This window comes from Chroicocephalus ridibundus, chromosome 2 (assembly GCF_963924245.1).
Source record: "Chroicocephalus ridibundus chromosome 2, bChrRid1.1, whole genome shotgun sequence".
Classification (NCBI taxonomy): domain Eukaryota; kingdom Metazoa; phylum Chordata; class Aves; order Charadriiformes; family Laridae; genus Chroicocephalus; species Chroicocephalus ridibundus.
The window spans coordinates 103,995,625-104,055,062 of record NC_086285.1 but is presented as its reverse complement, the minus strand read 5'-3'; the positions used below and the strand labels follow the sequence as shown (position 1 = coordinate 104,055,062).

The 59,438-nt window shown below is 45.4% G+C and overlaps 1 protein-coding gene across 1 annotated transcript; it reads left to right on the top strand.

Moving 5' to 3' along the window:
* The first annotated feature begins 2,347 nt into the window (after positions 1-2,347).
* Positions 2,348-31,487, top strand: SCGN (secretagogin, EF-hand calcium binding protein). The gene is made up of 11 exons (XM_063323978.1): positions 2,348-2,464; positions 3,186-3,256; positions 15,419-15,511; positions 15,791-15,880; positions 16,568-16,624; positions 17,495-17,572; positions 27,897-27,952; positions 29,422-29,467; positions 29,585-29,644; positions 30,300-30,368; positions 30,910-31,487. Exons 1-11 carry the CDS (start codon positions 2,392-2,394, stop codon positions 31,036-31,038), a joined length of 822 nt encoding a protein of 273 aa, XP_063180048.1. The 5' UTR covers positions 2,348-2,391; the 3' UTR covers positions 31,039-31,487.
* Positions 31,488-59,438: the final 27,951 nt, after the last annotated feature.

Sequence of the window (59,438 nt, the reverse complement as noted above, 5' to 3'; positions counted from 1 at the left end):
CCCTGGAAGTGTTCAAGGCCAGGCTGGATGGGGCTTTGAGCAGCCTGGTCTAGTGGGAGGTGTCCCTGCCCAGGGCAGGGGGTTGGAACTAGATGGTCTTTGAGGTCCCTTCCAACCTAAACCATTCTATGATTCTATGCTCAGATGGATGGAAATGTATCTTCCACACCCTCATGCACAGGTAATGATGAGTTTTTGTTAGAGCCCATTAAGCTTCAAGGCCCTTTTTTATCTACAACCTGGTTTCACAGAGGTTGTGTGAGATCCTGAATTAATATTGGCAGTTTAAATGAGGTGATGCTTCTTGCCTGCTCTTCCTCCTGTGAGGGCATGGGGGAGAACCAGCTGTGACAACCTCTTCTCAATGTCCTGAGTTTTGCACCAGTTCCCATAAAACCTCCTTGTCGTGGTCCGTGTCGAATGGCGGGGCACTTCGCTTGCAAGTATTTCAAAACATGGGTAGTATTTCCTCTTAAGTTACCTTTGTTAAGAACATTTTTAGTAAGAAACTAGTTGTCATGATCATACTACCAAGCACCCTTGCTGGTATCAGCCATGGTCATGCTTTCCAAAGCCAGGTTACAAGCCTTGCTAGAAAGTGATGGGCAGCTCTTTCTTAAAAACCTGTCTGGAGCAGATGGGCTCTGGATCCTGGGAAGTGAGATGGGGCCAAAAAGTGTCCTTCATGCCCCACCATACCATGGGGAAGCGCCAGGTGACCTCATCCCAAGCAGTAGCTTAGGCAGCTCCCAGGGGGCACACACTGCTGGCGAGCTGTGGTAGAAAGCACTGGGGAGAAGAGTCTGCAGGAGAAGTTCCATGGGGAAGCCGTCACCCTGGGGCTAGAAATGCCTCTTGGCAGTGAGGCAAGAACGGGTCAAAGAGAAACCTGTGGAGTGGCTGGTGATGCCAGCAAGAGACTTGTGCAGACGTCCACTAAAAATTTAGATTTCCACGTGTGTCATTAGCTACTGGCCATATGGCCTTCTGCTGTGCTGGGGATCCCTGTCTGAGCACGCTCATGAAACCTGGGGGCTGCTTGTAGCCACGCCATCGTGTTAGTATCTTGACAATCATTTTTCTGGAGTCCAAAGGTGACTGACCCCAGGCTGCCGGCCACCAACCCCTGTACCGAGGCACTGGCACGCTGCTGCTTAAAGGCTTCAGCTCTGCAGCATCTCCTTTTCCTTTGCACTTTGGAAAAGCTGGACATCACTGTTGTGATCTCTCTGAAATAATGTAATTTGCCAACCTGATATTTCCTGAGTAAAATGCAGCTTTTAGTTCTTCAGGTGTTGGGTTTTTGTTGGTTTTGTTTTTTTTTTTTTTTCCTCAGATCAAGTGGGACCCTGCTCAGGGCAAACATTAAATGCTTTTAAAAAGCCTTTTCTGCTCTGCTTCTGAGAGCTGCTCTAAAGCTATCAGTATTTGCATTATATATATATATATGTAATCAGAAGCAACATGGAAAAAACTATCTGTAAGGGATTTCAAAGGAGATAATGGAGTTGCTAGAAATGAATCTGGGAGCACACACAAAGACACAGAGCCCAAGGCACAGGTACTTGAAATCGCTGCAGGTAAATCTACAGGTGACATACAAATCACATGTCGTCCCAGGCAGGACCATCATGAATATAAATATCAGCCTTTCTCTATCTATCAGCACTGAGACCTCTAACCCCAAGGTTTCTTCTTTTGATTGGTATTACAGGAGGAAGAGGGTGTAAATCTCCATCCATTCCCTGCGAGGGAAACCCTCCAGTCAGCTGGGAGGGGTGAGGAGGTGAGAGAACCCTGCGTGCTCCTGCTTCGCTTTCATAAACCGAGGAGGAGGGTTACAAGTTTTAGCAAACTTGGGTTTTTTCCCTTATTTTTTCCCCTAACACCACTTCTTCTCTGAAGTCTCACGTTTCCCCCAAGCACTTCTGCCTTCGTCCGGGGATTTTTGAAACTTTAAAGATGTTCATAAGTAGCGCCCGGCTCTTTGGAAGTGGTGGCTTCGTGGTCGGGTGTTTCCACCTGCGAATCCCCAGATCCCTCCTGCCAAACCCTGTGCCCAAGCACGCCCTGATTGAGACGCGGACCTTGCTCCATGGCCACCCCACGCACCCTTCATGGGTGGGATGCGTGCAGCCAGGCGTCTCCGGACGCGCGGCAGCAGCGCCGGCAGGGGGGGCGCGGTGCGGGCGGGAGGGACCCCGCGGGGCCGTGCCCACGATGGGGGGGTGCCTTTCCCCCCCTCCCCGCGCCCCCCCGCGGGGCCGCCCCCGGGGCGGGGCCGCCGCCCTCAAAGCCCGGGCCGCCGTGGGGCGGCGGGCAGAGCCTGCGCGGGAGTTGCGCGGGGAGTTGCGCGGGGGCTGCGTGGGGCGGGCGCCGGCGGGCAGCACCATGGAGAGCGGCGCCCCGGGGCGCCTGGACGCCGCCGCCTTCCTCGGCGCCTGGCGGCGCTTCGACGCCGACGGCAAGTGGGGACAGACGCGGGGGGGACGGGGGACAGGCGTGGGGGGACCCGCGCGGGGGTGTCTGCTGGGTGCGCCCCTGGGGGTGGTGCCGCTTATGGGGTGCCCACGCGGGTAGGTGGGAGGTGGGGTGGACGGGTGACCGTCCCGGTGGGTGCCATGCAAGGGGTTGTCCGCGTGGGTGGGTGCCGCGTCGCGGGAAGGATGAACGTCGGGGTGCTGTGCCCGTCTGGGTGCACATGGTGGTGGGTGCAGAGTGGGGTGCCCTGGCTGTTGCACATGTGGACGGGTGTCTGCACAAGCGGGTGCCCGCCAACACCTTCATCCCCATGGGATCCTGCAGGTGTTTCAGAAACCCCCCTCTTCCTCCTCATCACGCCCTAATACCAGCTCTGAAAATCTTCCTTTTCACCCCAAAGTTTTTCCCTTTTCGTCACCTCCCCGTTCCTTCTACTCTTCCCTCTTGTGGTCCCAGTTTGTGGTGTTTTTTCCGGAAAAGTTTTCTGTTAGGGAAACTTCTAAGGGAGCTCCGTAATGCTGTGCCCAGCACCCACACAGATGTGAACTGATCAAATTGAGTGGGACACCCCCGGAGTGGGCAGGCTGGGCCCCCAGCTGAAACCCTCACCACGCAGCCCTGGGGTCCCTGCACACAGCCCATGATGTGGTTCCCAGAGCTCAGGCAGCACCACCTGACCATTAATATATTTCATTTTTGTTTAGACAATGGTTACATAGAAGGGAAGGAGCTTGACAATTTTTTCCATCATCTCCTGGAGAAACTGGGACCAGAAGTAAGTTCTGCGCTGCGCTGATCGTGCGTCAAGTCCGAGCAAAAAGGTCGTTACTCTGAGAGAGGATTTTTATTTCTTGTTCTCTGATCGCAAGCTCCCTTAGCAATCCCTGAGGTAAAGACCTTTTCTCTTGGCAACAAGGTGTCATTGAAGCAGGTATGACAACAAATGTAGTCACCTGAGAAGTTTCATCAGTTGTTTTCAGTCCAACAGCTGCTGTCACGGTGAGACAGCAGCTGGCACCAGCTGAAGGGGCTGGTTGGGAGCATGGAGAGAAAGTCATTTACTGCTGTTGAACAGAAACAAATGAAAAAGCACGGGCACACTGTCCGTCAGGGAGAGGGGGAGGCCAACAGTGATGATTTATTTAAGGGACTGCTGATTAGTTTTGTTAATACGGTAGGTTTCTTTCCGAGGTCAATTTTTAACCAATATACTGTCATGAATTTTAAATGGTGCTTAGGAGGAAGATGTACATCTATATTGCTGGAGACAGTTAGAAGCCAACCAGAAGTCAATTATGTTGCTCATAAGGTCAAGATCTGTCTCTCAAGTGTTTCTGGGTTTCTCCCCTGGTTTTCTTTCATATTTTTGACAGCATTTCCCCTCCCTCACTCTCTGCATCTCAGTTCTACCAGAAGTTGCATGACAATTTACAGGGGCTGGTTTCCTCAGCTCCAGGTCATAAGTTGCCTTTGACTGTCACCGCCAGTGAAGGGAAATCCTGCCACTCTGCTCAGCTGCTCAGAGGTACATAAAGAATGTGTTCTGATAACGGGCTTAATGTTTTCACTGCACAGCATATGGTCAACTAGGAAGAGAAAAGGAGTAGCATCTTCCAAATGGAAGGAGAGGGAGTGCCAAAACCAGAGACGAAACAATTCCTTTAAGGAAAAAGTAATTAATGAAAAGGCAGTAGCTAACAAAAGGCATACATTCATGAATATAAAGTGTAAAATCAGAATTATACTTACAAGCCTATTAGGATTATTGGATCTTTGGGGAAACAATAATAATAATAATTAAAAAAAAAGATGCTGTGAATGTTTTTTCAGGAAAGTTTTTATTTAATTTGCAAGTAAATTTGGATTGAAATGGCTGTTTCTGCAGAAATGTCTTTCTAGAGCATGGATGGTTAGATGAACAGGTAGGCACAGAAAAATACTTTAAAGCAAACCGAAAAAAAATCAACAGTAAGTGCTAAGAATCATTAGGGACACAGAAAAACTGATTTGAAGAGAAATTGAAAAGCTCATAATTGTTTACCCAGGAATAAAAGGTGAAACTGGGAGCTGCTAGTCTTGGGGTATTGAAACACCAGAGGAAAGCACGCTCAAATGAACCCAGTGGCAGCAAAGTGAGAGGTTGAAGGAGAGGCTTAAAACCAGGCTGCAGAGCTCAAGGCTGCAGCGGGTCGCTGGAGCAAGAGACCTCCGAGTGGGGGTCTCTAGAGTGAGCTGTAGCTGGTGATAAATCCAAGGTTTGGCCAGGGATCTCAGACTGCAGGCAGCTTCCTGATGAGGGGAGCTCAAGAGGAAACTTCCAGCCCCACTCGAGCCCGTAGCTGCTCTTGCACATCCCTCACGTGAGATTTTGGAGCCAGCATCACACCAGCTGGGTTGCAAACCTCGTGCGTTACTGCAGCTTTGTGGCCTTGCTGGTAATCAGTGTGAACTCCACTGTGCTGTGTTAGGTACCAGCACGCAGAACATGCACATTGAGGGCGTTCCAGCAATGAACTGTTCTGCTTCGAGAAATCAAGGACAGTTTCACTGACTGCCAAAAGCCACTGCTCAGATGACTCTAGCTTAAACCAGCACCCTCATCTAGTTTGCATCTCCTTTGCTTCTGCTGTCTAGGTTTTGCCATTAAAAGAAAAAGCTGAACCAACTCCCTCTCTCCCTATTAAACAGAAGAAATAGGCTAATTCTGGAAGGCAGTGCTCACTAACTGCCAGGCTGCTCAAACAGGCTCTCAAGCGTTTCTGGTTTTCTCCCCTGTTTTTCTTGCGTATTTTTGGCTGTATTTCCCCTTAAGCGGTATTACCCTGAGTGATGAGATGGGGTGTGTTGCCTTATTCCCCTTTGCCAGCAGTCTGGTTTCGTTTCTCAGGGTTGTGTAGGGACCAAACGGTCTCCTTCCCATCCAGCGGGCAGCAGGCAGAGCCGCCTGCCTCGGTGGCAGAAAACCCACGGGGAGCTTTGTCCTGGGAGACTGAGAGCAGTCCCCTGCCCCGCTCCCCTAGGCATGGGGGTCACCTGTAGCGCTGGATGAAACAAAGGTCTCCACTACCTTTGTGCAATGAGTTTGTCTAACAACATTGAGCCATTTTTCTCTTTTTCATATGGTTTATAGTGTACAGGCTTGTGGTTATAGCGAGAAGGTAAACCTTTGCACTGGCTTTCATCGTCCTACAGAAAAAAAAAGTGGCCTTTGTGATACAAGGAGAGAACTGGGATTGAGCATCTCTGTGTTTTAGTGCTTTTTTTGACCTTTACTTCTTCTTTAGGCTCTTAACATTTCAGTTTCCTTGCACAGTGAAAGGGGGAGACAGTAATATGTACTGGCATAAGTTCCAGATGTGTCACAAGGATTAATTAGTGACTGTGTCTGAAGTGCTATGCAAGTGATAAGTAATGTTATCAGCGCTGGAAGTTGTCTCTGCTTGAATAGCGAATGGCTTCATAATTATATTTTTTCACCCTGCACTCTCTAAGCTGTTATTTTTCTTAATGACCACCGTAGTCCTTCAGCTCTGTTTTTCTTCCCAGCTACCCCGCAGCATCCCCAGCTGACACTAAATGCCAGGGGATGGGAGCAGCTGGGAAAACAATGCAAAAAGGAGCCCATCGGGAAGCTGAGAGAGCTCTCCCTGATGGCTCTGAGGGAGGAGGGAAACTTGAAATACCATCCAGGAAGGGAGGCTAATTCATCATCTTTTATTGAACCATCAAGAATTTTTTTGGGGGAAGGGAAAACTTTGCAACAAGGGTAGCCTACAATAAACCGACCCAAATACCAAATGCTTCCTCCTGTCTCTCGTCCTCCAGCAATGGGCAGTTGCTGGAGGCATTTAGACAGTGCCCCTAATAACATGGGCAGGCAGTTGGACTGGATGATCGTTGTAGGTCCCTTCCAACTGCAATATTCTATTCTATTCTATTCTATTCTATTCTATTCTATTCTATTCTATTCTATTCTATTCTCTTCCTAAGAAAATGCCTTCAGTTTCCAGGTGTGTGTTACATATCCATAAAGCTTCAGTGAAAGTTTATATAAATTCTCCATGGAGAGATGATGGAGGGGCTTCTGTGCTTTGGTTTGTCTGGGAGATATGAGGCAGAATGGAGGATAATTGAGCCACACACCAGCGCAGGTTTGTGAACTGCTGGCATTATCCACCTGCTGCTGTTGTTACTCCTATGACTTCTCTCTAACCATTTGAGCCTCCAGCCTCCTGCTGCTGCTGCGAGCTGCCTGTGCTCTCTTCTACTCACGCATAAACCTCTGTCTTCTACATTATGGACAGCTTTCCACGCGTTTTCTAAAAGTTTTTACACTGAGGTGAAAACGTAGTGAAAAGGACAGTTTATTTCAGCACTGAAAAAGTAATGTTATTGGAACAGGAGCACAGCCCCTGCCTTTCTCTCTTATATTCCTGTACATCTTTATTTCTGTATAGAGATCATTTAGGATCTTCCTTGCTTGCACTTTCTATAGTTTTAATGCAGATCTATGTATATTCTCATAATAATTAAGCAAGAAGAGTTTTATGGATGAATGGCTATACATTTTGGGTTTGGATTACTGAAAGTTTCCATAAAACTTCCTGTGTCTGGACAGAGAGAGAGTGAAATGCATGTTGCCATTATGGTTGTAGGGCTTTCACAGAAAGTTATTTCACTTTGCTTAAATTATACTAAAATTAGACAGAAGACTTTTGGATAAAAGTCAGTTGCCCTCACCTAATTCTAAGTGTGTAAAAGACTACACGTAAAACTTTTTGAAGTATAAATTTGATCAGGCAAGACAGGTATTAGCCCTGTTATAATCCCCCTGCCCCGAAACCACCTGGACAGTTATGACTGGAAGGGACTGAAGTTAATCTTCAGGAGCTCACCCTCAACAGCCATAAAGGATTTGTCTTTGCTTTTTACTTACAAGGAAGCTGAGAAGCCTCCAGCTACTCTTGCACTTCATTCTTGCCTTGCACAATGTGTCGTCTATCTAAATTATGCGTTTAACTTAGTGTAGTCAGGAATACAGCAGCTGGTCATTCAAACAAAGTTTAACAGACAAAATATCAGCCAGCCTCAAAGCCATTCAAAACAGACTTCCTCTACGTTTTACCACCCCAAGAGACCCAGGATCATAGACCAGGTCTCTGGTGACCAGCAGGTCAAGAGCAAGAAGATCCCTAGCACAAAGCATTCGTGTTGCATCCTCCCCCAGACTAATTCAGAAATCTAAACCCTGAGTCAATCCTGATTATTTCTTTACTCTGAGGGTGGCGAGGCACTGGAACAGGTTGCCCAGAGAAGCTGTGGATGCCCCATCCCTGGAAGTGTTCAAGGCCAGGCTGGATGGGGCTTTGAGCAGCCTGGTCTAGTGGGAGGTGTCCCTGCCCATGGCAGGGGGTTGGAACTAAATGGTTTTTAAGGTCCCTTCCAACCCAAACCATTCTATGATTCTGACTATTTCCAAATACAGTTATTTTGTTAGGTGTGGCTTTTGTAAGCCTTGATTAGCCTGAGCAGTTCCTATTCCTGTTCCTGCACATTAAGGCAGGCCACAGCAAGTGCCTGGAAGTAGAGAGGTTGGTGCTGGTCTCTTCTCACAGGTAATTAGCGATAGAACAAGAGGGAATGGGTGCAAGCTGCAGCAGGGTAGGTTTAGGCTGGACATTAGGAAAAAATTCTTCACAGAAAGAGTGGTCAGACACTGGAATAGGCTGCCCAGGGAGGTGGTGGAGTCACCATCCCTGGATGTGTTTAAGACTCATTTAGATGTGGTGTTAAGGGATATGGTGTGAGGGAGAACTTCACAGAGCGGAGTTGATGGTTGGACTCGATGATCCCAAGGGTCTTTTCCAACCTAAATGATTCTATGATTCTATCTCTAAATGCAAATTCAACATGCCAATGGGAAAAAAACAGACACAATGTGTTTTCATTGCCCAAAGGCATGTTAAAAACCTTTCAGCCTAGCCGAAAGGGCAGAACAAAGAACCTGTGCAAAGCCTAACCACAAAGCCATGATGACCCAGGGAAGACTAGCCTTTGTTGGATGCTGATGTCTTCTATGTGAAAAAATATTTCCCACATATGTGCTGATGAGAGCTAAAAAACGAACCAAAAGACAACACGGGATGACAGGATAAGTGCTCATCTATTGTAGCATGCAGGATTACAGTAAATCCTAACCAAAATACAGGGCCAAATTCTCAAGTGATAGCACTGCAGCTAAAGTAAGCAAGATTGGCCCAAACGAGAAGCTGTCCCGGGAGCTGCAGGGTGAAATCCCACACTAATGCAGGCAGTTCAATGTACAGCTGCAGGGATGAAATGAAGTCATTCATGTGATTCATTTTTTTAGTGCTACGAGATTTAAAAAAGAAATGTTTGGCAAAAAAAAAGTTCTTCTTGTAAGGTCAATGTGTACGTTCCTGATGTCTCATATGGTCTTTGCTGGCCTCCTGTCTGTACTGTGTGGCTTTTGGAATGGTAATTGTTGTTGAGCTTGCTTTCCTACTAGCCTTCTTGGCAGATCTAATTTATTTTCATAGATCTTGTAGGAACTTGATATCTCTGGGACCCGTTGCCCTTCTATCAAATGTAGCTGAACTGTTGTTAGGAGAAATATGCGCTCAAGCCAGCATTTTCAGATCAGCCTCACTTTTTTTCAAGGCTACAATAGTCACTTACATTTAGTTTCTTCTTTCTCTTTATACCCTTGCTTCTAAAAATCATGTCAAGACTGTCTTGATCGGCAGGAATTAAATGAGACATCCCCTTTCATCAAGTAGGAAAGGCTCCACAGTGCTCCATACATTCGCTTGTTACCCCCCAAAACAAATGACTCATAGGGGTGTTTTCACCAAGGCAAGCTGCTGCCAAGCACACGGATCTCTTAAGGAGCAAAAATTTAATTAGACAGCACGAGGCAAAGAGTGCAACAATATAAAAGGAATGGGTTCAGAAAAAAGACAGATTACAGCCAGGTTTCCGAAGAATCATAACCAACCACGACAAAGAAATTAAACACAGTGGAGATTTAAAAAAAAAAAAAAGTGAGCATGCCCTTTCCATTATAGCAAAGATTTTTAAAAACCAGATTACCTTTGTGATGCCAAATAGTTTTAAAGGGCTTTTACAAAAGGGAAGACGAAGACTGGACATGGAAAGGAGAAAGCAGAAAATTCATTTGTTTTGGCAACCTGAAACATAGAAGCTTTTCTCTGCAAAACTCTGTGGAAGAGCAGCAACAGTAAGACATTTACTCCTTATCCCTGAGAAATGTGACAAAGCCACATTTTAAATATTTTAGCAATATTTTAAACTGTGTGCTTTTATGGGGACAAAAATGACTTGGCCTTCTCCTCATGGTACGTAGTAAGGATCCCTTCCTTGACTGGGCAGTGAGAACATGCAGCGGCTCTTGGAAACCACACAGCATCCGACCCATGGGGGACCAGGGCAGCTGAAGCTTTTCAACTCACACGAAGCAACTATTCCGGGGTATCTCCCATCATCCTTATAGACCAATGAAGATCATATTCATGCAAATTAGCAGAGGGTTGGGGTTTTTTCCCCTTAAATGAGGATCAGGAAGACATTGCCGGGGCTTTACTTCTGTTGCAGGACCCTTTGTTGCCAAACACTTGTTCTCTCAGCAGCCGCACTCTATCTTAGCTCAATCCTGGGCAAAATTGGAGGCAGGTCCTGGTTCAGGCATGTTTTCCTGACTGTGGCAGGGAATCCTCTTCATTACAGTGTTGACTGATGAAAAATGTGAGCATCTCTATAGCTGTTTCTGCCTTAAGTAGACAGCAATTCAGGGGAGATTGTGCTCTTCTGTCAATTAGGGCTATTACGTCTTCATTAAATTCTCCTCCAGAAACTCAGGGAGGTGCATGCAGCAGGGAAAACAAGGAACGACAAAAAAGGCCTCCCCATAAAGGCAGCTACCAGAAAGGATGCAACAGCATTCACTTAAACGTTCACAAAAGGGAAATTTTATCTAACTGCTAAAAAGTCTGCAAAATTTTAGCCCAAGCAGTGAACACTTGAGAAAGCTTTGCAAACCTCTGAAAGTGGGGAGGGATCTGCTGCTTGAGATGGGCAACATAGTCAAGACAGCATTAGCTCCGATGAAAAAAAGCTGTTTTCTTGCTGCAAAGCCATTTCCCCCTGTCGCAGCTCATCGAGACAAGAGACATGAATTTGTATCGTGCTATTTGTACAGTTGCTTTCCAGAGTAAAAACGTGGTGTGTTTTTTTTTTTATTACTTCCCCTGTAATTCACAGAGCTTGAATAAATGGAGCGTGAGCCTGAAGCATTTGAAAGCAGAGTGTGTTTGGTTTTTAGGCTTTCCTGCTTGTTGCGATCTGTAATTAAACAGCAAGTTAATAATTAAAGGGAAGGAAGGAAAAACAAACTTCCCAGGGAAGATGGTGGCCATAGCACCCGGTGCAGCACCCGTATTACTGTGTAAATGCCATTTGTCCCTGCGTGTTCCTACCTGGAGGTCTCCCCTTCTTCCTCTCCTGCTCCTGATCTTTCTCCCTCTATCACAGGTCTTGCCCCAACCTGGGAGGCAAGGAAATATTTGTAGGAGCCCAAAGGCAGAGAATAAAAAAAAAAATCAATCCTCTTGACCCCCGAGCTGCCAAGCTTTTACCTTTGGCCTCAGCAGCCTTATCGCAGGGTGGCCGAGGCAGCGAGGGGACCCCTGTAGCCCCCAGCCCGCCGGGTGCCCCTCTGCAGCCCCTCGCTGCCCCAACATCCCAGCTCATCCCCGGCCCCGGCGCTGGGTGAGAAATGCCCCCTCACACCTCCGGCTGGCTGCTGGATCCCTGCCCAGGCCATGCCTGCAGAAACTGCCTCAACCGTCATTTCTTACCTGCCAATATTCGTTTTGTCCTTTTTACGGATACCGGAATCTTGCCTGTACAAACCACTAACACTATTGAAAAGCAATCTGCGTAATAAGCTTATATGACTGCAATTGATTGCGATGTCTACAAGGCTTTTAAAAATTTTGATAGTCCCCATGTTGTCTCTCTTTATTTCCCCGCTGACTGGCTTTGCTTGTTATTTGTCCCTGTCCATTTCGTTTCTTCTGAGCAGAGCTTGGAGTCACAGCTGGAGTGCCCCCTTCCTAGGGCTCCCAGGACGTTGCACCAGTACAAATAAGACCAACGACAACATCTTTGGCTAGTAAAGTCCTCGGCTCATAAATTGCATAGACAACACTTCTGTCCAAATACTTTTCTCCCTCCGTTTCTGGGGCACGCTCTTGTCTAGGCGTGACGTTCCTGCTGAACCATGCACAAGCTTCCCAGCATCCTGTAGCGACGCCGAAGCTCTGATTTGGAGGCAAAACTGTACACGAACGAAATTGAAACAAGCCAGAGAACTGAACTTGCTCCCTAAGCCTTCAGGGAGGGATCGGCACATCCAGCCACCCGCCCCACTGTCCTGGCTCTGCCCTGCGGCCTGCCCAGGCTGCCCCACCACAGGCTGCAGCCCTCCAAAATCAGATTACAGAGTAAGCAAATACAGCAGGAGTCTGCAGTTCACGTCCTTGCTTGGTCAAGGGGAACAAGTCATGCAGATTATGTGCGAGGTTTTTTCCAGGCTTTTAAATGTTTTTGGAATGAAAAGGCAATCAGACCAAACTGATTGCAGGTCTGCACCACCAGCAGGTTGACTTTGGAGACCAGGTCTCCCAACTTTGGTTTCTACTTGAAATGGCATGGCTTATTTGATCTCTCTTAATCTCCTGGGATTGGATTTTTTTTTGGTAAATATACAGGTCACCTTTGAAACCTAATGATCATAAACCAAGACGCGTCATTCTCAGTGTAAAAATTCGTAATACACAAACAATTTTTCCTTGATTGCTCATCTTGGGAAAGCTAGTTTGTGTAGTATCTTTTACTTCGCTTTTGTTCTTTGGGAGTAAAGATTGGGTTTCAGTAGATCCGTCATCTTTTGTGCTTCATAAATGGAATATTTATGACCAGAGAGAGATTGTCCAGTTTGAAAAAAGCACTGGGGAGTAACATCACGGACTAGAACCTGTTCAAACTGTGTAAATACTATAAATACTTCGGGTATCTCATAGTTTAAATCAGTTGAAAGTAAGAAAAAGAAAAAAAAAAAGAGGCAGTCCTGTTTTTATGCAGATAACAGTGTTCCTGCCACACAAAGCTCAACGAGTGGTGGTTAATAGCTGACACGAAGTTGAGCCATAAGCTCCCATAACAAGTGACTAGTCTGAACTCCACAGTGCACTTTTCAAATATCAGCTATGATTATCGTTTCAGAAATAACTTATCCTACTGGGCACGGAGGAGGATAATTTCAGAGTACTTTGCAAGCCTATTGAAGTCGGCAACTGATAGGCTTGCCTAACGCTGGGGAGGTGTCTCAAAGCATGAAGGTGCCGTCGGAAGACAATTTAAATAGCACAAGTTGAAGTTATAACGCCAAGGGGAAAGAAAACTGTATGTGCGTGGTCAATGGTGTGCTGTGCCCCCAGTGCCGGCATGCAGGGGGGCTGGCAGTGAGCACCACCCAGGGACACAGGTGCCACCCAGCCATGCAGCCCACCATGGGGATGGACTATCCTGCAGCCGTGCCCTGGGACCTACTCAGGGCCACCACTAGGAAGGCCCCAGAGGAGGACCTCCACAGCAGGCATGTCCCTGCAAGATCACTGCTGGGATAGTGATCTTACCTCTTAACTGGGAGTCGCCAGCCCTCAGTGCTTTGCCCTAGGGGTGCCCGTGGGGATGTGCCCCACCTGCCCTACAAAGAGCCATGTGGGAGCCCCCCACCCTCCCATTCCCACTCCCAGATTCCCAAATTTTCCATCATCTGACATATCCTAGTCCTGTGTTATTCTTGGTGAAGGAGTTTCCCTTGTTCTAACTAGAGCTCCCTCTTGGTTGTTTTGACATGACATTTATAATCCAACACCAATTAACTCTTTCTCCCCTGATTTCAATGTAGGAGCCTTTGCACTGACAATGCCATTAAAGATTTCTATGCTTGTGAACTCTGAGTCTGCTCTGAAGTAAGGTGAAGGCAAATTAAACTACCAGTCATACTATCTGTGCATCCGTCTGCCTATAGATATCTTTTTTCCTGTTATTACTAGCAGCAAATTAAGGCTGCAAACATCAGTCACATCTAAACGTGTGGGGAAAGCTGGTAACAAAGTGGGTGCAAAGATAGACCTTCGCTTATTGAGCCTAAGCCGGAGATGTCTCATTTTCTTTTTGCTTACCTCATCTGTGACGTCTTAGTGTGTCTCTACACCTCTGTCACTGGCTGTGGCAGCTGCTGCTGAGCAGAGGCTGTGCAGCAGTACCGCTTGAGAGCGGCTGGGAATCGCTATCCTCACCTGGCTGCTACCGCATGTGGGTATGACCAGACCAAGGCAGTTTTGGGGTGTGAGGCATGTTCAGTTTCCAGTGTGGTGGTTTCAAATACCCAGTCGACGTGAGAACATGAGCTGCAGCTGCTGCGTGTGCAGCCAGGCCGTGTTGTCTGCTGACAAACCTTACAGGAAGGTCTCCTTCTACCCCCTGCAACTTTTCTGCGGCTCCAGTTCACGCTTTGCAGAATCAGGGGCTGAAGGAGCACACGAGGCCGCGAATAACCCGAAGCCTGGACATGCTGTCTCTGGGCATCATGCGGAGCGTGGACACCCGCTCTTCACTCTGCCAGGACAGGGTGGCAGAGAGTGTCCTTTCCTAGGCATGGGATTTGTATCTGCTTAGCCTCTGAACAGCCAGGCAGGCTGCGCCGAGCCATACGCTGAGTAAATTTGAGCAAGTCGTTCACGATTTTGTGTCAGAGTAGTAAGAAAGGGATTATAAAACCTGATGGGCCTGAAAGAGTTGCTGAAAGGTTGACAAACTGGGTTAGAAGACCCAGGAAGACACAGCTACAGTCCTAACTCCACCTGGACGTAGAGATGATAAAACCTTTAAAGTGTTTTTCTTCAGGGGTTGGGAAGAACTTAGTTTATTCTCTTGGTACAAAAGTATGCCAGGAGCCAGTCTGGGTAATCCTCCTCCCTCCTTCCCCTCCCAGAGAGAACCGCCTCTCACGGGGCTGGGAGAGGAGCCAGGCCCCGGTCAGTGCGGTGCGGAGGGTAATGTTGGACTTCATTATTGCTTGGCAGAGATTAACTAGGTGAGCTTCCCAGCCCAGCCACAAACCTCATCTGACCAGAAACCTGTCCCCAGGGTGGGGAAACTGTACTTTGTGTAGCCCGGTCTGGCCAGATACCCTAAAGATATCTGCTAAGAAAAAGTAATCATGCCTGATGAACCTAAGAACTGTATTTCACCTGTCACAGCAATCCCTGTCAAAACATAAAACCTGACAAGTCCTGAAAATTCCTCACTATGTATAAATTGATTATGGGGTTGAGCAGATGCAAAGAATTGCTTGAAATCCCATGCTATTAGCCCAGAAACACTGACAGGGCTTGGTGCCAGGTCTTGAACCAGTTGACAGGCAATAATAAGCAACAACCTAGCTCCACTGACACCTTTCAAAGCTGATGATCTACTGAACTACAGGGGTGTAGTTCAAGGATAAGGACATTTTCCTAAATAGAACAGGATGAAAATGAGCAGCACAGAAACCACTGCAAAACCAAATCCCAGTGATACAGTGTGAACAGCTAGCTAAAGAAGCAGGTGTCATTGAAATATTTTGGGGTCTCCAAACAGTGGTCTTCCAACTGAAAGCTTAGTTGCTACAAAGCTATGCATAGCACTAATTTCCAAAAATCCGTCTAAGGTGGTGTGTTTGTGGGCTTTTAGAAGCATTAGCCCTTGACTGTAAGGATGCAATGATCGTGGTGGTTATCTGTGAGTGAGGAGAGACTTGATGCGCGTGTTGTTTTCCGCATGGCAGGACACCATCACAGAAGAAAAAGTTCAGAGGATGAAGGACCAATTCATGTCTGCCTACGATGTCACCACAGATGGACGTTTGCAAATCCAAGAGGTATCTCTCCCCAGCCCCAGCCCAGGTTTTCTTTTACAGAAGGAGGGAGAATTAGGAACTAAAGCAGACTTGGTAGATATGGGAGATAGAGCCTGGGTGGGGAGGAGGTGAGTCATGGAGTACCAGATCTCTTGGTTTGAGGTTTATTTCCAAGGCAACGATATGCCCAGGTTATATTTCCCATACTGGGTCAGCAGCCACCCACGTTCTTTCCTATCTTTACTTCCATGGTTTGGGTTTGTTTTGGGGTTTTTTATGCGGTTTTTTTTTTCCCCCCAGCTTGCAAATATGATCTTGCCTGATGATGAGAACTTTCTGCTGCTTTTCCGACGGGAAACTCCCTTGGACAACAGCGTGGAATTCATGCGGGTCTGTATCTCTTCCCCTTGCACAGCAACAGCTTCTTCAATACGTACACTTCCACACTCCGTAGAACATAGCATGGGAAATACGAGGTTATTGAGGAAGCAAAACACATTCTGACCTGTTCAGGTAGAGAAGGTTATACCATTTAACACATTATCCTGGCAGGGTGTGGGGTGGAAATCTCCATAAGCTGGGCCGACTGAGGAGCACAAACCCACAAAGTTTCCTTAACCGTGCCCAATCTCCCTCCACTCTCTGTCTCTAAGTATCACAGCGCAGAATTTCAATTTTTCCAAGACTGCTTGCAGTTAATTTTATTTCACACCCAAACCAGGGACTTCTGCAGATCAAAGGCCAGTTGTGTATGGCCTTGGCTTTTACTCAGGGCAATAAGAGAAGCTGCATGCACAAATTAGGTAAGAAATGTGGAGGGGTTTCTTAGTCTTTTCTTCCTTTTATAGACAGTATGTCTGCATTAAATATGTGATAGCAGCATGTTACACGTACAGCATCCAAGTGAGAGTAAAAGCTATTGTGTGGAAAGTTTATTTCTTCTACAATTAATTAAACATTGGATAATACAACAGCTTGCTCATTATGGAAGTCCTGATTTGAATCTTTACAATCTATCACCCGAACAGATGATTAACAGTAATATTTATGTGGTCATATCAATCTATCTCCACTCAGATCTGGCGCAGTTACGACGCTGATAGCAGTGGATTTATTTCAGCTGGCGAGCTCAAAGTAAGTTATTCTAACAAGTCTCTTTGGGCTTGATCTACAGCTCACTGATGTCAACGGGAGCCTTTCTGTCGGCTTTACCAATTTGCTGCCTTTTAGTGTGGTTGACAAATGGCATCTCTAGGTTGTTCATGGCAAGTTTAAGAACTGGGGACCCTCCAGCCTTCTGGGAAGGAGGATGCTCTGCTGATGCCCCTTGCCTTGTCCCATGACCCTAAATGTCTCAGTGCCCCCCGAGCACCCAAGGAGCCCCCCAGGCATGCCTCAACTTGGCTTTGCATGTGGGCCTCTCCCAGCTAAAGAGAGCCAAAGCCGTTGTGTTTTATTAATGGGATTTCTTCATAACCTCTTCCCGAGCCTGCAGATTTTCTGAACTCTGATTTCTTTTTAAAGCTCAGGCTGTTGAGGCAGAAGCCTGTTCAGAAACCGTAACTCAAACACTTTCAACTGGCTGGGCACAGAAATCTGTCCCTGGGCTGCAGACCCTGCGCTGACCTCTTGGTGTGTGGTTCCAGCCTGTGCCTCAACGAAGACATAAAAGGATGCTTAAGTGTTTTGCTGAATGGCAAATATTTTGATTTGAGATCGGTTAGCAAATATTGCAGGACTTAGCATTATCTTTTGCTTATTATGTGAGTTAATTACGACTTATTCCAGTATGCCTGCTCCGGGTAAATTTGGTTGTTTCTAATTTATTTGAAAAAGTATGTTTCAACTAAAAAAATGCGAACTTTATGTGAAATTGAAGACAGTAGTACTAATCAGGAATGTGAAATTAGTTTCATGTAACCCTGCCGAATTTGGATTGAATTTCTCACCGTTATTCCTTGAATTTACTCTGAAGAGTAAAATTTGGCTCTTTCCTTGCTACAGGATTTCCTGCGAGATCTCTTTTTGCAGCATAACAAGATGGTTGCTGAGGTAAAGCTGGAAGAATATACTGATACCATGGTAAGAAAAGATAGTGTTAATATTGTTTAGATTACAATACTGACTAAAAATCTCCTTCAGGGTCACCATCTGTAGGGCCATAAATTCCCTCTTAAATGGTGTATATTCTCCAAGAGATCCCTGCAGAGGGTTAGCACATGCTGCTGCTGTTCCTTTGCACTGCACTGGACATCAGCTATGAACCGCATTTCATATAGTTTTGCTTCAAGTTGAACTGTTTATTATGAGAAAATAGCCCAATTTTGTGCCAGAGCAAACTGAACCCTAAATCCATTTAAAAACAGTAGTTGACATCCATCCTTCTTCTGGGTACGTTCAGCCTCAGTCAGATCTCCAGCTCCTTCCCCCCCTCCCTCCTACACATCCTTTTGCTCCCAAGACACGTAGGTATCCGGCTCTTCTGCTCTGCAAAGCCCAGCAAGCCTTGCTGGCTCCCTGCTGCTTCCCTGAAAGGAAAGGCTGGGAGGTTGAAAGCTTCAACTCTTCCCCGGCCTTATCACAATATAGCTTTTATGCTGCAATCAGCAATATAATATTTGGTGTAAGTTTAGCATCAGTCACCTGGATTTCAGAGCAACTTATTACAGCTAACCATCTAAAAACGAGAAAAGAAAAAAAAAAGCTCGTTTCTGATGTCATTCTCAAGGGTATATTTGAGTTCCACTAGCAGACATCTACCATTGCAATTTTCTAAATGATTTTCAGATGGGACCGCCTTGATTCTTGGCACAAAATCTGTGTTTGTACCTAAACAGCTTACTATGCAAGCAAACAAGGAGCTGCCCGCATATTTTGCCATACCATGTTATGTATGCGTGCTGCATCTCTACCTAGACATGTGACCCTTTAGAGCAAAGCAAAAAACTGTAACATTCCAGAAGCGTGTAGATTTTTTTCACACTTATTGGACAGTGAAGGAAGAGGAATGCAAGCTACAGAAATTATTTTCCAACTGGCAGAGCTTGAAAAAAATAAAACTCCATAAACTACAGCTAGAACAAAAACCTTCCTGGTAGCGCCTGCGGGTAGCAAATAGCTTTTATGCCGCTCCATTAAGGTTTCCATCCCCAGTGGCTAATCCCTGATCAGGTGCTGGGGAATAGGCGATCTGAAGCTTGTAGACATGGGGCGGTTCATTTCCTCCAACTTCTTTCCCCTTCCAATAATTTCCCAAGAAACATCTGTGGTTGCTGCTGCCCCAATGCAGCTAGATATCAATGCAGCCCGAGGCTGACAGCCAGGAGGTCTGGTTTCTATTCCCACGATTTTTTATAGATTGGCTTTGTGTCTTTGGAGAAGCAGTTCAGTCTCTACATTACAGGATAAGATTTGATCTGGGAAAAGAGATGCTTTATATATCTGGGGAAATCTACAATCTGAAATGCAAATCTGGCTCGTGAGGACAAAAGTTTGCAAAGCCACAGTGCCAAAAGAATCAGGCATGTTAATGGTTATTAGAAAATGAGGATATGGTCGATAATATTTTTTTTCCCTTGTGATTCTTTGCTATAAACGGAAGGTCAAGGATGTTTACAAACACACCTGATCCCAAGACCTAAGGCAGGATGTGAAATTATAACACACGTAATCTTACCTCGTGATATCCTGTAGTGAAATAGAGGATATGAATTCCGTACCTCATGGCAAAGTATCCGCATGGACAGCATCTCCATAGTAGCAGAGGCGCTGCAGGAAGTGATTGTGTGGGAACTTCTCTGAAGCAGGAGGGCAAAATTACAAGGAGGGAAGAAAGACTCAGTCTTACATTTGCAGTGCTGGATTAAAAAGGGACTCGAGGAGCCAAGAGCAAAGGTGTGATGTCAAGGCTGAGGGCAATGAGGGCTCTTTGCTTTCTCTCTCTGCTTTCCACATGGAGTGGGGAGCAGCTGAAGTGCAGATTCCTGATGGAACTCTGCCCTCCTCACCACCCTCTGGGAAAACAGGGGGGACAGAGGCCCTTACATTTAATTCCCGAGGCTTTCATGGACTTTCTGTTGTACCATTAGCAACCAGCAGCACCAAATCCTTTACTGCAGAGTGGAAATACTTATATTTCCCTCCCCTATTGCTCTGCTCCCAGCCTTTTCTCCGTTTAGAGCGCAAGGTCTTTGGGACAAGGACCTGTTTCTACTGCACACGGCTCAGCCATGGTCTCTTAGGTGGCCCATCTATCCTACTCAGGGCTTTCAAATGCCACTGTAATAACATTCAGTTGAAATAAGCTGTGTCCCAAGGAGCTGTAAACCCATCTGTCTCCATAGGACTTTACAGATCTCTGCCCTCTTTTCTGTACATCCACAGCCAGCTGCATGCATCTCAAGCAGCTACTGATGTACTGAGGGGGTCCTAGAGCCATCTGGAGATAGGGATAAATGGGGAAAAGTACAAACTATCATTTTAAAGAAGCTAGCTCAGGCATGAGAGTTAAAAAAAAAGGCAATTTATGATTCTGTGCTGGGTATTTGCAGCTTTAGTTTGTGAGAGGTGTGAGCAGATGCCATACCGACCAGGGCACGCTAAATACTTGCCACTTACTTATGCTGCTATGAATGGTCTTACACCACATTAAAAAAAGTCGGGAAGAGGGAGAAAGTATTTCTTTTGGAAGAGATTAGTTGTCTTCAGAAAGGAACATCACTTTATCAGGTTGCTTAGAAGCTATTTCTGAAGAGGCTATTTTGTTTTCGTGTGACCTTGACAGCCTCTCTTCAGAGAACACTGATACAGATCAGGGATTTGATGAACCCTTGGAAAGAAAACAGGCAGTGAACACATTGGAATTGCACAAGCCCTGTGAGTCTGCTGAATCAAATATTAAAGAGTGCTAAAGCCACTGGGGAAAGTAATGAAAAAAGAATATTTGAATTCTCAAGACTCTTCATGAGGGAATTAAAGTAGCGACCCTCTGCTGAGGAAGACCCTTTGCAGGCAGAGTTCTTGTTAGTTTTCATGCCTACGTCTATATAAGTTTGTATTAATAGTCATTAAGTGTGTATTAATATTTATTGACATGCACCCAATTGCATGAGAAGATACAGAGTCCTGTGCAGTTCTGAACCCTCGAAAAACATCTGTGGGTTTGTCATCTTCCTGCGGGCATAGACCAAGAGCTGTTGGCAGGGAACAAGTTCTCGGAGGCAGAAGCAAAGCCTCGTATTGCTCTGAGCCTCTCTGGGCCTTGAGAAGATGCCCCAGGAGTCCTGCCATGTGTGCTCCAGGAGACAGGGTGGGCATAGCTGAAAGTGGAGGTTTTTAAGAGTATGGTGAGAATATTCTGCCTTCCTGAAGTAACACAAGCTGAAGATATGAAAGCTTGCCCCCTTACTGCTCCATGGTGAGGAGTCTGTGGAGAATGACAGCAGTACCAACAACATTTCCCCATCCCTCCCCACCTCCCCGCACCCCCCAGAGTCAAGCTTTTATTAAGCTTCTGAGTCCTGGTGAAGTTTCAGCCCATGAACACCCAGCTCACGCGTGCATGTGACAACATTTTGCCATGAGTGATGCCAGCTTCCATACCTGTGCGTGCACATGGCTGTGTACTTCAGCAAAACATTGTAAATGAATATGAACCAGACTTAAGGCATAGTTTCTGATGAAATTAACTGTTCAGGGAACTGGGGTCATTTAGCCTGGAGAAAAGGAGACTCAGGGGAGACCTTCTCGCTCTCTACAACTCCCTGAAAGGAGGCTGTAGCAAGGTGGGGGTCGTTTCTCTTCTCCCAAGTAACAAGTGATAGGACAAGAGGAAATGGCCTCAAGTTGCGCCAGGAAATATTTAGATTGGATATCAGTAAAAAATGCTTCACCAAAAGGGTTGTCAAGCATTGGAACAGGCTGCCCAGGGAAATGGTTGAGTTGCCATTAAAACACATGTACATATGGTGCTTGGGGACATGGTTTAGTGTTGGACTTGGCAGTGTTAGGTTTATGGTTGGACTTGAAGATCTTAAAGGTCTTTTCTAACCTAAACGATTCCATGATTCTATTATCCTTTTTTTCTTCTGTAAGAACAAAATTCTCACTCAGCTTTTCCATCTTGGCATACCTTATTACCTTGTTCATAGAAACACCGATAGCTCATAGCTTCCCAGATAGAAGCACACTACTTCTAGTTCATAGTCCCAATGTCTGCAAGCCACGTGCAGAGAAAGCTCATTACTGAGGCAAACTTCAGCAAATTAAGTTATATATACTGCTGAAACAGTCACGCATGCCACACTGACATTCGCTTTTGCATTGCCGTATGTTGATAATGTCAGACTGGAGCATAAAGATGACCTTTAATTTGAGCATTATTATATTTTAGCAAAATGTAAAGGATACCCCCGCACCCACTCCCAAAGCCAGCATACCATCTTTTCCCACCACCAGCTAAAATTCTAGAGAAGCAATAATGCAAGTGCAGTGACTTCACAATTCAACAAGCATTGGCCATGAACTACAGCATTTGAAAGTCAGTAGATGGAGATGGCTGAGGATGAAATCGAAGTCCCAGAGAAGTCAATATAGAAATCCTCCCAGCTGGAATGGTGCCAGGGTTTTGCTGTGCTTATCTGCACAGCAGATTCTCCAGGGGACTGAGCTACCCAGAGCACGTGAGCCTGCAGCTGACGAGCTGAGGGCTCCTCATCTTCTCAGTGCAAAGAGGAACAGGTTGACTTCTCCCTGAAGATGGTCTGTGTCCACCGGAGGCTCAGCATGGTCACTTCTTTGCCTGTGAAAGCCTGTCTGTCTGTGCTCAATGCCAATGCCAGTGTACTTATGTAGGGAAATAAAAATCAGAGTACAGAAAATTCAGGTGATTTAGCCCCTTAACACTTTACTGGCCAAGCTAGTTTAGCTGTGTTAATGAAGTCTCTTATGAACACCAAAGAAATGGTGTAATAATAGAAAGACAGGTCTTTGTTGTATAGACAAAAGCCTAAACAGAGTTTATTATGTTTGTTAACACACTGAGCAAACTTCCCAAAGCCCCAGAAATATGACAGGAGTGGAGTATAGCCTGATTGCCTACAGGAGGAGTCTTTGTATATCCCTTCTCCTGGTAGTTGTCTGTGCTGGTCTCCCTCCCACGGGGCTCCATAAGGATGCTGTGACCGCCAAGAGACTGCATCTCCCGTGACGCAGTGACACTGCGACCACCACACCTCTTAACTCCAACCACCACTATGGGAGCCCCCCCATCCCCGGTGATCGTCCGCCTGGCTTTGGGTGGGCGCGAGTCCTCTCGTTACTTCGCTGCGTGTGACGAAGAGAGGACTCACACAGCTGGTGAACACAATGGAGGGAAATCTGCCTCCCGTGTCCCTTCTAGAGTTAATCCCGGTGGTGCTGTCACCTCCAGTTTTGCGCCACACTTGCTGTAGCATAAGCCAGGGGAAGCAGAAAATCCCATTTAAGCTCAAATTTCATTTCTGAAGATCAAAACAGATGGATCTCGGGAGCCTGCAGGCTTTAAAAACCCCAGCAGATAAGGCCTTGGTCTTTTAGGAACGAAAACACTCTTAGAAATCCTGCACTAAGCAATTCTAGATGACACAGGCAATCTGGTCAGGCAGAGCACTGAACTTTTGTCGCAAGGGTAACTTACTGGCCACAGGGCCTTCCTGTGGCTCTGCAAAAGCCTTTGCGCTCCCATTCTTCCCTAAGGAAAGAAGTCATAGGCCATCCTGCAGCTTGGGTACCTGCCTGTCTTCATACACCCTCAATAACTTTTATCCTCACTGGCCAAGTTTAGTTACAGCTGTTGGGTATAGATGCCCCCAATATATATTTGTGAGAGTAGGAGGTCAGGCAAGAGACAACTCTTCCCATGTCCCACCTGAGGGACAAAACACAGAGAGAACCAGAACCAGAGAAGGTTTAAAAGCAGGTTTTATTGATTCTATTGATCGCAGACCTTTATTTTGGTTGTTTACTTCTCTCCTTATCTCTGTCACAGAAAATAATTGAGATTTATAATAATATTGCTCTTCAAAGCACATGTGTCTTTGTCATATCCTGGTGTTTCAGTGGCCTTCTTTACAACACCAGACTGGGAAAGCAGAGATATTTCCTTTGCTGAATTCAAAGCCGATGGCAATTTTGATTTTGCGCTTAAAAAACTAAGATGTAACAACGCTTATTTTGCAAACCCAGCTCTTACTTATGCTCTGTCTGCCTCAGAGTGCATGGACTACATTCAAACAAACAGAACTAAGACTCCCCTGGTGCACTGCCATTAAAATGTCAGTGAATTAATTTGTGCAAACACTTTAAAACACGGGCTAGCTTGACAGTAAAATAAATGCATCATTTTATAAAGCATACTGCTGGATGCAACAAAGCTTTTAGTAAAACTGAGTGCTGTTTAAACATGCCAGACCTTATCCTTAACCACATTGAGATGTTTCATATCAGCCTGGCAGCATAAATATACCTTTCAAGAGTGTAAACTGAAAATCCATCAAGTTTAACATATCAAGATGGTGTGTAAAGGCAAAAGTTTAAATTAGAAACAGTCTCATAACGATTCCAAATATCTACTTCTCCCACGATGTTCGCTTTGTCATGCGGGATGGATACCCTCTCTCATTCTTTGTGTACTTATGTACACAATTTACAGATCAGATCAATGCTTAAAATTTGAAAGTTTAATTAATAAACATTCCCCCAGGCTTTTCCCAAGTAATGCAGCCAAGGATTGACACGTAGTGGGTATGCATGAGCTCCGGTTGTCCAGATAATAGGATTAGGTCTATCTTATTAGCTGTGGTCCCTGAACTGATTCAGTGAACACTATTCCATCTTCCCTACATGTTTTCCATCTTTCGTGTGGAAGTCACTAGTAAAGAATTAGCTCGGCTAAAAAGAGAAATCTAAAAAGAGAATTCTAATTCTCTTTTCTTTCTGTTGACTGGTACGGGCAATCAAAACATTGCATGTGTTTGAAAATTTTATTCAGGATACCTGTTATAGAAAAAGGTGAAAGAATTTGAAAACACAAAGGTTCTCTTCTGGTATCACAAACGCAGAGCTGAGTGAAGGAGATCAGAGAGGGGAGCTGGTTTGCTGTAAGCAGACATGGTCAACCACTGAAAGCTTAATGATAAGCTCAAAGATAGGGTGCAAATGAAGCAAATTGACTGGGGATGTTGCTTTTCATTAATGTTCCACTAAGGAAAGTATTATTTCTTCAGTTAAATGTGTTTTAATGAGGTCTGTGCTACTGCTGGAACATTGTAAAGGGTTCAGAAATGGAGAGAGTTGAAAACCACCGGCTCAGAAAATTGATAATGAAGCAGAAAGACTTTCACATCTAAATCATCACCTCTAATCTAGCCTGTTTCATTAAGGGTGTACAAAGCTCTTCACCTTCCTGGCTAATTGCAACTTCTGAAACCATGAAAACATGCTGCACCCACCAAGTAGAGCAGATGCAGGGCAGGCGGGACACTCAAAGTCCCAACACAAGAACAGCTACACTAGGGTGCTTATTTATTTATTCTGTGGAAAAGGAGATGAGACTTGAGATGTTTCACTGAACTAGAGACTCGTGGCTTGTCTCAGGCAGGCCTACATGAAATGAAAAATGGGCCCTATGTCTGCTTCTTGGACTGGGAACCACAAGGTCTGTCCTGGTCCCAGAAACTGCCACCACGGTCAGCATTTATAGATGTTTATCAGCCAGTTTGTTTGGAAGTCAGGACCTCGTGGTCACAGAGCTGAACTTCTCCCAAAAGCTCTGTGTATTTGCTTTCCTGAGGCATCACAGAGGGGAAAATATCTGAATAGGAAGTCTAGGCTGAAACACTGGCTTCTAGACTGAAGAGAGTAATTCTGAGATGAACAGAGAATGGGAGAAAATAAAAAACACTTTCAGTAACTCAGAAATATGTGTAGGAGAAAAGACTAGTGCCTTCATCCAGCACTGCTCTGCCCTGGGCAGCAGAGTCCCTGACAGCTTCAGTCTGTGCTTCCCACCAAACCTTGTTCTCTCCCACCACGCCAGGCATACCACTTTATGGTGACTTCTTACAGACCATGTGGGTAACTAATGCGCCTCGATGGCCTAAACAGAGGGGTACAGAGTGACATTTTCAAAAGGACAGAAGTTACTGTAGAGCCTAGGGACTACGGTATTCCCACCACCCTAATGTTGGTACTTTCTCTAGCTGGCTGAATTGGGGTTGTCTCCATAAGCTTCCTTTACAGCCTATTTTTCAGAGTAATGGTGTAAGCTGGATGTTGCAAAGCTACCTGCGGTGGGCAGTCTGCAGAAGTGAGCCGGTATAAGGGTATCTCCCTCTCTCCTCATACAACAAGCAAAACCAGATTAGGCACTAATGTCCCATTTGAAGAGAGGCTTTTAAAATCTTATCTGGCATGATTTACTTCTAGAAGGAACATTAGCCATTTTCTATTGCCTGCAGAATAACTCCTTTATCAGCCAGGAACTGAAAGCTCAGGTTTGTCTCTGTGATGGCAGCAGGAGGCTGTCATTGCAAGGATATTTCTCACTTTGGTGGCACCAGTGGAGGCAGATCCTGCTCCCATTCCTGCCTCCAGCCTTATCCTGTTGTGTCCCCAGCAGAGACCAGGTAAAAGTCCCATATTGCAGTGGGATAACTGATGGAGCAGAAGGCAGGGTGGAAGAACTTAGATAAGCTGAAGGGGGGACTTCAGCCATGAGAGTAGTCCTCAGGATGGCTAGGCAGCTTTATTCATCTCCCCAGCTCTAGGGCTAAGGAGGATTCAGAGGTCTTTTTTCTGTCATTTACTGTCTCTGCACAGAGCACATGCTCAGCAGAGGCCAGTGAAAAGGGAACGGGGCTTCCCTTGTGACACTCCACACCTCAATGGCTCTCGGGATGTGATTTTTCCAAAGATCTCAATGTGAGCTTTCAATCATTAATAGGAGTTTTATACTGTCTTTCAGTGGGAGGAAAAGTGAGGCCATATCGAGTGCTCTTCAAAAATCCTTACAAATCTCAGTAGCATAAATCATGCAAAATAATTAATGGAATAAAATCCTGTTGGAGAATCTTATCAAAACACAGTGCAGTAAAGGGTTGCCATAGGCTCACCATCCTGAGTATAGCTGCCTGCCCTTGAGAAAGGGACAGGGAGGAGGCAGCACTGACAAAATAGGCTTTTTTTTTTTGCAATATGCAAAAGCCCTTTATGCAAGGGCTCCCTGTGAAATTGCAGGTCTCCAGATAATATCTCTTCATCACGCATGTGTCAGGCTCTGCCCCAGTTTCACCATTAGGAAGTGCTTGGGACCTGCTGCTGACTCTCCCTGGAGCTCCCGCATGGCCAGGCTGTGTCACAGAGGATGGTCCTCTCCCTCTGAGCCTCCTGAGATGGGGACTGGTCTGGGCCTTCTCTAGTAGGTGTGCAATTAATTACACCAAAGATATGTAATGACCTTGTTACTTATAACCAATAAATAAGCAAACGACGTTCATGAAGGTAAGATTAAAGCATATTCCATTACTGAGTATCTGACAAAAAATGGCAAGCCATCTTAGTAAAATATTAATCTTTCTCCCCCTAAAATGTGGAATACATTTTTCCTAGAACTTTGAGCCATGAGTTATTCAGGTTTGCAGCCCATTGAACATCTCCCCCTTTTTCCTTGTAGTATACTCTTTTTTGTGCCTTGCAGAGAAACATAGTACCACAATAAATAAATAAATAAATAAATAGATAAAATATGGTGGTGACTCATTGAAAAGATCATATTAAGGAAAAGATAATATTTAGGAAAGGCTAACTTTTGTATTCACACAGATTAACCTTGTTGACACTGGCAGTCTGAATCTCCTTCCCAGTCTTGGTGCTTTCCAAGAGCAGGCCTTGAGCCAAGCAAAGCCCACCAGCTTTAGCGGCGTGAAATACCAACTTGAGTGTCTATCAGCAGGTGACATTTGCACTTCAGCCACTCAGTAGGCACAGCAACAGTACAAGATAAAGATGGAGTCAGACTAGAAGTGTTTAGAAGTTCCCTCCTTTTTCTGGCATTTTTTTCAGGGGCCACGCCTGCAGGTGTCTCCTGGAGACCTGCCTTTATCCCCGTGTAAGGTGGGTTAGGGAACAGTGATGGTATTTGATTGCTTGGGTTGTTGCTGTCAGAAAGCAGGAGGGTTTTCCTCCTATGCACTTGTGCCACCCTTGCACTTGGTGCTAGCAGAGGACACCGTGCTGCCTGGGGTTTGGGCAAGCACACTGAGCAAGCAGAGGTGAGGGTACAGGGCAGAGCAAAATGTATGCTGGCTTTTTTGGCATGTGTGTTCTCCTCGTGGCTTATGTATTTTATCTCTGTCTTCTTGATTTTTAGATGAAAATCTTTGACAAAAACAAAGATGGACGGCTGGACCTGAATGACCTGGCAAGGTAGGCTTTCATAATATTGATGGGGTTTTTCAGCTTGAAATAGCAGATCCAGGCAAGGTGATGATCTCCCTTTGGGGATGTGCATACAAGTCCTACCTCCTTTCAAATTAAATCAGGTACTCTGATGTAGGTATCCCAGGTCTCTAATGCATGATCCCCATTGCAATAGTCCAAGAACCTAGAGCCAGTGACTCTGAGCAATGCCAGGACCTATTTGTGCATCACCACCATGCTCTGGCATGATTCGTGCTACCTCTGCGATGCTCCTCAGGAGGAGGTGATGAAGCAGCCAGTGTCACCATTTCTCCAAAAGAAGGATGAAAACCTCCTTCAGGAGGGTGGCGTCATCATGCAAAGAATTTTTGCTGCTTGTTTGAGGAACAAAGGTGCCACCGCAAAGGAGCTTGCCAATGGCAGTAAGAAAGGATTTGGAAAGACAAGGTGAAGATACTTGTGAATGAAGCTGGGGACTCAGTCATGGGCCTCTGTCTCTTTTCTGTCCTTGACACCTCACAGGGTTTTAGATTATTTTCACCGCCTACAGAGAGTATGCCTCTGTCTGTAAATGTATGTGCAATGACTGAATGGGACTTTAAACGTCCAGTAGACTCTTAAAACGCAGGTTTGGGGGATGAGAGGAGAGAAGTGCTTGTTTGCCACTTGATACTTTCTGCTTGGGATCACGACGAATGCCAGCACAAACAACTGCAGTGCATGTGGCAGGTCACTCTGTACACTCAATGTATGAAGAGAAACAGAGGCAGAATGGAGAACATCTAAAGGGGGTTGCTGTCACGTTTTCCTCTTAAATACGGTCCCCTACTGCCCCCTTGCCCCGTGCCACCTGAGGCTCCTCCCGGTCTGAGCACGTTTCTCACACCCCAAACCCTTCAGCGTGCCGACACAGCTCAGCACCGCTGGTGTCACAGGCTCTAAAAACCTCCGGGTTAGCAGAGCAGCTGGAGAGAGAAACGCTTTTATTGGTGCCGTGAGGGGCTTTGGGAGGGAGGAGGGGAAAGGAGAGGAATTTGGCAAGTCTCGGTGCTCAGGCCAGTATTACTTTGTCCTTTACTTTTACAGCCACTGATTCTCCCTCCAACAGAGAGCAATAAATTGCTCTTTCCTTTAATGCAGCACAGCAATCCATTTATGAGGAGTGATTGTCTGGTAGCTCTCTCTGCGGAGGCTGACCACCTCCATTGCACTGGACCACCAGAAATGCTCTGGGAGAAGCAACGGTGCTAAGAAACATGTTTGCAGTGAGCCAAAGGGCACCCGCCGTTCCCCATCAGACAGGGAGGGAGTCCATGTGTTCCCGTAACAGCCCTCCATAAATAACTCCGCAGGGGATTTTCTTTTTTAAGGGCCTATAATCTAAAATCTCTTTGCTTTACGAACCAGAAGGGTTCGGAATAGCTTGCGTGCAGATGATAAAGCGGAAAGATCGTAATTTAAATCTCTCCATTCAGGATTCTGGCGCTCCAGGAAAATTTCCTTCTTCAATTTAAAATGGATGTAAGTAGTGCTATTTTTTGATGCATCAATGCTGTCTCTCTCAGCTAAGATAACTGTGGCCCAAACTTGAAACTTTTTCATTTTTCTTTTTCATTTCCTTGTCCTCTCGGCATCCAGGCTTGCAGCACGGAAGAAAGGAGGAGAGACTTTGAGAAGATCTTTGCACACTACGATGTTGTGAGTCCCAGAGGCTATTCCCTTAGGGCCTTTGAATGACACAGATTTAGCATATGCTGCTCAGATGTTTTCCTCCTGCTGGGTGCTGTGGGGGTCACTCAGGAGCCCCAGATGTGCCCAAGCCCATGGGCCAGAATGGCCCACCCACCAGGCTGGGGGGCAAGGTGGGGATAGAGGGGAGAGATGCTCAGAGAGCTCATGGCAAAGGACCCATTTTGACTTTCTCTATCCCCGTGGCCAGCACTGCTGCATTAGCTGTATCTCCCTGAAGGCGATGCAAGGGCTGATGGTGGCTTTAACTCTAACAGTCTCTGGCAGTTTGGGACCTGCATCACCACCTTGAAAAATAAAACCCTTTTCCAGTACTGAACCAAGGGTTATTTAGGGAGTTTAGTCCAGGATGGACCTGACCTCCTAACCGCCTGTTAGAAATCAGCAATTCAGTGCCGCTTCTGACAGTCACACAACTCATTCAGGGTGGTGACCAGCAAGCCTCACAAAATGGTGAGAGAGGTTGCTACTGTGTGAGGGAAACAGAAGATTTGGGAAAAAGGAAGGTATCTTAGAGCTTGATGACTCAGTGGACCTACTGACCAGTACACATTGTCACGTTTTCAACTTACTGGAGCGTTTTGATGTTTCTTCCATCTTTCAGAGTAAAACGGGAGCACTTGAAGGCCCAGAAGTGGATGGGTTTGTCAAAGACATGATGGAACTGGTCAAGGTAGCTTCATGGCTCTATTTATTAGTATCCTATATTTCTGAGAAGAAGGTGCTTGATTTGGAAAAGTTATGTAGATAGAGAGGCTAGTAAGAACATAGCCTCAAATCTCACTTTGATCAGAAGCAGAAATGGTCCCATGGTCTCAGCATTTCACTGTAGAGCATGTCACCATATCACAGAAATTCTGCCTGACAAATTAATACAGCTTCATTCAGCAACTGTTTAAGAAAGGTCCATTCTAGCCCATGCTCTGAATTAGGCAGATGTTACAGCACCACAAACTGTGTTGACGTGGATGAGTCACCAGAAGTTGTTTCTTCTGTTTTCACTGTGGATATGGTCCCTCACCAGCATGACCTCATGGTTCATTAGCTCCTTCCCCATTCTCTGTTTGCATCCCCACCTCATATGAGCTGACGTGGGGTCAGGCTGTTTGGTCACTCCTCCTCGGGTGGATTTCCCAGCCGCTGTACGGCCTGCTGCTCTGGGGAAATCCAGAGCTGTTTTCTCTCTCAGCAGTGTTTTTCTCTTTTGCTTGCAGCCCAGCATTAGTGGGGTGGACCTGGACAAGTTCCGCCAGATCCTGCTCAACCACTGCGATGTGAACAAGGATGGGAAAATTCAGAAATCCGAACTGGCTTTGTGTCTTGGGCTTAAAATGAACCCGTAGCCGGGAGAGTCCTCGTGGTTGTGTTTCCCTTGTGAGATTTGCCTGCTGTTCCTCGTAGAAGTGTGTCCGTGCTGCCGGGCGAGTGGTGGGGAGCAGGGGCACCGTGCTGCCGGGTGAAAAGACGGCAGTGGGATCTGCATGGAGGGCCTCCCCGCTCTGCCACTCCCTTTGTGGTCTTCACTTGCTGATGCTGCTTCTGGGTCGGTCCCCTTAGCAATGTCTCTGCCTACGGGCACAGAAAAGGTGTTGCTGTTCTCCTCCTGTCCCCATGAAATGCTGCCCTGCCCTGCCCTAGGATAGGGACAAGCATCTCCTTAAAAACATCCCAGAGTGCAGCTACTAGGTGCTTCTGATGGTCGCCTTTATGTGTGAAGTCATTACTTTGGTGAGCATCGTGCTTTGTCTGTGCATTTAAAATACTGGATGGATGACAGTGTATTTGTGCAGAAATAAAAAGTGGCAGTTACAGAAATTCAGTAAGATTGGAGTTCCGTGTGTTATGTGCGGGAAGCCATCTGCCGCAGGCTGGCAGGCCATACCCAGTAGCCATTTTACGTAAAACGCATCAAATGGCAAGAGGTTTTGTGGTGCCTGTCAGCTGTGGGGTTTAAATCTGCCAGGAAATGAAACATGGTAGATCCTTCCCATGGGGAAACCACAGTCACTAGGAAATAATATCACCTCTAGGATGCAGCCACAGAGTAACTTCACTTCTGGAGGAAGCCTTGCTTCCAAACCAAACAAATAATATACAGGGTTTCCATAAATTGAAAAACTGGAAGGACAGAAGCCTAATGAGAGCAAAGCTCTTATTCACATGCTTATTTTTTTCAAATCCGTAAGAGTTAGTAAATGTAACCCTTACGGAACTTAAACCTTCCCATCACTCCCCGGCCGTAAGTGTAGTCCTGGAGCCTAACAGCAGCAGCATCATTTGTGCCATGTATTTCCCTATTCCAAAGGCTTTGACTGCATATTCAGGAAATGCCACACAGATGCTATCATGCCCAAATAATTCTTAATTTCTGACAGGAAAACTGCGGAGGAAGGGTTGTTGGCAAAACTCCCACACATTTCAGCATTTCTGTCTCCTACAGATGAGAGACCCAGATTTGGCACTACAAGTGTCTTTCTGGTTGTGTTCTTTGCACAAGGCAGTACAATGAATCACTCCCTTTATACTTTATATTTGGTTTTATAAAAATTACTCAGAAATTACCTTCAGTCAACACAAATAGAGACGGACATGCTGATTCAATAAAGCACTTCAGAACGTACATGACTTTAGAGAAATGCTTATTTTCTATTTTCACTGATGACAAGCTCACAGACCAAACAAGTGCTTTGTGTGTGTCTCACCCCAGCACGGAACTAGGGTTTTAAACTCCAAAACTGCTTTTTATCACCCTGGCAGCAACATAAATCACAACTGCAATAACAGAGCTTTGCAATGGTTCAGAAAAATGATAAACAAGGAATCGGGCCTTTGCAGCAGCTTCCCAAGCCATCAGGGATGCGCTTTTACTCATGGACGCTCGCTTCCATTTGAGGGAAGAGCTGTGCTCAGGAGAGCGTGACAACAGATAAGAAGCCAGTACAGAAATCCCATGCACCACTGTTTATCAGACGTCTTTTATCTCCATCCTGAACTATTTGCAACAAGTATAGTGGGGCACATCACCAACCATCTTTTCGTCTTACCTCCAATAGGATGTGACTTATCAGCCCAAATAATTATGCCTTTAAGTATATTCTTCTGTTTCTCTCTCTTCTTTTGGTTTTTACATTGTTCTCACTGACATTATTATTTTCTTAAACTAGAGTTTCCATTACTTTGGACATGGGAGAAATTTCTGTACCATCCCCTACAATATATTTCCACCTGTAGATATTTGTTCTTTATGCTATTTGTATTTTTTGATGATAACAGGTCCATTCTGTTCCATTCTTGTTTAAGCCTTTTGATATCAGTAGATATTAGAGTATAAATTCAAGAATATCCTGCCCTGCCCCACCAAAAACACAGCAGCTTTTAACCAGAAATGAAAATAATCTGTTAAAGACCATGTACAGCCACAGCTCTTATTTCAAGAATTATACAATACTTCATCCATCTATGTTGAAACCTTATGCTTTTCACATCCTCTACAGCCAATAGTTGTTTTTTTTCCAACAGACAGTAAGCAGTAATGAATTTGATATGTCAGTGTCAGAACATATTTTGCTTCTTTTGTACAAATTTGTGATTTATTTTTTTAAATACTGAGTTTGCTGAAGCCATCCTCTCTGCAAGTTCATGCAACTAGTTTTATTAGCTTGAAATAAGTGAGCGAGTAGCCTTTAGTAAGTGAGTTTGCAAGAGCGTTTTACAAAACATTAGCAAAAAGTAATTGGGGATAGTAGATGAAAAGTCTAGAGATAGAAGTCAGAAGAGGTTTTTTTTTATGTTGGGATATTATTATTATTTTTTATTATTATTATTACTATTATTACTATTACTATTACTATTACTATTACTATTATTATTATTATTATTATTATTTAGTTCTATATTCCCATGAGGATTTTTTTGTGTGTCCAGAGCAGTGGCTAGAGAGCAGGAAAACAGGCACGCACACTGTCTTGTTTGCAGGGACCACAGGGTACAGCCACATCCCACTGGGACTCCAGCCCAAGTGAGCTGCGGCTCCCCTATCAGCAAACCAAAATGTCAGGAGATGCAGTGGGATTCGAGCCCACGTTACAAAGGTCAGCAAGGCAATTACTAACGAGCCATGGTCTTATAACCGTATAGCCTCTAAAAGTCAATGTTATTGCAGGAGGCAGGCATCTTGAGGCTTCCCATGGAGAAGACATGTTCCTTGCTTGCAGAGACTTTTTTTTTTTTAAATTATTATTTTCACTTCAATAATGAATGATCTGTAAGGTCCTTTGATCTCAGGCTCTGATGAATTCATCCCTTTAAGCTGCTATAGATATATAAATAGGCAATCCATTTGGATGAAGCATAGCTATTGGCCATTTTGGAAATTCGAAGCGTATTTGAATGTGCACTGTGGAGTCTTATGTACCAAAACATGAGATATTATTTCACGTTTGAATGGTTACACGAAAGTACCTGTTTTGCTTTAATTACATGAAAACAGCTTGCCTGCAAAACCAAAAACATTTATACACCATGATGCCTTCTGTGCTGTAAATATATTGAAGATATGCAAGGAAAGTTTGGGGCTGTTCAATCAGTGCATCTTCTGCCAACAAAATTCTGCATATATCCCATTATTTAGGAGCCTGCATCTTGGTAACTAGAATTTGAACACAGAAAGTGAATGAAAATGTTTGCCAAGATATTTTCCCTTGGTATGTTCGTGTTTTTCTCTAGAAAACTGGGATTAAGAGATTTAAGGGATTCACAGTTTTCTATTTATTCATAGTGTGCAAATTTACTGAAATCAATTTTAGCTGACTCATATCATCATTTTTAGCAGGTATAGTTCCAAAAGACATTTAGCTACCACAAGCGTAGCGGTCAATATGCACAGTGCTCCCAAATGTGTCATTTTAAGGTTGTTTTTTTCCCATCGTTAGTTTAATTGGCAAACTGCTGGATCTGGAAATCAATGTGTGAATTTCCTCAAAGCAAAGCTGTTCCCTTGCTTTCCTTCTCACTGTGAGTTATTGGAGATCTTGCGCTGGACTCCATCCATGCCCCCTGCTCGTCTCAGCCCTTCTCTTTTTTGGCACTTGACATAGTTCTTTTCTGGATGACTTGTCATGACAACCTTGTTCAGGAGACATTGCCTCTGACAGCTTCAGTTGACTGTGTAGAACTGATACCCGTGAAAAATGAACATTTATGGGGCTTTTTAACTCAAATCCATCCCTCGATGAACTTCATTGGTTTCACTGGAAATGATGTTACAGAGAAATAGTCCTTTCTCCCATCATTTTGAACCTCAACAAGCTGCTTGCTTATCCCGAACCATCACCATGGAGATCTGTCACTGGAGACCCCCAATTTTCTGAGCCAGCCTCATAATCCCAAATTGCTCACGTGCCAGCTTGTCCCTTGGTCTGTGCAATTTTTGCCCCAGAATAATGAATCAAAAATTACACACGCTCACCTCATTCCCCAGTCTGAACACACTCCAGCAATCCCACATCACTGACACCCAAACTGGAACCAGGTGAGATGTTTAGAAATTGTAACTTTTAAGTTTCGACAGTGCTTTATTCTCAGATTTTCAGTAAAATAATTCTCTCCCTTTGTTCTCACAATGTTGCTTTAAATAACATGGCTGAAGCTGCCGGCACATCTTGCAAAAACTGCTCTTTATTCCCACTGAAAGCTAAGAATTGAGCATCAGCCCAAAAGAAGGGCTCAGAGCATAGGAAACCAGCACAATATTTTGATTAATCTGCTTTCCTGTTTGTGTGGCAAAAGAATAGTGTCAATATTAATGAAAACAATTGTGACTAATGCAGCCAATAAGACTATCAGAGAATCATCTGCCGCATTATAATAGGAACCCATCACAAGAAACACCTTAATTACAGCTATTATCTCTTAAAATGGCTGGGTAACTCTTGCATTAATCTGATTTGAAGCAGAAAGTTGCTGTTACGTGGTGAGATGTTAAATGGGGCTTTGCTGTGTAATTACACGGGGTAAAGTAACTATGAAAGTCATTTTTGTATGAGGGCCAGGCTGACTGCTAATGAAAAGGTCTCATTTTCCGGCTCTTCATTGCACCTGTATTTTCATTAATTCCATGGAGAATTGCATCTCATTTTAAGGAACACTTGCACATGGGAAAAGGGGAGGGGGGAAGAGTGCCAGTTACGACCATTATGAGAGAAAAATAAGGGAACCATTTGCCTAACGCCAAAAGACATCTACAGGGAGATGCCACTGGGTCCCAGAGGAAAACCATTTCCTTGCCCTCTCCCACTTAGCTGGGCAGCATCGGTTTTCATGAGCTCATCCCATGGCAACGCGTCCTGCTGCCCATCTGCCCTATGCTCAGCCTTTATCCTGGCTTCAAGCGTTGCCCTTCCTCTCCGGTTTGTTCCTTCACATTTGTTGTTCTCCAAAAAAAAAAAAAGGCTTTGCCCTGCTCTGCTGCTGTGCTGGAAACTTCGCACGGGTGGTGGGAGAACCAGAGCAGATGTCTCTGCCCGGGAAAAATGGCTGGAGTGATGGCAGACACAGTGCGGGCGAATGCTCAGGCTGCATCTCTGGCATCATCTGGCATCTCTTTAGATGAGCTGTTTCAGGAAAAAATCAGTCCGATTGGGTTTGATGGAGACACCACAGCCCATGAGAGCTATTATTATTAGGCAAGGTGGCTGGAGAGCAGGCGTCTGTCCCAGGCTCAGAAAGACCTGGTTTGGGGGTCCCTGCTCTGTCCGGTATCACGGCTGTGAAGCTCAAATGATTTCAACCTGCTCAGTCTTACCAGGGGAAGGTTTCGGTTGTGGATGACAAGAGCACATAACCACATGTTGAAAATTAGCCATCTTGGTTTGGAAGGGTATTTTCAAGGGATATATTACCAATAATGGCCATCACGTTCCCAAACAGAGGAGAGCTAAAGGTCCCAGTGCCCACATGCAGTGTGAGGCATGGGGTGTGCTTTCTGGTAGACCTCGTCGCCCCTTTGAAGTCCTCCTGCACCAGACCCCAGTAACAAAGCCCAGGGAAGGATCTCCAGGTGTTATGGTGGAACATGGGGAATTTAATCCCTACATTTATTTTAAATCCAGCTGCAGCCTGCATCCCTAACAGTAATGTTTGTACCAACTCTCCATGGTCCTTCTTTGTAAAGTAATCAATACCAGAGTGTAAAAAGAGAGACACGGGTCACCGCTGATGGCATCTGAAGAAATCACCCTTCCTGCAATTCTGTGTGCGACGGGTGATGAATTTTAATGCTGCTGCACAGACAGAAGCTGCATGAGGCGGCCACAAGGCTGAGTCCTCTGCCCCCAAACTGCTGCCAGCCAATGGAGCCCACTTAGCTCCGATGGAGCCAGGCCAGCTCAAGATGGCAGGAGACGTGGCCGTGGCTCCATTACCAGACGTATTTTAAAGCATTTAAAGCTGGGGGTTCCTAAATTAAGTAGTGCCAGGGCTAGAAAGTGTCAGCATCAAGGCTTGCTCAAGTTGGCACCACAGTCGGATACCTCTAGCTCTGAGGGAGGCTGTTACTAGGACTGTGTCTGCTTTACACGAATAAAGGGCTGTAATGCAGTTGTCGAGGGGTTTCTTGCAGCTGGTAGAGCTAAGGGGAACATGTTCTCATGTTTTGATTTCCTGCAAAGTCTCACGCAAGATATCACTCCCAATGCCTCCTAGAGAGGAAGATGGAGAACAGAGATGCACTCAGAAATCCTGTTTGAGTAGCTGTTTGAACAGATTGCTGTCATCTGTCACTTTGGCTAACATGTCTCTAACTTTGATGGTGCGGCCAAACACGGTTTTTGTTTACTGTTGTTAATCTTTAGGAAATGGGTTCATCTATCTGGCAGATAAAAACTAGGAGCCAGCAGACTGCCGGGGTTTTGTGTGCCAGCAAGGGCCAGGATGTGCCTGGAGAAATCTTGTTTTCAGATGAGGAGCCTGGAGGAACGTGGCACCCATGTTTTAGGTGAGCCCTGCTTCAGCTGGCAGCCGGAGCGAGGGCAGCTGGTTGCTGCGGCTTAGGGGAAGAGCAGCAACTTCTTCAGACACGCTAACCGGATCATTGGGAAACCCGTGAATGCACACAAAGTTCAGGCCAATCCATCTTTTTTTATGCCTTCCTGCAAGCGGAGAGCATTGCACGCGACGGCTCAGATGACACACGGTGCTTGCCAAGGCACCACAATAACTTGATTGTTTGCCTAAGACCTAATTAATGAGATCGTCAAAGGCAACTGCTTCCTCCTTCCTGATGAGTAAATGTGTACAGGAGCATGGGCATGAGTCCGGGATGTTTCCTCATCATTAAGCTGAGAGTGATCTGCTTTGGTTTGGGCTATGTAGAAGATCATAAACAAATCAACAGATACTTCATTTTTTATCATAAGGCATAAAATGCTAATAAGCATGGCATATTACAACGATCTTAAGTGAATGATACAATGACAGGATGGCATTTAGAGATGCATTCCAGAATTTCTTTAACCTTCTCTGTATAAGGCGGAGATCATACTTTTTCAGAGAGGATTTCTTTTTAGATCTAAAGAATGTAAGATCCTATGGGCTTACCATTAATGACATTCACATAGCTGTGTTTAAATTTTTAAGAGCTAGAAATTGCCTCATTTTGAAACTGTCTTGTAGGTGTTATTCTTAGGTTCCAATAAATGTTAGTGCATTTCTGCCTCCTTCCTGCTTGCTGACTATGAAATTTAGCATGTGCTTTCCGTGGCCACCACTTCCACTCTCCTGCTGGTGGGATCCAGAAGTGCTACTGCCAACACCTGGCATGCAGTGGTTCTGAATCAGGCCGCACAAGATCAAGCAGCTGCCTTTAAAACCTATGAAATCTCTATTTTTTCCCCCACCTTTTCCTCTCCCTGCCTCCCACCACCTTTTCCTTGCTTTTCCTTTTTAAAAGAACCTGTGGGATTCTTTCTTTCATGCCTTCTGGGTCCAAAGCCTCTCAGCTGCCACATCTGCAAGCTTTGCTCTGCAATGCAAAGCACTACATCTGCTTCTTACTGTTGTTATTTTTCCAGAAAGCTGAGACTCTCCCTCAGTGTCCCTGTTTCAGGCTCTGAGGTGATTCCCCGTGTCACGAGCCTGATGAGAAAGTGGGAAGAAGTAACAACAGAGGCCATGCTCGCCAGCCTGCTGCCAGATGGCAGCATTGTATGCCATGCCATCACCAAACACACATCCTTGACTCAACTCACAGCTTTAAACACCTCTGTTGACTCTGCCAGAGGTGCAGCTCTCCTTCGCCTGCACTTGGGAGACACCTCTGGGGCGCTGGTTAACATCTCACCAGGTTCCCATCAGAGCTTGAGCTCAAAGAAGCAGGGAGGTGTATGGCTTTTTGGTCCACATGGAGGAGGCCATGAGGGATGGTGAAAGGCACGGCCTTCAGAGATGCCTGAGGCTTTCCTCTCAACTTCTTCTTTCCACTACCTCTGGGCTTTCTGGTGCTGGGGACACCTTCTGCCGCAACCTTAAATCTAGATTTTGTTGGCCACACCCACAGTTTTTAAGAGTCCTCGTGATCCTGCTGTATTTTTGGAGGCAGCCACTGCTTGGGCTCAAGCATGGGAAGCCGCACTGCTGACCACAGGAAACTCCCAAAAGCTGCGTGCGAGGGGCTGCAGGAGAGAAGCTGAGGAAATTCTTTGCACCTTTGGCATTTCAAAGTAACCCAGGGAAAGTGCCCCAAGAGTGGCAAAAACATTGCCTTTTAGCTGGAGGGATTTTGGAAATGAAGCTGCAAAATGGGTCCTTCCCAAGCATGGAGCCCCCCAGTGCCGCCTGGAGACATGCTGTGGCCACACGAGGAGCAGGTAGCTGAGCGTCTGCCACATGGCTTTTCCCTAATCCATTTTCTGTCACGTACCTTATAGAGGAGCACCAGCAGGGCACGACTGATGGCTCAGCACTGCACCCCTCCCAAGGGAGGGGGTGGCTCACACCAGTGGGGTGATTTTTACGCTCTCCTGAACTTCAAGCTTTTTCCTGAAATTCATTTTTTCCACAAAAAAATGCGACAAAAATTCATTCACAACGGATCTATTTGTTGATGCTGATTTTTGCCACTTCATCAGCTTTTCATCACCCCCTCCCCCCTTAAAATTCAGCTCTAATGCCATAATAAATACACATAAATGTTTATCACCTCAGCAAAGGACACCTATTGAATAGTTAACAGCAGTCTTCCTAAAGTGATAAACTTGGGAAGCGGGCAGCAAGTGATACAAAGTCCTGTAACCTTACAGAGAGGCTTATATTGGTGACCACAGGCAGCAGCGAGGCAGCGCTGTGATATAGTCCTTCTCCCCGAATCTCCTCACTGTGTGGGGGCGACATCTCATGGTCAGGGGCATCTGGGAGGGCTCACACCTTTGTGTCCAAGTGGTCACAAGCCCTGAAGTGTTTGCAGGCTCAGAGCTCCTCTGTTCTTGGGACTAGTTGTCACTTTACTAGTCCTGTGCCTGTGTCTGGCAGTGTCTCCCATTACCTCTCAATTGTTGCTCTCCCTGCCCCAGCTATACAATGCCTTTCTTTAGCTTTGCAAGTAGACTTTCCTCCACTCTTCTGATCTCTTGCTGCTCTGCTTAAGGAGTCTTAAATCACTCTGCGGCAACTACCATCTCCGGGGGATTTTGGGGTTCAGCCATGTGTTACACATGCTGGCCGCTGCTCATGTCAGTCACAGCTGGCCAACAATGGCATTGCAGAAAATGCAGGTTGTTTCAGGAAACAACCTGGGTAGAGGATATCTTGCCATTCCTAGAGACGCGGGGTCTATACAGGCTGTTTCACAAGGCAGATATACTGTAGGTATCTGCTCCTTATGAAATGCCATGGGCAATCCCTGCCAGGAACAGCAGCCGCCAAACAGGGGCTGCTCCCAGATGTCACAGAAAAATGTCAGGTTCATCTGTGGCCAATGGTGTGAGCAAGCTGGCTGATTTACCCACACCCGCATTCACCCTTCCAGGCTGCACAGTCAGATGTTTCCCAGGTCAGATTCTGTCCTCATCTCAACCCATGCAAGTCCACTAATGGAACTGAGAAGAAATTCAACCTCATATCTGTAAGGGGCACCACAGTTTGGTTGAACTTGATGATCTTAAGGGTCTTTTCCAACGTAAATGATTCTATGAAAGGATTCTATGATTCTAAATGCAATAGCCTGGGATATAAACTCCTCTGCTGAGCTTTTTCAAGACAGTCAGCATCACAGATCCTACACCTGGCTTTGAGGAGCCCAAAGCCTATGCAAGGTGAGACAGATGGGGGTCCTCACAGGATGGAGAAGCACTGAGGAGGGACGAGCTCCCTGCCAGTTGACCAGATGGGCACTGCTCTTCCTTAGTAGCGATGAACAGTTTGACAAAAACACAGGAAAGCAGAAGTCCCCAAAGCCATGTTGTGTGTCAGTAGAAATGGATGTGAAAAGGATGATGGATTAGTCAGTGACAAAGACGTTTCATATCCTACTGGAAGAACAACAAAAAGAAATGGCTTGTGTTAGCACCCTCTGCGTGTATTACCCTCTGCTGGATAATAACATATTAGTATGTTAAAATACAGTACATGGTTGTCTGTTTTTCCTTTTGTTAAAGGCCAGCTTGGTGAGGAGCAGTTTCCTACGACACTGTTAATTTCTTTTGAGTTTTAGTAGGGAAGGAACCACACAGTAGCCGTCAGCTCCAGACTTCGGCAGGCTCCTCCATCTCTGTATTTCATCCATCACCACAGCTAACTTGGTGTCCACAGAAAAATAACAGGAAACTCAGCTTATTTTAACAGACATAGATAGGCCTCTCAATCTCCCAGACATAAAAGAATTCTCACAAATAATTGGTGGTGAATAATTGATGCAATTAAAATATCCACTTTTCCCATCCATGGGAGAAGATCATTCATTCTGATTGCTTCAGCAATTTCAGGGGGATCTTTGATCCGCTTTGTAAAGCACACTGTACGTCTCCATTTTCTTCTTCAGATAAGTTTTATCATTGAGCAAAGGGCATAAGGAATTAATTTAGCCAATGAGCCTGTCAGGCTTAGAGTTCAGTCTAGGAAGAAATGGAAATTTTGTAAATGTCAAAGCCTTCCCTTTTAGGGCCACATAAGCCTGCCATAGGAACCTTCCTTCGAAAAATGAGTGTGCTATGAAATGCAGTGTTTGGGTGCAGAGCTGATGAAGCCCATCATGGCTACAACTGCACCATTCAGCTGCTCTTGGTCCTGTTTAACGGTCACATTTGAGACTTTTAGGCCCAGCCGTTAAATAAGCAGGAATGTGTACATGCGTTTTTATGAAGTATTATCACAATAAAGGGAATTCTTTGAAAGAGAGGGAAATTAGTGACTGGTTAGCTTAAATTGTTGCACATTGCATTTAAGAGTTGTGTCAAGGGTACTTAGAGCATCCAGATCTCAATTCTGCTAACATTCCCATAAACTGCAATCCTACATCCATATGAAATCATCACAATGCACAACATCAGCTTTGAAAAATCTAATCTGCCTTCGAAAAATCATCTTCCCCTGGGGCTTATTCGAGTCCCCAGTACAATTTTCCAGTGTGGACTATTTTACAGTCTTAAAATTCACTATCCGAGAGCAAATGTGAAAAGCAGACTTCAGCCAGTCATAAGCACACTAGAAAAGAAAGAAGCGAGTCCAGGGGCCAAAGCTCTTTTAAATTTCAGCCAGTACTTATGGAAGTGTTTTCACATCTTCATCTGTACAGAAAACTGTGCACCGGCCAATATTAAGACGAATTATAGCTGTGGGCAGGCTCTGTCTCATGTATGTCAGAGCCGTTTTCTTCTTGTCAGCACAGAATCTATATGGCCTGTAGCTGTACATTAAACAACGCAACTGGTGTCCGTCCTGCATAGCCCATCCTCTCCCTGCTCCCTTCCCAGGAGAGCAATTAGACATGCAGTTTTGGTGTGGTGGGATTTTGTAATTGATATAAAGGACTGCCAGGAAAAGCAGCCAAAGTCCACAGGTTAAATCGGTCCTGTGGATCTCTGCAACAGATGTGAGCTAATTAAAATTAACATTAAATGAAATTAACTATAAATGAACTACATTATATTTGAGAACCAACTCAAATTAAATGACTCCCCATTTCCTTCCCCTTATGTTTTCTATTGGTAACATTGCCACTTAAAGGTCACGCTATTTTTTGAAGCCTTTTCATGAGGTTTATTTTATTGGTACTCTTTAAATCCCGCTGTCTGGATGTGTAGCGGTCTCCGCTTGCATGGTCGAGCCCCCTTGCCCACAGACATGACCCCTCGTGCAAACAAGCATTTGAAACTACAAATTAGAAAATTAGATGCGATTGCCTCATGGCACCGAAGGAAATGGCCAATTCACGCACAAATTAGAGGTTTTGCAAAGGTGAACACATGGAGCAACAGGGAGGGAGATATGCTGAAAATGCCACCTGAAGAACATACGCCCACAGTGCTGCAGTGGGGACAGATTTTGGACATTTGCTCCTGGCTGGAATATATTGCCATGCCTGCAGTGGGCTGCACAGCCCCCCCTTTATGATCTGCAATTGCAGTTAAATGCAGTATATTTAAATTAATGTGTGCCATAGTCAGGCATCTATGCTGGCCTGTGGGACTAAGAGAGCTTTTCATAACTTTGCAAGGACTTTCTCTGTGTTTCTCTTCAAGCACAGAAAAGCAGCGTTATCGTGCTGCATTCAGCCAGCTAGAGCTACATCGATCAGAGTGCATCTTTTTCCAAGGAGGATATGGCCAATCATATTTTTGAAGTACCAGCTTAAGCTTGTCTTAGCCTTTATTTCACAACTTACGCACTTATTTGCTAAATAGCAGCCTAGGAAGATTTCCATCAAACACAGCAGAGCCAGGGGTGATCTCTGTATGATTTTGACTGCAGTACAAGCTGTCTCTTGTCCCTCCACCCCACGGCACATGGCTGAACATCTCCTGGCTGGACCCAGTGGTAGTGCAAGGCTGGCATCTCACAGGGCCCAGCCTGTGCCAAGCCAGGCTCTTCCCTCATGTCAGTCCAACGTGCCAGTCTCCCACCAGTGTGGGAAACCTCCCACCTCAACCTCAGCTTCATTTTGCAGGAGGCGACCAGTCCCTTCACATCCCTCTCCTTTTTATTCTGTGCTTCTCTCCTTTAAGAACAGGCAATTTGGTTCCTCTGTTTCCTATTTATAAATGATGCTGAGGCATAATAAAACCACATTTATGGCAGCTCTGCTGAGCAGCCATAGTGAGGGGCTGCTTTTTTCATAGCTGGAGATGAAGGAACAGTGAAAGCCAGGAGACTACTTCAGGTAATTACAATGGGCAAGGAATTGGTTCTTAATCACGAGGCTTTCATTGCCCTCTTCCCACCTTGTATTAACACTGGGAGCCGGTGTTAAACTGACAGAAGAGCTCATGAAGAATTGGCAAGGTTCACTACTTTCACCTGCTTTCCTTGCTCTCCACGAAGTTCTTCTCCAGGGCAGTCCCAAATGACCCCTGCCTGGCAAGGAAAAGAAATGCATGGGGACTTGCAGGTGGTGGGGAAGCAACTAGGCACGGTGGCAGCGTTAGTGCTGCATCCACAGCTCAGGGGCTGCTCAACAGCTGTTTGTCACAACAGTAGTAAAAAACCTTTTTATCTTGCTGTCCAGAGATCGCAGCTCAGCAGCGCGAGCTTCAGGCTCTTTTCTGGACTGGGGCTAGAGTGTTCAGTTAATGCTACAAACGCCACATTCATACCTTCCGGTTGCTCACAACTGATCGAACTTGGAGTAAATATTTTACAGAAGACACTTGAGCATCACTGTAAGCGAGCTCCTAATTTGTAGACTAGGAGCGTATGTGGAAAAGCCGGGACAGAGGTTCTTAAAGACTGATGGTTAGCAGTAGCGAGATATGCTTTACTCCTACCCTGATGTCAAAATAAATCATGCATTCCAGAATTTTTCCTGGTTTCTTATCTATCTTATTTAGCCTGTTTTGTTGAAACAAATTAATACTGCTGCTTACGTCTGTATGAGGGCAGAGCCACAACCTGCAGGTTTGCCAGACCTTCCTGGCTCAGGAACACTTTCCAGAGGGTGCAGTTTGGGCTGAGGGCTTGCCTTTGACTTTTGAAGCCCCGTGTACCAAGGAGGCATTGGTGCCGGTAACGCCTGGGGTGTGTGACAGGGCTCCACAAGCAGGAATCCAAAATTGGGTTGTGACTTGAATTAGACAACCCCAAATTTCTGGGGGCAGCTTACACCAGCCACACGTTGCTACATATAGTGGCTGTGTATGTGCAAAGATATCAACATACGTGCAGACATTAAATGCCAGAATTTCTGTATAGTATATAAGCACGTGCATATTTATTTTATTTTGAGATTGCTTGTGCACTTCAATCAAACAAAACTCAACAGGAATATCTTATTGGGACAACCACGATGGAAGCGTGCACAGCATGCCAGAGACAGAATAAAATTATCCTCTAAGCAATTCAAATCTTCTGGAGGTTTGCTTTACACTGTAATTTAGCATTTCTAGTGTAAGCAGCTCAGTCAGGCCGACATTTAATTTCCATTGGTTTGGAACCGTGGAGCCACTGCGGAGCTAGGAATAGCTGGCTGCCACCGAGTCTGGTCCAGCCCGCTCCAGCAGCCAGTTTCTGTTGTTGGCAGGGGATGAAGGCTCTGACATCCCTTCTCCCCAGCTGCAGGACTGGGCAGCACGCATCCGCCGGCCACGTGGCCGGGAAGCTCCACAACGCTGCTGGGTAGTGTCCCTGAGTAAACAGGGTGCCTGGCATTAACAGCACCTTTCAGACCAACCCTTCGTTAAAGCTACCCTGCATAATTACTACTGCACAGGTGGTAATTATTAGTAGCAAGTAATTATTGAATTAGGCTTGAAAACCTTGTTGTGCCAGCTCCTGAATCAATACACCCGAGGGAAGACGTCCCTGCCCCAAGTTCTTACAGCCGTGTTCGGTGACTGCTCCCAAGGTGTGGCCAGAAAAATACAAAATGCGTTTCGAACTTTACAGTTCAGGGGGAATTCTGTAATAAGCACCTGCAAACCCCATGTGCCCCTCAGCCACTGGGTAGCATGACTCATAAAGGTGAGCTGGTGGAGGGGAAGTTTGCAAAAAGCCTTGCAAACAAATTTTGGGAGAGCATCCCACCTTATAAGAGGCTTATAACAAACCAGGTGTTCCCAAAGTGACCTGACATGAACAATTTCACCTCAGCTCCAGGCTCCCGCCTGCTCCCTGCAACCAGCAGATTGCTGAGCCGGCCTCCGTTGCTACTCCTGGAGAGGGGTAAGCACATCCAACGTTTCAAAAGAAAGTGTGTAAAGCATTGAATAATTGCAAAACATAGCAAGACTAGGTGATGACATATAGATGAAAAACATCCTTTCATTGTGTTTGGCCCAATTGGAATTGTTTCTGTGCAGTCGCAGGGTGGATTAAGGACAGGGTTTGGATTCCATAGCATCATGGCCCCGGGGGACTACTTGTTCAAAGGTATCAAAGGTATAATCATTGCAATGTACTTTGTAAAACAAGAAAAGGATTTAAATTCATTTCTGTCTGGATACATTTTCTCATCACAGAAATCACCACTAAAATTTTTCAGTAAAAAAGGTATCCCACTGGGATAGATGGCAGCTTTTTCTCAGGCTATCATTAAAGACTATTGACAGGCTAAGAGGGGCTAAACCACCTTGCATGGTGGCTTAGCATGGTACATGTAAGTGCTCGGAAAGTCTGGCTGAGGAGGATAACCTCAGTTAGGATTCATTTGGGGGGACTGGTCTGCATTGTATTTAGGCTCCTGCAGTGCTGGCCCTTCACAGAGCGGGTGGCCCTTTCCTTGTGGGATCAGGATCTCCTTTGCTTCCAAGTCCTGCATTTCAAGTGAAGACCATAAAAAGGCAAATCCTCCTGAGCTGTGTGTTTGTTGGCCAGTTGTGAAAACCCACCTCAGCAGAAGCAAACCAGACACATAGGGGTCCCAGCATGAATCCTGGAAAGACATTGCTGTGAGGTCATTTCGCAGGCCTCCTTGGTCAGAAAATCCATTTACCCTCTGTTCTGAAGAAGCACTCGTGTCCGGCTTGTTCTCTTAAAGCTTTGCCTTAGTTTATGAAATCTACTATCTTGCTTTGCCTGAGATCATTTGTCCATTAAACATCAACATCATTACTGTCGAAGTAATGGCATTTAAAAGGTATTACCCCAGGGATGCCAAATTAGATCAGGGTCACTGCCGTGCCAGGAACTGTACGTGCGCAGAGATAGCTGCCTGGCTGGGAGGATTTCAGACTCTTTTTCTCTTAACCTCTTCCTACCAGACCTTCCGACGCTTGTTGAAGACTGATGACGACTGCGGTAGGTACTGTCAGCACATGGCTGACCACAGGGATGGAAAATTCATGTGCAGCTGTGAGGAGGTAGAAACTCCCTTGCAGCCACGTGTGGCTTATCGCAGGTTGCTTTAAACACTCAGCCTCAGCTCCATCAGAGCCACAGGCAGGCACATCGTCTACACGTGTTTCAAGGGCACAACCAAAGAGCGTGTCTAAAGCACCACAAAGGGCCCTGTCTGCTGGGACGAGGAGACAGTCCTGGAGCGAAGCGCACAAGCTGTGACAGAACCGTGCGACAGCTTCAGCCACAGCGCCTGAAATTCAATCTGCTACGATGCACCTGCTCTTCATAAAATATAAAGGGGAAATTCACTTGGCCGGTGGAAGCATCCTCTGTCCCACTAACAACAGAGAACTTATCTCCTCTGAGCAAATGCCATTTTTTACTCTTTTCTTATGCTCCTCTCCTTCACACTAGCAGACAGCTTAATGCACCGAGGTCCTTTTTCACAGTATTATGGAAGACTGAATTGGCAAGAGGAGGCACCGAGGACATAGGCAGGCATAATTTCTACAGTATCCACAGACTTCTCTGTTGTCTGTTACTGGTGATAGGGCTGGTGGAAATAAGCTGACCTTCCTTCACCTTGTGCTGTAATGGTCTTTCTCTGCTATAAAGGCACACCCACCGCAGCATACAAAAGCCAACATATGAACTCTCTACCACTTTATCTGAGCTCTCCCTGTGCTGAAAGGTTTCCAAATGCTACAGATTCACCACTGACTTTGGCTGCTACTAATCCTTATCGGGTAATGGTGGGGGGAACTCCTCACTGATCACACACAGCTGTGAGGTTAAATCCCTGCAGAGGGACATCTGGAGAAGCAGCCACGGCACTCCACCTCCTGCAGAGACCATACAGGGGAAGGAGAGAGCTGGGCAGAAGAAATTGTTCTGCCTCAAAATGGCCCCTAAAGCATGCCCCAGGTCAAGGTACTCTATGGCAGGTGAGTAAGTGGCCCTGAAGGACCGAAGTTCAATTGACAAAATTTGTTTAATCCCTTCAAGAAAGCTGGACTGAGAAGAAAGGTCAACAGAGGAACACGTGTCAGATGTTAACAGCAATTATCATTTTTCCAGTTTACAGTGCCCACTGGTCTCAAGCCAGACTTTTAGACAGTGTGAGCTGGTCTTTTATAATATTTTATAAGAATGGTACCCTGTCTTAAATCCCAGGTTGTGGTAGTACTGTAAAATAGTTTATTATTTGTTTCCATTCTGTTGCTTTTAATTAATTTTCAGATTCACGAATGTACCTCTTCTATGTTCTTAGAGAAGGTGAGATGCCCTAGCTGCTGTGTGCTGTTAGCTGAGAAGCCAGGATCATCTCAGGTTTCACTTACTCCTCTGAGTTAATCTGCACTGTAAAACCACCGTGCCATCAGTAACTTATGTAGATGTACAAAAGTAGGGGTGAAGGCATATGGGGAAATTCAGGCTCCTTCACAGTCCTTGGCATTGCCTTCCACACTTAGGGCTGTGACCAGGTCTCCTGCAAGAAGTGCTTCACCCTCATGTTCCGGCCCTGGCACCTAAAGTCAAGGCAGTGATGAGCTGCTCAGACCATTTGCTCTCAAACTTCTAGGCCAAAGCTGCCTACGGCATTCATAGCGAAAAGTTAGAATCCTGTTAAGATGAAAACCTGTGATAGAAGGTCCCCATACTTGTCCATAGCTTTGTTTCTAGAATGTATACTTTCACGTGGACTACTGTAGGGCAGGGCACCAATTCCCCAGGCCCTGTACATTCGCTTAGCCGTGAATTCACAGAAACGGCTAACGAAGCCAGCACTGCTTTTTCTAACAATAAACTTCAGCAATTCAGGACAAACATTGCTTAGTTGCGGTATCACAGACTGAATATGCTAGTTCAGTTAGCTGAGTCCTCTCAAGGCAGAACACCGAGAATGGCACTTACAGGACATAATTTGCCTTCGGAGCTGTTTAGATGCTTCTCTGCCAGGCAGCCGTCAAAGACAGCGTACGGACGGCAAAAGTCACTTAGCAAACCGGGAAAGCTCATTGCAGCAAAGGAGGCAGATGCATGTGAGACCTTTGCTTTCCGGAGGCTGTTTGCCCTGGCACCTGAGAAGAAGCAAGTGTGTCCTTGCTGATAAGTGCAGGCTCGCTGCGTAACCTAGTTACCCTACTCAGGCTCAGTGTGGCTTCTAGACGACTCCTGCCTCTGGTCCATATGAGCTCTCTCTGTTAGCATTAGCACACCTTGTATGTAAATGACTGCAATACACTCTTGGAAATAATTATTTGCTTACTTTTAATGAGGCGTGCCGATAAATAAACAGATGTTAATGTTGTGGTTAACATAATGCCGATGTGAATATTTAACTAGCTCACTTTAAGTGTAATTAACTGGTGACCGCTGCGTGAAGAATCTTACAGTATCCCTTTTGAAGACAAAGATTTTAAACCAGATATGAGCAGCAAAGGCAGTAACAATTCAGGCTTGCTCGACTGACTACTCACACTCGTGGCCAGGACAGCTGCTCGGAAAGCCAGCCTGGTCTCGAGGTGCTCCCAGGAAGGAGGGCAGCCTGGAGCGTGCCACTTCCCAGGGAGCCCCTCACGAGGCTGCAAAAACCCCATGGGGATATTGGTTGGATGTTGCTGGCCTAGAAGTCACTAAACCTCTCCATTTGATCTCTTGCCTGTAACCTAGAGATAAGGTTCCTGCTGTGACAAATGCATAGGAGACACATAATGAGGCTTCCAGTGGCAGTTTTGCTTAGTATGTAAGATTGAGGTTGACTGAACTCAGCCATTGCCAACCAGTATCTTAGCCTAGGGGTATCCCTTAATCATAGCTTGGATGCCATAATCTAACTGCTGACAACATTACATTAGCACTATTTGATTCTCATGTTCTTAAGTTGTGTACACTGAAAACGAGACGCTTCAAACCGCAAAGCACACCTGATGTAAATGAGAAATATTGTTGCTAGCAGGAAACAGCTGAACAATAATGCAGTGCAACTGGAGCATACGGAGAGCAGAATAAACCCAGACTATGATAAAGGGCTAGCAGGAGCCAGGCACAGCGTCCTCTGCACCTGAGAGACAGGAAAATGATCCATAAAGAGAAAGAACAATTATAGATAAGAGCTTTTTCTACAAAAGCAGGGCTTCTACTGGCCTACAAGAGATGAAGTTCAAAATGGGTTAACTGAACAACATGGACCTCTCAAGGAGTTAGAAGATTAGCCATTAGAACACATTTTGATGCAGCTGCTGATGATTAAAAGCTGATAACCTCGAAGTAGCAGGTGGTGTATCTTACCTCAAAGTAGCTGAGGTGTCCTCAGCTATATCACATGAAAAATTTGGGCAGTGATGGTGGCCATCTTTGCTTGAAGGGTTGATTAGGTGGCAAATCTTGTAGGAATGTCCCTTCTGTTTTTTCTCTTCTACCCTTGATTTACTGTTATCAGGAGACCAACGATTTTCCTGGGTTAAGGCAAAAGTGATCCTGTTCTGTGAAAAAACTTTTCTGTCTTTACAGCTTTCTCAAGGTTTGGTGAAGGCACTGAATGGCTGGAAGTCATGTTGTCTCCCTGGGTTGGGTTTTGGGGTTTTTTTTGCAGAGTTACGCATTGTTCTCTGGTATCATCTCCTTAGTGTTACGTGTGTTCACTGCAGTGCTGAGAAGAAGAATTTTGTTGCAAACCTTTTCCCTTTCCTTGGCTATATATCCCCTTTGCTAACTCATCTCTCTTCCAGAAAACTAACTGGGACCATCTAATTGAGAAAATAGCAGGTATTTGAAAGAAAAGAGGTTTATATCACACATTATATGCTTCTATCATCTTTCATACTTACTCTACACCATATAATAAGGTATTTTATGGAAGTACTAGGCCACAGTTCTACAGCAGAAAAGTTCCTGGAAAAAAAAAAATCTTCTCGCAGGAAGACGGCTATGGTACCTTCTAGCACTAGTTGCAGAAACTGTGTTTGCATCAGAGTTTCTGCCAATCTAACAAACTCCAAACAGTGGAATTATCCCTATGGGAAGTGAATCTTCTTTTTTCTTTTTTTTTTTCCTTCCCTATAAGTTTCCCTATGATCCTTCTTTTAGGTTTTTTATATTGGAAAAGCATTTTAACTAACCAGTGCCGCTGGGAATTCTTTCTACCCTCATATGCTGTACCCTCTGCAGAGACTGGGAGAGAAGCAGGCAGCAGAAGAGGAGAATCTGGAGGGCAAAATAAACCTAGATTACAATAAAAGGACCAGCAGGACCCATGCAGAGGGGCCTCTGCACCCAAGAGAGAGGAAAATGATTGAAAAGGGAAAGAATGATTTCTACTTCTTGGATGGAGAATGTCTTCATTTCATCAATATTCTCTTGTTTGTGCAGACATCTTCACACTAATTAACCTGTCAAAAGGCTTGCTGTGAAGGATGAGTAGAAATGTAGTCAATCCTGAGTCCAGAAAATCACTGTGATCTTTATCACTTTCCCAGTTAATTCTGTGCTGATAATGGCTTGTGTCTCACTGCACAAAAACTTTATCTTGTATTGAACCATTGCTCAATTCTGCCTGCCTTCCCTGAAAGACTAACACAAATCATTCCTTCTAGGTGGAACAACAAGTTGCTTGCTTAAGGTCTAAGTCCTGCAAACACGTAAGCTTGTATTTAATTGTGCTCCAGTTTCCCATCCCATTGACCTCAGGAGAGATGTTTCGACAGGGAAATTAAGAATTTATGTGCACTGTAGCAATACAAAGTTTTGCCCTTGCTTTTGCTGTCAGTCCGGGCTCTCCAGAGTGCCTGTGAAGGCAGGGGACTGTCCAAGCATAGATGAGCCATGAAATAAGCTCTGAACAATTAAAAGGAAGTCCGACTGTGCATCCATGGTCTCTGCTTTCAAATGCTGCTTTTAGCGGTGTAGCTAGAGCTGTTTAAAAAAGCAGAAGTTTTCTTTGCAAGAGGGAGGATTTGTGTCAGAAAGATTAAGTCACCCATCAAAGAGGCAGGAGCAAGCTCGGTTACGGGAGGTTTTCATTCCCCCTTTCCTCCTGGTGCACAACTGCTGCAGAGAGGCAAATGCTTTAATGCCAGCTGCCAATGGGAGAAGGTCAAAGCCCTTGGCTCCAGAGGGAAGGCTCCCAGGCTCACTGCCTGCAGCATAACAGTGAGGCAAAGGCTGCTGAAGTGGTTGTTTCTGGCATGGTTTATTTGATGTAACAGAGACTTAGTTGGAAAACACATGACGCAGTGGCAGGCCATGTTAATACGAGCCGGGGGGAAGTAGAAAGACATGGGGGCTGCCAGCCATTGAGGTATCCCTGTGCATGTCTGACAGCGGGTCATGATGGAGCTGACTTTGCTTTGGTAAATCTCAGGCGTATTGGCAGACAGCCAGAGGGTGAGGTTTAGGGATAAACCTGGAATCAGCCTTAATTCCACTAGGGAGGCTGGTGTCACTTAATCTTTGGGGACCTCTTGTTTTTATTTTGTTTTGGCTCTTCTAATGCAGTGGGCTTCTCTCACTTGGAGGTTTTACTTATTTGGTTAGCGTAAGTCTCCCTGGAGCAGAAGTCTTCCTCCTTGGGACAAGGGGGCTGAGTCTCTGCCCTTCGCCCCAAGTCAAGTGACCACAAATGCCCAGGCCAAGCCAGCACACGCAGAGCTTCACACCGGGATGGGGAGTGGGTATAAAGGGCTGAGTGAGGAGCTGAGAGCCACCTGCCTTTGCTTGGGAGCCAGAGCCAGCCTGCGGGCTGAGAGCCTGAATCTTATGTCCTTCTGGTGAGGGTCAGGGGAAGGAGCAGAGAGGTGCCTGGTGACAGAAAGACGAGAAACACCAAAAGCTGGGGAGGGAAAATTGATGTCTGGCTTTGGTCCCCCTTGGTCAATGTGGGGATGTAACGCCAGCCTCATCAGGCTGCCAAAAAGAGGGTCCTGGGGTGCTCTCCAGGTGGTGATTGGGCTAGGGCTGCCCAAAACAAAGGCACGTGGGTACACGGCGCTGTAGAGCTGCTTCTCCCAGGCTGCATCTTTTGCCCCACGCACACACAGATGCCTTCTTGGCATCAAGAATCTCTTTCCCTGGAGGACTTTGCTTCTGTAAAGCACTAGAAGCATCATTAGCCAACCATGGGGACAACTCCCCATGCGGAGCCTGGTCACCTAACAGCCTCCTCAGAAATGACTGTACTCGGGACCGGGCAGATAGCCACAGTATAGCTGTGAATATGGTGGAATGGACATGTCCTGAATGTACCTTTACACGTCAGACATAAGGAGCCTTTGCAAAGTGATACAGACCTCATCAACAAATTTAGTCCCCAACATAACCTATCTCACTATTTTTGTAACCATTAAAAGTGAAGCTGGCCCAGGATCTCAGCTTTTATTAAAAATAAGTTACAGTGGCTTTGTCATAAAGACATTTGCAAAAAAATTTCTTTCTTTTGCTTAAAATATTCTACAGAAACACAATTTAAACATCAATCTTGGCCACAAACAGTTTAGGAAGGTCTTTTTCTCCCTTCAGAGTGAAGACTGAATTGGCAGGTGGAGCAACAACTTAATTTCTGAGTTTTTGTGACAACGTTGCCTGACAGAACCAGGCTCTACAGTTTTAACTTCATCATTTGCAATAGCTGGCCATTCATGTCTTTATAAGAGAAGCAGTGTGCTACAAAATCAAACCTGGATTATCTTGTACTTAACCTGCATCAGTGGAAATGACCCTAAAGTGGACAAAACGGTAGACCACTGGACCTGTGAGTGCAAGAAAGAAGCACTTGGCCGCTCTATTCTGCTCGTCCCTTCTCCGCAGATCTGCTGTGCAGCTCCTTCCGGAGGTGCAGCTGCACCAGGCCAAACCGTAACTGCAGTACCAGGAAACAGCCTCACGCCAACGTTGGCATGACACTGACGGGGGAGAGTTTGGTGGAGGCGAAGAGCATGGCCTTGGAGACACTGAGCATTGACAGTGTCTCCTTCCCCTCGCTGGTGCATGAAGGCCAGGCACACGTGCTTGGGGAGCTCCCCACCGCTGGGGAGGGATCTGCGGCTGAGGTCCGAGGTGGGCGAATGCATGGTCCATCCTCAGAAACAATTACTGCGGCAGTTCAGCTCAGTTTAATCTCTTTAATCCTTTCCTCAGCTGCCTGTTGGAACCACAGAGAACAAAGCACCTTTTATTTTTGCTAGGGGCTGATGAGGAATGGTGTCCTAATTGCAAACATCTACCCCAGAGGGAGACAGATTACCTCTCCAGCCCCACTTTGGCATGGAAGCACTAGCTGTGCTCCCACCACACTGATCCCTGTATGGGAACCACATTCAGCTGTTCTGCTTGCCTTTTAAGCTGAAGAATACATAGATACAGATGTTCATCTAAAAAAAGGAAACAAACAAACAAAAAAACCAAACAACCAAACCACAGCACAACAAAACCGGTTGTGCAAATGTTATTGAAAATCTATATTTGATATTTTTACTGTGGCCATATCTTTTCCCTCATTTCCTGCAATACTCCATTCAATTATTTAAATACTGCATGTAAGTCTATCAATCAGTATGGTACCTGCTGATATGGATTATGTTTTAAACTGCTCATTCATAGTGGGTGCAGGTTTCTCGAAAAACAGTCCTGTTAAATAGCTCTTGGGCAGTGGATGTTAAGGTAGTGCACTCTCGTACTCGGTTCAGGCTTGAGTATGCTGTGAGCAGGGGCACTGCCCCTCAAAAATCATATTTAGGAAGCCGAAGGCCTTCTAGGGCTGCTTTTTTTTTTTTTAACACATGTTGTTGGATAATTCAATTCTTTACACTGACTGTGTGACTCAGGACACGGTGGAACACTGTGATACCCGAGCCTGGCATCTGCACCAAAGGGCAGGAGGGGGAGGAGGGCTTGCAGGCATCAGATCCAGCTCTCTGCAGCGATCTGTCATTAACAGTTTAAAGTGTAATGCAGATGTCTTTTTTTAAAGATTTTATTTTTAAAAAAATTAAAAATGCAGACTGACATAATAAGAAAATCCTAGTTTTGAAATAAAGTTAAATGAACCTAAATATTCCATGTACTAAATCAGTCAAAAGGGAAATAAGGCTCTAAGTTTACCTTTCTGTTTATTATAAGACCACATGCAAAGATGAGTGACAGGCAGCGGCCCCATGCTGTCGGTTCAATAAACCATGGCTTTGTGTGTCTTATCACGTTTAATTAAGGCCTGAAAAACTTGCGGCCAGCAACACTTGTCATGGCTGTGTTCATTTGTAATTAGCATGTCAATCCTTTCTGCTTAACCAGCTGTCAGTCTGAAAGTCTATAGCAAGCCACCATCCAAAACACAGATTTTGGATGCCGTTGGCTGTTAAGTCTTTTATGCCCCTGCTGAAAGAAGAGGTGCCCTCCCTGGCATTCTTCATAAATATTCCTGACCTGACCGTTCTTGCCTCTGCTATTGTGTCTTGCTCGTGCAGGATTTGATTATTCATTTCTGAAGGCAATTTTAAAACATCTGGAAGCAATTCCTTGCTTTCGGGTTTTTTTTTTATACCTGACTTTTTTTTGCACTTCAATCAATTTCATTCAGGCACTGGGGACTGCGAAGAACCCCTTGCTGCGGATACCCCAGCACATCTGAAATAAAACATCAGACTTTACTTGCTGCCATAGGGCAGGTTTTATTTCATCTTAAACCTTAACTGATATTCTCAGGCCCAATCCTGCCTCCCCCATGGGCTCCTCTGTGGGATGTATTGGTCAGGATAGGCTGTGAATGCCTGGTGGCTTTCCATACGCTTGCCCAACAAGGCCCGTGGGTCCTGAACCAAAAAGGATTGTACTAATTAACTATTTTCTTCAGACCTCCTGCTGAGTAGGTGGCTCTGGCTTTTCTGTGAGGACCTCTCACACAGGTCTGCTGGGGACACCTCCATAACAGCCTTCTCTTCCAGCGTGACATTTCCCATGGAATCAATAAGGGGGTCTTTTCAGGCACATCTGTACAGGTTCACCCATAGCTTCTCTCCTGGTTTCCAGGAGCTGGTGCTAATAACAGCAAAAGGAAAAAATGCCATGAGACAGTCGCACCCTTGGAGAACCAGTTACTCCAAGCTGGTTGTTTGGGGCTCTGGGGTACCACCACCATGTAGCCAGTGCAAGGTCCCATGCTTCTTTTCCTGGATGTAGCCACCATCAGGAGTTTCAGATGAAAGTGGAGGGAGGTATTTAAAAGACGAGTAGATGTGGTGCTTAGCGACAAGGTTTGAGTGGTCGTTTTGGCAATGTTAGCTTAATGGTTGGACTCGATGATCTTAAAGATCCCTTCCAACTTAAATGATTCTATGACACGGCATTGCTCCCCATGAGGGGAAGTTTCTGACGGTGCTGAGTGCTTTGGGTTGTATTCTACTACAGGAGTGCTTGTAGCCCTTCTCACACCATTCCTCACCCATGGGTGCTTGATTTGTTAAGCATTCTCTTGTGTGAGCCTGGCCTGGCCAACATATCCCGCTTGCAAAACCTCTGGTCCTGCGTGACTCCTTGTGGACCAGGGCTGGCATGGAAAGGTAACAGCACGTTGCACTGGAGCCCCAAACGCATTCTTGACACCTGTGTGTGTCTTCAGTAACTATTCTCATTCTTACTGTTCTCTTATATTTTGATTTTTATTTTAACTGTTACCTAACATATGCAATAGAAATTATTAAATCAGGCACGAAATTTACATGAAATTGCTGTACTGCTGGAACATGTAATTTCTTCCTATTGAACAGACTAGGCTAAAGAAAGGGAAGAGTATTTTCATTTAAAAGATTGCAAACACTTCTAACTTTCAACCATATAAATGGCAGAACAGAAATAATGCACGATGCACAACTCATTCTCTGAAAAAGTCACTTCGGTTTGAAAAATTATCTTATGCTGCATAATTTGGGATTCTTACTTAGTTTTTTCTATTCATCTAATTCAATGGGGCTTTTTTTCCCCCTTATTAAAAATTTGTGAAGGTTTTAAAATATACTTAATCTGACTCATGGAAAAAAGGCATTTCAAACCATCCTATCTTTACATATATATGTACACATACTCATATACCCAATAAGTACATATGTTATAACACAGATGTATGTGTTTATATTTCTATATAACTCTAGATGCAAAACCACGAGGAAAATCCTCTCGCCTCCTTGTCAGCTCTTTGTGTCTTTGACAGATGTTTCTAACAAAGCAGAACCATGCAAAGGGTTAGACACCAGTTCTGTTGGAGTCAGTGTAGCTTCTGCCATTAATTTCTTGCAAGGCCAGAACTGCGCTCCAATCTCTGCCCGGACTGACTTAACAGAAATTAACATCACGGGCTTGCCACGTGGGTTTGGATTCAGTGCTGATACCAAATAATCTGTGGACGCTCCCTCCCCCCATCCCTTTCTGAATACTGTTAACAGCTTGAAAGGATCATCTCTAATGTTATTAGAAAAAGAGAAAATATTTCAAACTGATAATGTAATTTGCCATTGCTTATGCTTTTGTCTTGTATTTTCTGCTATTGCAATGTACAAAAAACCCAGACACATTTCCTTATTTGCATATTATGTCAATTGAACACTTTCATACGATGCATTAAATATGACTCTCTAGCTTTATCTTTAGCAGGCAGAGCAAATATTCACAGATTGAGGGTAACACAGGGCACTTTGCAAAGTGTCTGAATCCAGAAGTAATTTGGAAAAGCGCTGCTGTGTACCCAAGAGTGTAATTCTCTCTCCGCCTGCTTTTTTCCTCCCTTCCTTCGATGGGAAAAGTTTGGGGGGTTTATTAGAAATGTTTCTGCTACCCATCCTAGTTTCTGGAATGGTTCTGTGTTAAAGCTAAAGGGAGACGGGAGACGTTTCCCTTCTCGTTGTTTTCGGAGCAGCTCCAGCATCGGTTTTGCCTGCGGAATGCAGGGGTACATCTGCTCCACATCAAAGCTCATTCCACATTTCTCTGCCCTCTGTCATCTTGTATTTGCAGTACATTCCCCTCTCTTTCCTTAAGTTTCCTTCCCTTTTCCCCATTCTTGGCAGGCTTCAAGGACACTGGAAAATTCACCATTGCATGTGTTACACAAACAAAGAAGAATAAGTCTTTGTTATTTGAGGATCATCAGAACAATTTCTGATGAATTCTCAGCACCCTTGCATGTGGCCTGCTTTGCTAATGCTGTTATTGATATAATTTCCAATATAAACTCTCTCCATCCACTGTTTATTTTATTAGGTTTTGGTGAGCTTTGCTGCAGATCTCCAGCTGGATTGCAGTTTAGATTACAAAGGTACCTTTAACCCTGCAACAGCAAACTTTGCTCTGTAAAACACAAGTTCTTCTTTTGTTTACAGTGCAGAAGGTGCCAAAATCCACAAAAAAGTGTGACAAACCTCGATGAAGCTTGACTCATCCGCACAGCACATGTTTACTAAAATGACATGCTGCTGAGCTCTCTGCTAGCATAGTATGTTCCTCATGGACGAGGCATATGAGCAGATCTCTGCCATATTTTCCTCACAAGGATGGAGCCAAAGGGTTATTTGACTCTGGCCTAACTGACCTATGAACCAGCTAGTGGTCAGAGTACATTTAAAATGCCAGATAAATTTGTTGCCTGGTCTGCTGCTGGGTTGTAGTCCTTTAACCATCCGCACCACACGGGGGATGCTGAGTTCCAAGGGTCCCCTTTGGAACAAGCTCTCTGATTTCCCCTAGGACAATGTCTGGGGCTCATCTTTTAAAGGGCTAAAGGATTCATGTTCGAAGGAACAACACTGGGACTGCACTAGGTTTCCGTCCCACTCACCGCTACAGCATTTTGTACTCTCAGGCTGCCCCTCATGCCACGTGTTAGAGCATGCAATGCATTAACTTCAGCATCCTGCTATTAAAACTCCCACTCTGCCTGTAATACACCTGTTTCAGGTGCACTGAAATGAAAAATAAAGGTATTTTTGGGGTGCACATTGGGCACAATAGAGCCAGGCCACGTACCTTGCAGGGAAGGTGTCATCAAGCTGCACTGCGGGTGGCTACCATGAGTGGCATGGATGAGCCCTTCTCCGTGCTACTTAACCTGGGCACTGGGGGTCATGTTCTGCCATAGCTGCTGGCATGGCTGTAGAGATGTATCTGAAGACATTGAAATCTACCCCACCAGTGATGTCAGGGAGCATCATTCCTTCCTATTGCACAGCAAAATATGTAACAGCTCTGAACATCAGTTTTGCTGAGCTAGGAGTGAAATTGG

Excerpts from the sequence above, each read along its gene's own strand:
- SCGN (XM_063323978.1), top strand. The coding sequence starts at position 2,392 with ATGGAGAGCGGCGCCCCGGGGCGCCTGGACGCCGCCGCCTTCCTCGGC. Across the intron at positions 15,881-16,567 it reads ACAGCGTGGAATTCATGCGG|ATCTGGCGCAGTTACGACGC; the intron begins GTCTGTATCTCT and ends ATCTCCACTCAG. Across the intron at positions 29,468-29,584 it reads TTCTTCAATTTAAAATGGAT|GCTTGCAGCACGGAAGAAAG; the intron begins GTAAGTAGTGCT and ends CTCGGCATCCAG.